The 72,089-nt window shown below is 45.5% G+C and overlaps 1 protein-coding gene across 2 annotated transcripts; it reads right to left on the minus strand.

Moving 5' to 3' along the window:
• Positions 1–5,476: 5,476 nt before the first annotated feature.
• LOC142741498 (uncharacterized) lies at positions 5,477–41,973 on the minus strand. Of its 2 annotated transcripts, none has more exons than XM_075850868.1 (4): positions 41,631–41,973; positions 34,283–34,387; positions 30,611–30,680; positions 5,477–5,761 (listed from the first exon to the last, which is right to left on the minus strand). In XM_075850868.1, exons 1-4 carry the CDS (start codon positions 41,931–41,933, stop codon positions 5,676–5,678), a joined length of 564 nt encoding a protein of 187 aa, XP_075706983.1. In that variant the 5' UTR covers positions 41,934–41,973; the 3' UTR covers positions 5,477–5,675. The 2 variants fall into 2 exon arrangements, with proteins under 2 accessions (XP_075706983.1, XP_075706982.1); XM_075850867.1 differs by lacking the exon at positions 5,477–5,761 and adding an exon at positions 10,976–12,841.
• Positions 41,974–72,089: the final 30,116 nt, after the last annotated feature.

Below are 72,089 nucleotides of genomic sequence, written 5' to 3' on the forward strand. Positions count from 1 at the left end.
ATTTCTGGTGTAAATTATAGTCAATTTGTCAAGCTGTGGGCGGCCCAGCCCCTCTCAGTAAGCCCCACCCACATTTTTTTAGTGGCAAGAGCGGCATAAAAAAGACGCACGTTTTTGCACAAAACAGGCATTAGCTAAAATTATTCTTAGGACTTAACATCTATGCCAATCATTGGGATCCACGACAGGAGTAACAGAATTTGTAAGGTGTCTATGAGCCAATATGCAGCAAATGCCCTGTGACAAAGAATGATAACATGATCTGGATGCAGCTCCAATATTGGAGATTTAAAAAGTAAAATACACCAGAATTTTCACACAAATTGGGCATAACTGCCACGCACCACATTTATGTTTTTGGACCTTTTTTACACCTCACGAAACTGTTTTGAAAAAAAAAAGCATCTAGAAAAAGGGTCATGGCTAAGAGAACTGGTAAAAAATGCACCAGATGTGCACCATTCCTTTGGCACAAGAGTCTTCTTTTACCTTCTTTCTCTGGAAAAAAAGGTTTAACACAAAATAAACTACTGTAATATTTTATTAAAAGAAAACCTGCAAAGTTTTTTTTCTTATTTTCAGATAACTTCCGTTTAGTGCGAGTTGGTTAGATTTAGGTATGTGTGTAATTTTTGAAAAAAACCATGATCGTTCTGGTTTTATTGGGACTCTGTGATAACCAAAAGGAAAGTAAAATGATATTTTCTTAAAGGAAACCTGTTATCACATATACAGCCATTAACCCCTACTCGCACCAGGACGGAACTGTCCGTCGTTGCGGGAGGTTACTTCCCGCACGAGGACGTATAGTTACTGAGTTTTTCCCGGTGCACACTGTCGGCGACAGTGTGCACCGGGAGGTCAGCTGTTGCCGACAGCTGACACTCCCCTCTTGCCGGCCAGCGGTCCTTTGCCGCTGATTTCGGCGAATTAACCCCTTAAATTCGGCGATCGGGTGCAATCGCCAAATTTTAGGGGTTTCTAGCATATCGGCAGACCCCCGTCCGAAATCGTGGGGTCTGCCGATAGTTAGTATGGCAAACGGAAGCCAAACAATGGCTTCCGGGTCTGCCATGGACGGAAGCCCATCAGGACCAACCTTCGGCTGGTCCTGATAGGCTTCCTGTCAGAGTGACAGAAAGTCCCTGTGCCGTTCCCGATGCACACTGTCGGCGACAGTGTGCATTGGGAACTTGGAGATCAGCTGTCCCCGACAGCTGACACTCTCCAGTGTTGCTGATCAGCGGCTCATCGCTGCTGATTTCGGCAATTAACCCGATTGCGATCTCCGCATGTAGCGGGTTTGTAGCGCATCAGCAGCCCCCATGCAATCGTGGGGGCTTCTGATGCTTGTGATGGCACCCGGGGGCCAGACAACGGCCCCCAGGTCTGCCATGTATGTCAGCCTATGAGGATCATCCTCTGCTGATCCTCGTAGACCAACTGTCAGAGTGACTGTGACGTCACACTGACAGTTGGAATACATTACACTACCTAGGTAATGTAATGTATTCTAGCAGCGATCAGAGCTGCAGGTCAAAAAAAGAAAGTGTAAAAAGTAAAGAAAAAGTTAATAAAAATGTTTTATAAAAGTGTAAAAATAAAAAGGTTTTGTTTTCCTATAATAAGTCATTTATTATAGGGAAAAAATGAAAACGTTAAAAAAAAGTAAACATATTTGGTATCGCCGCGTTCGTAACGGCCCAAACTAGGAAAATATAATGTTAATTTTTCCGCACGGTGAACGCAGCAAACAAAATAAACGGAAAACTGTCAGCATCGCTATTTTTTGGTAACCACCCCTCCCAAGATATAGAATAAAAAGTGATCAAAAAGTCGCATTTACCCCAAAATGGTACCAATAAAAACTACAACCCGTCCCGCAAAAAACAAGACCTCCCACAGCTTTTTTGACGAAAAAATAAAAGAGTTACGGTTTAGAATAGCGTGTCCCAGAAAATAAATTATTTTATAGAAACTTAATTTTATTGTGCAAACGCTGCAAAACGTAAAAAAAACTATACACATATGGTATCGCCGTAATCATACCGACCCGCAGAATAAAGTAAAACGTAATTTATTGCGCACGGTGAACGCTGTAATAAATAAAGAATTTAAAGCGCCAAAATTGCTGTTTTTTGGTCACCTTAGCTCTAAAAAAGATCCTGAGGGGCCAAAATGCTCACTAAACCCCTAGAAAAATTCCTTGAGGGGTGTAGATTCCAAAATAGGGTGACTTTTGGGGGGTTTCCACTGTTTTGGTCCCTCCGGGGCGTTGCAAACCCGACATGGCACTGAAAACCAATCCAGCAAAATCTGCGCTCCAAAATCCAAAAGGCGCTCCCTCCCTCCTGAGCCCTGCTGTGGGTCCAAACATCAGTTTAAGACCACATATGGGGTATTGCCGTAATCGGGAGAAATTGCTTTACAAATGTTGGGTGGCTTTTTCTCCTTTATTCCTTGTAAAAATGAAAAAATTCTATGTTTCCACAGAAAAATAGGTGATTTTCTTCTTCACAGACTAATTCCACTAAATTCTTCAAAAAAACTGTGGGGTCAAAATGCTAACTATACCCCTAGAAAAATGCCTTGAGGGGTGTAGTTTCCAAAATGGGGTCACTTTTTGGGGGTTTCGACTATTTAGGTACCACAAGACCTCCTCAAACCTGACAAGGTGCCTAAAATATATTCCTAAAAAAAGGAGGCCCCAAAATCCACTATGTGCTCCTTTGCTTCTGAGGCCTGTGTTTCAGTCCATTAGGACACTAGGGCCACATGTTGGATATTTCTAAAATCTGCAGAATCTGGGCAATAAATATTGAGTTGCGTTTCCCTGGTAAAACCTTCTGTGTTACAGATTTTTTTTTATTACAAAATGAATTTCGGCAAAAAAAATGAAATTTGTACATTTCACCTCTACTTTGCCTTAATTACTGTGAAACGCCTAAAGGGTTAAAATACTTTCTGAATGTGGTTTTGAATACCTTGAGGGGTGCAGTTTTCAAAATGGGGTGATTTATGGGGACTTTCTAATATATAAGGCCCTCAAAGCCACTTCAGAACTGAACTGGTCCCTGAAAAATAGCCTTTTGAAATTTTATTGAAAATATGAGAAATTGCTGCTAAAAGTTCTAACCCTTGTAACGTCCTAGTAAAATAAAAGGACGTTCAAAAAATGATGCAAACATAAAGTAGACATATGGGGGATGTTAACTAGTACCGTATTTTCCGGATTATAAGGCGCACCGGATTATAAGGCGCACTTTCTATGAGCGCCTTATAAGCAATCTTGTTTCATATATAAGGCGCACTGGATTATAAGGCGCAGCACATTACCGTTAAATAAACCATTGCTCAGACTGCAAGTCAAAATTTATTACACTTTTTAACAATAACTTGCAACTGGTTCAGCTGTAATTGCAAATCAAAACGTTTACCGTACTTTTTCAGTTCATTCCTCCACCAGAAATCCATCAAATCCGTCATCTTCAGTGTCGGAGTTGAACAGTTGGGCGATTTCGGCATCAAGCATGGGGTCCTCCTCTTCATTATCCGAGTCGGTCTCGTTGCTGCTGCTAGGCTCTTCAGTGGTGATTCCAGCCTTCCTGAAAGCTCGGACGACACTGGAGACTGATACATTCTTCCAGGCATCCACGATCCACTGGCACATAGTGGCATAACTCGCACGGCGTTGCCTCCCTGTGTTGGTGAATGTGTGGTCACCTTCTGTCATCCAATGCTCCCATGCAGCTCGCAATTTAACTTTAAATGACCTGTTGATGCTGATATCTAGCGGCTGGAGCTCTTTGGTTAATCCACCAGGGATGACAGCAAGCTCCGAATTAGTTTTCTTCACTTGGGCTTTGACAGTATCGGTCACGTGGGCGCGCATCGAGTCACAGACCAATAGGGATGGGGATTTGTGAAAAAAGCCACCCGGTCTCTTGACGTAGACCTCCCTCAGCCACTCACTCATCTTCTCCTCATCCATCCAGCCCTTTGGGTTAGCCTTAATGATGACACCAGCAGGAAAATTTTCTTTAGGCAAAGTCTTCCTCTTGAAAATTACCATGGGTGGTAGTTTCTGGCCATTAGCCTGACAAGCGAGAACTACAGTGAAAGATGACTTCTCATTTCCTGTGGTACGTATAGATATCGTACTGGTCCCTGTTTTCTCAACAGTACGGTTTACGGGGATATCGAAAGTGAGGGGAACCTCATCCATGTTAATAATGTGTTCTGGCTGGATATTCTTTTCATTTATCTTGGTTATGCAGTAGGTGCGGAAAATGGCCAGCTTCTCTTCATAATCCTTTGGTAATTGCTGGCACACAGTAGTTCTGGTGCGAATGGAGAGATGACGCCTTTTCATGAAACGAAAGCACCATGAAGGACCTCCTCGAAAGTCCTTGATCTCCATGTCACGTGCTAAAGCAGTGGCTTTGAGTCGAATAGAGACAGTGGAGACGCTTCTACCTGCGTTTCTCTGTTCCATAACCCACTGTTCTATTTTGTCCTCCAACTGTGGCCACCTTGCTTTGTTTCCTCGGAAACTCAGTTTGGTCTTCTTTACTTGGCGGAGGGCATCTTCTTGTTTTCTCCACTTACGCACCATGGATTCATTAATGTTGAATTCTCTTGCAGCTGCCCTATTTCCATGCTCTACTGCATAACTTATAGCTTTAAGCTTGAAACCTGCATCATAAGCATGTCTCTTAACAGGAGGCATTTTTTGGGGTAGTGGGTATAGTTAACGCTAAAGCACAGATATATTGCAAGGATCCTGCGCACAGAGCTGTAAGTATCACTCAGTGTGGCTCCTGACTACGGTGGCCGTAATGCTCAATCCATTTATGGATACTGTAAAAACCCAAGTGAAGAATAAATTCATAGGCGCACGGGGGGGAGGAGCATGGTGTGTGCTGTGGTATGCCGCCGCCGACCCCTGCCGCCCACGATAGAGGTAAAGGATCCTGTATGAACCCCTCTCTTTACTGTCGGGTTCATATATAAGGCGCACCGGATTATAAGGCGCACTTTCTATTTCTGAGAAATTCTCAGCATTTTATGTGCGCCTTATAGTCCGGAAAATACGGTAACTATTTTGTGTGGTATTACTATCTGTTTCACAAGCAAATACATTTAAATTTAGAAAAATGCTAATTTTTGCTAAAATTTGAAGTTTTTCACAAATAAATATTGAATTTATCGACCAAATTTTTTCACTAACATAAAGTACAATATGTCACGAGAAAACAATCTCAGAATCGCTTGGATGGGTAAAAGCGTTCCGGACTTATTATCACATAAAGTGACACGTCAGATTTGAAAAAATCGGCTGTGTCCTGAAGGCCAAAACAGGCTGTGTCCTAAAGGGGTTAAACCGCCACCAGTGTTATCCAGTATGGCAATAGGTTTCTAAAGACGGCACCCTCTGAAATGTGCCTTGCAGCATAAGTTATAAAGTAGATTGTGCTACCTGTGAAGAGTAATAGGGGCAAGTTTCCAGTCTCCTCAGGAGTCATGCAGTCCTGTCTTAATCGACCTCTCACAGGTTGGGATACGTAATTACACGCCAGCTCCAGCAGCATCTGGCGGATGCAGGTGAAGCCGAGGCAAGTACACCTTGCTTCACAGTACATGCGCAGGATGGAGGACCTGGTAGCCCACTGATCTCAAAGAATGTCCAATTTCACCCGCGGTACAGCTGCACGAGAATTTAACACTTGCTGCCGATCAGGACATGTTGTAATCAATTTAGCTGCAACAAAAAAAATAATTGGATGAAATGTACAACTTAAGAAACTCACTTCAAATACTGTACCACCTCTTTCTAAAGGGGAAGGGGACTGTAGCTTCTTTAGCTTTGGGGCAGCACAGTGGCTTAGTGGTTAGCACATCTGCATGGAGTGTATATGTTCTGCGTGTGTTCATTTGGGTTACCCCAGGGTTCTACAGTATTCTCCCACACGCCAAAAATATACAGATATGGAATTTAGATTGTATGCCCCAATGGGGACAGCCAGTGATGACAACTTCTGTACAGTGCTGCGGAACAATGTCGCTATATAAGCAACAGAAATAAAATAGATAAACTTAAATGGTAACTAAACGTTCAACAAACTTCTAACATGCCATAGTGCTATGTCAGAAGTTTTGATTGGTGGGGGACCGAGCACTGAGACCCCCCACCAATCGCTATAACGAAGCGGCAGAAGCACTCGTGTGAGCATTGAGCCGCTTCGCTTCTGTTCAGCTTTTTCCAGAAAGCCGATGTAGCGGAGTACGGGCTAATAGATTGTCTATCGAGCCTGTACACCACTATCGATTTCTGGGAAAACCCAAACAGAAAGGAAGTGGCTCAGCACTCACACGAGTGCTTCAGCTGCTTCATTTTAGCGATTGGTGGGGGTCTCCGTGCTCCGACCCCCACAATCAAAACTTCTGACATGTCACTATGACATGTCAGAAGTTTGTTGAACGTTTAGTTACCCTTCAGATAAAAACTGCTGATAAATAATTATGTATATGTATACTAGAGGTATCTCATCACTACATCTAGACAGGCTAAACTGCCCAAAGGCTAACTTAGAAATCAGTGCGTAATCTTACCCAGCAGAGGTGTGTGTATGAGTCACATTTATACATTACATACTTTCCCCTTGCATCACTAAATTGTTGCTACAACTAAACTTCCATGCGAAGTTAAACAATCTTATAAAGATCTTTTCTCTTGAGAAAACACTCTAAAAATTCTATATAAGTTGACATTCCAGAACTGCATGAACAAGTGACTGTAATAAATATTGCAATCTAGCCTTAATGTCTCACTGAAACAAAGTGAACGAGTAATCCTTTTATTTTACTATAGATCTTATACACTGTAAGGCCTTACTCACACGAAGGGGATAATTGGCAGTGTGACGGCCGTTTTTTTTTACGGATGTCACACAGCGGCATTGAAACGAACGTACTTCTATGGGCAGTTTTGTTTTTTTTTAACAGACCGATTGAACTGCCCATGAAAAAATAGGACATGTCCTATTTTTGCCCGTTTTAACGGATCCGTCCATAGACTCAATTCTATGAGGGATCCGTGAAAATGGGTCCCGTCCGAATGCAAATCGCCCGTTTTTCACGGCCGAATTGACACCCATTCATATTAATAAGGACAGGGAAAAAATGTGGTTCAAAAGGAACCATGACCTTCTAGCAGAGGACGATGTTTTTTGAACGCGGGAAAGAATCCACCAGTGATCCAGTATATCTGTGATCATAATAAATGCTCAACATAGTCTCGCTCAAAGAGTAGTCCTATATCTGCTGGAAAAATGGAGGGTTAATTGCATATATGCTCAGCTCATGCATATCTGTTGATGGGGAAGGAGCTATATAGAAAAACCACAAAGAACTACTTGTGAGAAAATAATAAGCACTCAGGTTCTAAATATGATGATTAAATAATATTTTTTTTATTACAAAAAGTAAGGAGCTACCTGTTCAGGAGAATGGGGCTCTATACTGTAATAATGTACGATCTAGTAAGCAAGTAAAATAACTTTATAAAAATGTTTTTTTCCCAAGCTGCCTCTCCTATGCTGTAACATCTAACAAGAAGTATTAGGCTATGTTCACACAGAGTTTTTTGCACAATTTTAAGGAAGATTTTGATGTGCCTGCACGCCGTTTTTCACCCGCAGCCATTAAGCGCTGCGGGCAAAAAACGTCGCGAAATACGCTTTCTCTGCCTCCCATTGATGTCAATTGGAGGTCAGAGACGTAAACGCCCGAAGATAGGGCATGTCGCTTTTTCCCACGAGACGTTTTTCTGCTCGCGGGAATAAAACGCTTTCGTCTCCCCTTGAAATCAATGGGAGATGTTTATTGCTCAGGTCTTTCATTGCTTATTTTGCTTTTGGATTGTAACTTGTTCCGAATACAGACTGTTGCTTATATACGCTTTTGTCACTGTATGTTTTTCCCTACCTTTCTTTTCTTTTTTTTTTGTATGACTATTTAACAGTTTATGTAATTTGCAATGTCAGCTTCATGTAATATGATTGTAACGGAATTTCTTTGCACTTTGGGCTAATGTGACTGTTTATATAATGTTGCAATGTGTATTTCAAATAAAAACAGATTTGATAAAAAAAAGAAATCAAGGGAGGCATTGTGAACTGGCTCTTAGGCTGGGTTTACACGACCTATTTTCAGGCGTAAACGAGGCGTATTATGCCTCGATTTACGCCTGAAAATACGGCTACAATACATCGGCAAACATCTGCCCATTCATTTGAATAGGTTTGCCGACGTACTGTGCCGACGACCTGTCATTTACGCGTCGTCGTTTGACAAAGCCGCCTCGCAAAATGCTAGCTTTTACGTCTGAAACGACACAGCTGTTTTCTCCTGAAAACAGTCTGTCTTTACAGACGTAAAAGACAGTTCTTGAGTGCACATACCCTTAGGCTTTATTCAGACGAACGGGAAAAACGTCCGTGCAACGCGCGTGATTTGCACGCGCGTTGCACGGACCTATGTGTGTCTATGGGGCCGTGCAGACATGTCCGTGATTTTTGCTCAGAGTGAGTCCGCTGAAAAAAAGTCACGACATGTCCGTTCTTTCGGCGTTTTGCACGCATCACGCACCCATTGAAGTCAATGGGTGAGTGAAAACCACGCATGCCGCACGGAAGCACTTCCGTGCGAACTGCGTGATTCGCGCAAGAGCTGTCAAAAGGATGAATGTAAACAGGAAAGCACCACGTGCTTTTCTGTTTACAAACATCCAAACGGAGTGTCTTTGAGAAGAGCGAACCCGGACAACCGAAGCGAACTTCACTGGGTTCGGCCGAACCCGGCAAAAAAATTTCCGGTACGCGACGTCAAGAGATAGTCACTGTCCAGGGTGCTGAAAGAGTTAAACTGTTTCAGCACCCTGGACAGTGACTTCCGATCCCAATATACATGAACGTGTTAAAAAAAAAAATAATTCTGACTTACCGATAACTCCCAGCTTCTTCCTCCAGTCTGACCTACCGGGATGACAATTCAGTCCAAATGACAGCTGCAGCCAATCACAGGCCAAGCACAGGCTGCAGCGGTCACATGGACTGCCGCGTCATCCAGGGAGGTGGGGCCAGATGTCGAGAGGCGCGTCACCAAGGCAACGGCCGGGAAGTTCTCGGTAAGTACGAACCTCTTTTTTTTTTTTAACAGGTTACTCGATATGGTGATCGGAATTCACTGTCCAGGGTGCTGAAAGAGTTACTGCCGATCAGTTAACTCTTTCAGCACCCTTGACAGTAACGGACGTCGGCTAGCCTCATCTCTACACGGATGACACACGGAGCTGTCAAGTGGTTTTTGCACGCGCAAAATGCGAATCCAGCCTTAGGCTGCGTTCATACTTTAAGGAACCTGTCAGGAATCGGGGAACAAATTTTTCCCCCAAGTTCGTACAGAATCCGCTAATATTCCACCAGAAACGCAGGGGAACGTTGCAGTTTATTCATACGCTCTGGATAATATATGCAATATGTAATATATTCATTACAATAGGGCTAACCCGCGTGCGGATGTCCTGGTCAATCCGCAGCAGAAATCAGAGTGTCAGCTGTGGAATTGCTAATTAAAAATTCACAGGGCATTTGTCTATGACAAATCTCTGAAGTGTTTATATAATCTAAGACTGCAAGAGCCAGTAGCATTATTACTAGCATATAGGGCATATACAAAATATATATAGTACAAACAGATTCAAATCTATTTTCTACAATGAAGCATAAAACTTTCCTTTCCTATTGCCTTAGTACATATTATAGAGTGAAGTATCCTATAGATACAACGGTTTGGGGTACTTTTCCCATTGATATTTAAACATAAAAACAGGAGCAGTCTTCAATTCAACTCTACCCTAAATGACTTCCACTTAGTTCTATGCGTTTTACACTTGCAGAGGAAACCTTGCATTTACACAAATTTCTTACTTTACCTTCCTATGAAGTATATCTATCTAGTTCAGCGCTACAGATTTGCATTTATAAACAATATACATGTAAAATTATGTACACCATTCTTCTTAGAAAAGAAAAATATATATACACTTGTTTATGAAAGTGATGTAATTTTGGCCAATTTTTAAGCTAAAGCTAGACTACTTTATTGACGAATTTTGCGACAAATTTATGACTGCATGTGCCCCCTTTGATAAATCTGTCACAACATACATCACTGCCATTAACTTTCATACAAATTACACAATTTTATCTATACCAGGGACTGTCTGGAGTAAAAATGCAATTTTTTATCTCATCTGCAACTTTTTTTGTGACTTTAAAAAAAACTAAAAAAATAAATACGCATTTTATAAATGTGTCTTGTTAAATACTTTTGTGTCAAAAAAGACAAAAGTATAGAAGGTATGATACCTTTATTGGCTAACCATAAAAGTTCTATATGCAAGCTTTCAGAGCACAGAGGCCCCTTCTTATAAATGTGTCTAAATTCTGGCCAAGCAGTGAGCCACATCCAATTTTCGATCGTTTTACAAAATTAAGTGAATGGCGCAAATGGCTCTAAATTCTGGCACAAATGGTTAATAAATGTCACACAGACACAATTTGAGTGAAATGCCGCCAAAAAATGGTGCAAATATATATAGATAAAAGTGCGTCTTAGGCCCGCAATTATGGGCCCATAGACTTCTATTGGCCACGGGTACCTCCCCGTATGCTTACGGGAAGGTGTCCGTGCAGTTGAAAAATATAGAACATGTCCTATTTTAGGCCGTAATTACGGCACGGGCAGCCCATAGAAGTCTATGGGGCTCCCGTAATTACGGGTGACTACGTGTGTGCACCCGTAATTACGGGAGCGTTGCTAGGCGACGTCAGTAAATAGTCACTGTCCAGGGTGCTGAAAGAGTTAAACGATCGGCAGTAACTGTTTCAGCACCCTGGACAGTGACTTCCGATCACAATATAGATCAACCTGTAATAAAAAAAAAAAAAAAAAAGGCCGTTCATACTTACCCAGAACTCCCTGCTTCTTCCTCCAGTCCGGCCTCCTGGGAGGACGTTTCAGCCCATGTGACCACTGCAGCCAATCAAAGGCCAATCACAGGCTGCAGCGGTCACATGGACTGCCGCGTCATCCAGGGAGGTCGGACTGGATGTCAAGAGAGGGACGCATCCCCAAGACAACGGCCGGGTAAGTATGAATTTCTTTCACTTTTTCTGTGGAAAGGGCTGTCCCTTCTCTCTATCCTAAACTGATAGAGAGAAGGGCTGCCGATTACTGCAGTGTAATTTTGCAGCGAAAACGAGCCCGTAAATACTGGTGCAATACGGGTCGAATACGTGTGACCAAGGACCCGTATTTACGCCAGTATTTACGGGAGGACAAAAATACGTTCGTGTGCATGAGGCCTTAGGGTGTGTTCACATCAGCGTCACACTTCCGTTCATGGGTTCCGTTAGACCTTTCAGAGGAACCCATGAAGGGAAAGGCAAACTGACAGCCGCATTTTCGGGCCGTGCTCCCATACAAAATTATGGGAGCACGGCCCGCAAAATGCAAAAGAACGGACATGTTCCATAATTCCCGGAACATTTCCACGGCACGGACACCCTTCCGTAGTGCTACGGAAAGGTGTCCGCGTTCAATGAAAGTGAATGAGTCCGTTTTTGCGACAGAGGTTTTTTTACGGTCGTGTGCATGGGGCCTTACATTTTTATTACCATAGTTTCTAAGGTAATGCTTTCGTTGCAAATAGTTTCCGTTTCATAAGGTTTCCATTTTTTAGCGTAAACAATAGCAGAGTCAACTACACGATTGTTTCCGCGGAAAAAAAGGAAGCCTTACGTAACGGAGACAAACGGAAACTATTTGCAATGGAAACATTGGTACTGCAGAGGCCCTTCGTGTTTAAAGCATTCATCTTAAAACAAAAAAAATAAATCTGGTTTGTTTGTGAAAATTAGACAACTAGTAACATGTAGTTTATTTAGGGACAGTTCACACAGAGTTTTTGACACGTTTTTTGACGCGCAAACCGCGTCGGAGAACGTGCCAAAAAATGTCCGAAAATGCCTCCCATTGATTTCAATGGGAGGCGGAGGCGTTTTTTCCCCGCGAGCTGAAAAACTGTCTCGCGGGAAAAAGAAGCGACATGCCCTATCTTCGGGCGTTTACGTCTCTGACTTCCCATTGACATCAATGGGAGGCAGAGAAAGCGTATTTTGCCCGTGGCGCTCAAATCTGCCTCAAAATTCGGTTCTGGGTATACTTTTCCTTTAGTATTTATTAGATCACCTACATCTCCAAATGGTAAAGTGCATGTTTAACCTTCCTTCACTGAAGTCAGGTATGGCGTTCCCAGGTAAGCTATTAATACAATTTCATTCAGTTATGGTGGAAGACGTATGGATCCATGGGGACATTGTGAGAACACCACAACACAGGGTGATTGTTTAAGTCACATTCAGCCATTACTATGGAAGATCTGTAGCATATCAGTTATGACTGCCAGTAGAAATGAAATACTCGAGAGGTTATACGTCTAGATGAGTCTCCGCAAATTGGAAATGAGCCCCATCACAGAGTACAAACTGGGGATTCTTCCGCTTCCATACACTAAAAGAGTCCACTTGTCCTGGCCAGCTGGGTAACCGGATCCTCTTCACACAGCAGAAGTCCTCAGCCAGGGCAAGTTGAAAGGCACGTGTTGTGGACTGTCCCCAGGGGTTCGAGGACAATGTTTCACCAAGGAGTTCACCCACATGGAAAAGCGTGTGACCCCTGAAGTAAGCAAGACAATCCAGAGAAAAGTGTGAAGACTCTGGAAAACAACACAATCAACAGGTCATATTTCTGAAATGTACCATGTGTAGAATTATTCTATAGTAACAGAAGTCCACTTTCTTTTTTTATGCAGTTTTGGGGGCCCGTTCCAGTTAAAAAGGGGTTGTCATAGTGAGACAACCCTTATCCCCATGTCTGCTCTCCTCGTACATATAGCAGAATAAAGGTACTGGAAATGTGTCATTTTTATTTCCAGTCGCTGCACTCGTCTGTTAACACAATATAAAAATTACAGGAAAAAAAATATCTTTGAGGAGTTGTCTGGTTTTCAGCAATTTAATGTTATTTTTTGTATAATTAAAAGTTATACAATTTTCCAATATATTTTCTGTATTAATTCCTCATGGTTTTCAAAATCCCTGCTTATTGTTATTTAGTAGGGACATTCAGGGTTTATTTCTAGTGGCTATAATTCTGTCCATGGTCATGTGATAAATACACAGGTGCACAGCTCGTTACAGTGTTTATCAGAGCTGTGTCTTCTAACGATCCCAGCACCTGTGTGTCCATCACATGACCATGGACAGAATTTTATCCAATGGAAGTAAACAAGCATTCTTACTGAACAACAAGCAGAGATCTAGGAAAACCTTGAGGAATTAATACAGAAAGTATATTGGAAAACTTTTAATTATACAAAAAATAACATTAATTCGCCGAAAGTGGACAACCCCTTTGATTTGTTTTCCAACATGGTGCCACATTGGACCTTGGTCCAGGGCAGCAAAGCAAGATATTCAAATGTCTAATAGTGTTGATAGATGTACCGCCAAAACTAAAAGTTCATAAATTCATCCATTTAGATGGAAGCCGTTTCAATCCTATCCTTTTTTAATTTTATTTTTAAGGATAATTTTATTGAACATTTGCAAAATAAAGTACTTGTCAATGTATCATAGAGCAACCAGAAAACAGAGTCTATGCAGAAATTAGTATCAGCCTCACAATAGTAAGGAACACAGAAATGATATAGGCTATATGACAACCTATACTGAACCGTATACACATCAGGACTTTGTATTAATGAAATAATCAAGAGCACCTTGGCCAACGTCTGTACCTGCTAACAATCTGCCCATCTACTCGAAACCAAAGAATGGGTGGTCTGTCTCCCCTTCCCATTGACTTGTACATGGCATTCTCTATGCCGTTTTTAAACTCTGCATAGCATACTGAGTTCTAATCAAATAAAATATATTTTGGATATTTACATAGCTATTCCATGACTTATTGGTTTTTGCCTTATACATACCCATTCTTTGGTTTCGAGTTACTGTGTTTCACAGGGTATGTGGCAGTATAAATGCAGTGCCTGCCTTAGACATTTTTGCAATCTGCCCATCTATACTTCGTCTAGTTTTCAAGTGTCTAGAACTGACTCAGTGGAAAACTATACGCTACAGCAATAAAAAAAACGCAGATAAAGTTTTACTTGCTGCATGCCCTATAAAAATAGAGACAGAAAATAGATCGATAGAGATCTCTATCTTGCTCCACCTTTTTTTGTGTGGTGGATCAACAACTCTTACATATGCATAGAAGACTTTACGGGTTATGCTTGCTAGATTATTTTACATTAGTACATGGTATACTATCTACTGGCGCTCTCCCACCCACATCCAACATTTCAAAGGTACCCTGAAAAAGAGGTATGGTTCATTGGATAGTATGACACTAAGGCTTTATTCAGACGAACGTAAAATACGCGCGTGCAACGCGCGTTATTTTCACGCGCGTTGCCCGGACCTATATTAGTCTATGGGGCCGTGCAGACATGTGCGTGGTTTTTGCGCAGCGTTGCCAAAAAGGCACGACATGTCCGTTGATTCAGCGTTTTCAACGCATCACGCACCCATTGAAGTCAATGGGTGCGTGAAAACAACGCAGGGCACACGGAAGCACCTCCGTACGCACAGCGTTTTTCACGCAACACTTGTTAAGTCTATGTAAATGAGTTGAGCAGACTAGACAAAACAACTACAAACCAGGAAGTGGCTTTTCACTTTCTGAGCACATGCGCACAGTTTAAACTGACATCTGCAGCAATAGTAGTTTTTTAACCTGTAAAACCACCCAAAAACAACAAACACGGGCCAAAGTGTGAGGTAACATGAAATCTTGATGCGAACATGTGCTCACAGCAAGCAGGTGTTGGAGAAGGTGTCTTTTTGTAGGCTGCCCTCTCCATTACTCCACCCTCCGTTGTTTTGACGCGCGTAAAAACCCCATGCCATACGCGCGTTAAATACGCTATCACGCTGCCCAAACGGATGCCACACGCAACTCCAACGCAACCGAAACGGCGCGTTTTTCACGCGCGCAAAAACGCAACGTTCGTGTGAATCCAGCCTTAGGCCTTATTCACACGGACGCAAAAAAAACGCGTTTCGCACGCGCAAAAAACCGCTGCGTTTCGCACGCGCAAAAAACCGCTGCGTTTCGCACGCGCAAAAAAACGCTGCGTTTCGCACGCGCAAAAAAACGCTGCGTTTCGCACGCGCAAAAAAACACTGCGTTTTGCGCGCGCAAAAGGTCCGTGTGTCATAAGCATATGGTGCGCGGCTGCTGGCATCATTATGACACAATGTTTTTATGTTTGCAAACAGAAAAGCACGTGGTGCTTTTCTGTTTTTAGTTTTTTTTACTGCTGTTGCGCGAATCACGCGCGGCACGTGGACGTGCTTCTGTGTGCCGACCGTGATTTGCACGCACCCATTGACTTCAATGGGTGCGTGCAGCGCAAAACACGGAAAAATATAGGACGTCGTGCGTTTCACGCTGCGGACATACGCTGCGTGAAATTCACTGACCGTCTGAACGGCCCCATTCAGTAACATAGGTCCGTGCGACGCGCGTGATTTCCACGCGCGTAGCACGGATGTATTACACGTTCGTGTGAATAAGCCCTTATAATGCAAATTTATAAATGCAACGCATATAACAGGGTGATGATGCAAGCCGTGCTATACATTGTCTTTAGAAAAAAAAAGCATTGTCCAATGTAAGTATTTAGTTACCCCCTGGAATACCCTGTTTTTGTTTTGCCATCGTTCCCAGGAACGAATGGTTTATCATGGTCAATTCCCCTTTATTAGCTCAGGATTTTAATTGCGGTCCCATGATATTGATGACAAAAATAAAAGTTTGATTTGAGAGGTGTAAATACATATTTTTATACCAGTCTTTTCCTTTAACTTTGCTGAAGACAGTTGAAGGCAGTCTTAGTAATGTATCACACATACACACACTGACCTCTAGTGGTCATATCTGCAAATTCTGCATACACCATAAACAGTCGGGACTAGTAGTATTTAGCCTCTGTATACCACCACAATGGGTTTGAAACAAAGCAATGAAGATGTGACTGAAGCGGAGCAGAAAATATAGCTCCATACAATGCAGAATTTATGCGATCATCCACTTTAGTTGTCTTTTGTGATCTTCCAGGCCCTTTGGTGTTGCCGAGCTCGCCAGTTCATTCCGTCTTTTCAAGAATGTACCAAATTGTTGATTTGGCCATTTCTAATGTTTTTGCTCTGTCTGATGGGTTTGTTCTGTGTTTTCACCCACTTGCATTGGGACCTCTCTGGACCATATTGAGAGTTCCCTTAACAGCTACCAAATACAAATTCAATGCTCAGACAAACATCTCTAGACCCTTTATCTCCTTAATTATTCATGAAACAACAAGTGAAAAGTCTGGACCCACCAAGAAACTACTTAGAAGTCTATGGTCCAATTTCATTTGAACTGTATAAATGAAGGGACTTTGTTATTAAAAAAAAAAAAAAAAAAGCTGTAATTTCTAAACAGTTAAAAGGGGTTGTCCGAAAATATAACATTAATGGCCTCTTCTAAGGATAGGCCATCAATATTTGATCAGTGAAGCAATACCTGATCGATGGGGCACCCCCGCTAATCAGCTGTTTAAAGGTGCCATGGCACTCCAGCTCTCTTTAAAGGGAGGAAGCTGTAATACTGTGCTCCACCACTACGAAAGTGTCGGCTTTGTACGGCATGGAATTCTGTAAGAAATTAAGGGGAAGCAGAGCTGATCAAAAGGGGGTGGCGAGAGTCAACCCCTTTAAAGAGAACCTTTCAGGCGATTTATGATGCTTCATCTGAGAGCATCATGTAATAAATGAAAGCCGAGCTCCAAGATCTATAAATATTTAGTTTGAAGCAAGATTTCTGAGTAAAAAGCAAAGAAAACCCTGACAGGACTCCTAGAAGACAGTGAGAGTCCTGCTTGCCTCGCACACAAAGGTTGATTTACCTGTATCATCCGTGTGTTAGCTGGACTCTCACGGACTCTCCTAGGAGTGCTATTAGGGTTTTCTCTGCTTTTTACTCTGAAACCCAGCTTCAAACCATATAAACCTATAGATCATAAAGCTCAGCTCCTCTCATTCTATATTTAAAATGAAGGAAACATGGACCGCACATCCACAATATACACATTGATCTATAGCTACTAAGCCGAAACAATTTTAAATAAACGTGACCATGAGGTTCTTTGTTAACATTTTTATCAAATTGTATAAGCCCACTTTCTACTTCACAGCGACCTTTTTAAAGTGGGTCCCTAATCTATTAGTTGCAGAACCGCATGGCGGCATTCGCTACCGCAACACTGCACCCGCAGAGGGAGCAAGCCAGAGGCCTAAAAGCCATCTTGGCTCTGGGACACGTCCCCCCACAAGTGCAGCACCACAGCAACAAACCCCACCAAAGTGCGAACAAATGGAATGCGCTCACCTTTTCATGTGGTGCTGCACTTATGGGTGGACGTGGCCCAGAGTCAAGGTGACTTGGCCTGGCAGCATGGGTGCTTTTGGGCCTCTGGGTTGCTCCCCCTGCGGGTGTAGTGTTGCGGTGGCGTTGCTGCAACTAACAGGAGTAGGGACCCACTTTAATGAGGTCGCCGTGAAGTGGCAAGTGGGCTTATACAATTTCATCAAAATGTTAAGAACCTCATGTTCATGTTTATAAAAAATGTTCTGGCTATAGGTCAATGTGTATATTGTGGATGTGCGGTCCATGTTTCCTTCTCCATTTTGAATATATTCTCTCATTCTATCATATGCTGCTCTCAGAAAGGGCAGCAGAATCCACCTGACAGGTTCTCTTTAATGCAAGTTCTTTGTTAGACTAATTGAATTAACAACTTAATGATGCAACCTAGTTTGTGCCTTAACCCCAAAGCGCAATACAGTTAAGTTGCGGTGATCGTGCAGGCTCAGGAGCTGAGCCCGCACCATCACAGCCGGGTGTCAGCTGTATGCAGGGCCGGCCTTACGAGTTTGCGACTTGTGCCATTACACAGGGCGCATCACTCCAGAAGGTGGAAGGGGGCGCTGCACTGGCTCCCTTCCCCTGCTGGTTTCAGAAGTGGCCCAGGCCCGGTGACTAAGCAACTGCCTTTCCACCCTGGCGCTTCTTCACTGCGTCGCTACCGCTGTCTCAGCCATAGCGGCAGCTACATCGGGCATGAGGTCACCCCCCCATGGCCGGCGGCGAATCTCCCTGCTCTGCTATCACCACTGTAGCTGCCTGAAGGAGCGGAATACCCGTGTGGCCGGAGAGTCCGCTCCTGGAGCGCTCCCCTTGATGTCTCTGTCCATATATGTACAGTGACATCAGGGGCAACTCCTGAAGCGGAATCCCCGAACACAGCGTTGAAGACTCTGTGACCGGGGATTCCACTCCAGGGGAAGCCCTTGACGTCACTGTCCATAAATGGACAGAAACGTCAGGGGGTTCTCCTGGAGTGGAATCCCCGACGCTGTGACCGGGGATTCCACTCCAGGAGAAGCCAGTGACATCACTGTCCATAAATGGACACAGACGAAAGGCGCGTCTCCTGGTGTGGGATCCCCGGTCACAGCATCGGCAACGCTGTGGATGGGGATTCCGCTTCAGGAGTTGCCCGATGTCCCTGTCCATATCAAGCGGAGTGCCCCAGGAGCGGAATCCCCAGCCACAGGGGGATTCCGCTCCTTCAGGGAGAAACAGTGGCGCCATCTACAGGAAGTGGGGGGTACTACCTACCAAGTGGGCTGTGTGGCACTACCTATCAAGCTACCAAGTGGGATGTGTGGCACTACCTACCAAGGGGGAATCTTTGAGTGGCGGGCTGGTGGTAATTTTACTGTGAGTGTGGGGGGGGGGGTGGATGGTCATTTTACTGTAAGTGGGGGGGCTGATGGTCTTCAAGTGGTTTCCACCTGTGAGCTCCGATTGAAATGAATAGGAGGCAGAAATACCTACAGCGCCCGTTTGAAGTGCTTTTTTGCCTGCATATTTTGCATTAGCTTCAACAACTCTGACAATTCCTGAAGGAATTTTGAGGCAGATTTTTTTTGCCTTACAGAAAATGCTGCGTGAACATACCCTACAAGTGTAGTGCTTGTTTTTAGCCTTTTTCTGTCTCACAAAATAATTTTTGGTAGGGGTGCCCAGAGGAAATTTTATTTTTCCAGTGGAGCCTCGAGTCTGAAAAGGTTGGGAAACTCTGTACTAGGCTGCAGGATCACGCCGGCCTACGCAAGGATCCAGTCGTGGAGCAGCTCAGTTCGTCGTGGGAACGGAGTCTAAGTGAGTAGAATTTTTTTTTTGAGGGGGCACTGTCTGCAAGGGATAGGTGGGGGCTGTATGGCACTGTCTACAAGGAGGAGGTGGGGGATTATGGTACTGTCTACAGGGAGGCTGTATGGCACAATCTACAGGGGGGCATTATACTGTGTGGGGGCCACTAAGCGGACATTATACTGTGTAGGGGTACTACGGGGGACAATATACTGTGTGTGGAACTTAGGGGACACACATAATGAGGGCACAATTAGAGGACAAACTACTGTGTCCTTGAAGGGGTTAAAATATATCATATTAAATATTATTATTATACTGTATGGGGGCACTGAAGGGGCATTATACTGTGTGGGGGCACTATATAGGACATTATATTTTTTTTTGGGGGGGGGATTATACTTTTTTATGATGGGGGTGGGGCGCCGAAAGATGCAATAGCAACCAGGGGTCTAATACTGGCGTCCCGGTCTGCTGCCTACGGAAGCCTCTTATGCCCCGCTCGGAGGCCGGGCCTAAAAGGCTTCCAGTACCAAGGTTAAGATGGCGCCGGCTCAGCAGCGGAGTCGGCATCATCAGCGGTGGGTATGTTACAGCTGACACCATTCTGTAACGGCAGGGACCGGAGCTAGCTCCAGTCCCTGCCATCAACCCCTTGGATGCAGTAATCGAAAAGTGATCGCTACATCTTAGCGGTTTGTAGCAAATCGGCAGCCCTGCCATGCGATGGCAGGGCTGACGACTGCTACTATGGCAATAGCCTCCTGCTCAGCCGATTAGGTCCCGCCCAGAGGCAAAGCCTTATCGGCTTGCTGTCAGTGAACGAATGACAGTTCTAATACATTGCACTACATCGGTAGTACAATGTATTAGAACCGCAATCAAACAGTTGGACCTTCAAGTCTCCTAGTGTAAAAAAAAGTCAAAATAAAAGTTGTAAAAAATAAAAAGTTTCAAGTAATAAAATAAAACACAATCGCCCTTTTTCCCTTATCAGGACATTTATTATTGAAAAAAATAAAACAAACCATACATATTTGGTATCGCCGCATATATAACGGCCTGAACTATAAAAATATTATGCTACTTAATTTAAAACGCTTGGTGAACGCTGTATAACAAAAAAAAAAAAAAAAAGAAGAAGAAAAAAAAAAATCTATGACAGAATTTGCTGTTTTTTGGTCACCTGGCCTCCCCCAAAAAAAAAAAAAAAGAAAAGGATAAAAGTGATCAAAGTCGCATGCACACCAAAATGGTACCAATAATAACTACAGCTCGTCCCACAAAAAAACAGCCCTCATACCACTACGTCTATGAAAAAATACATTGTTACGGCTCCCATAAGTCAAGAAAGAAAAATATGCAGTTGTGCCGGTCCGAGGGGAACATTTCTTGTCTTTCGAGAGGTGATTTATCAAGGCCCTAAAATTAGGGAACCAGGAAGGGGAGAGCCCAAACATATCTGCTGGAAGCGAGGGTGCCCATATTATACCAGGACAACACTTTCCCAGCAAAATTTCTCAAACTGCAAAGGTGCAGAGTGTGGACCAAAAGGGGGATAAGGGGGTGATAACGACACCATTTATCAGTGCGACACCGGCCTGTGCAGAAAGGATTGCTTCACAGCGTAACGCACATCTATGGATTATTTTTATTTTTTTACTCCATTATTTTACCCTCTTATGCCCTGATGTACTCTGCAGATTACATATGCCCCTACATTATAAACGGAAACACCAGTAATACTCAAATAAAACTACTACCAAAGCATAATCCACGCTCCAAAAGCCAAACGGCGCTCCCTCCTTTCTAAGCCCTACACTGTGCCCAAACACCAGTGTACTTCCACATATATATGGCACTGCCATACCCGGGAGAACACTTTTAACAATTTTTGGGGTGTGTGTCTCCAGTGGCACAATATATTTGCCACTAAAATGGCATATCTGGGGAAAAATTTTAATTTTTACTTTACACCATCCACAGTGCAATAATTTAAGGAAAAGACCTGTGGGGTGCAAATGCTCACTACACTCCTTAATAAATGCCTTGAAGGGTGCAGTTTCCAAAGTGTGGTCACTTCTCTGGGGTTTCTTTTATTATTTCACATCGGAACCTCTGCAATTGTGAACCAATACTTTGTAAGTCGCCAAATTAGACCTCAATTTCGCATGGTACTCTTTCACTCCTGAGGCCTGTCGAATGTCCAGGCAAAAGATAATAATTAGAAAGCTGTCTTTTTATGGTGGCACAAGCTGGGCACCACATATTGGGATATCTATGGAAAAATTGCCATTTTCACTCTGCAACATCAAGTGCACACAAATTTCTGGAAAACACATGCGGGGTTAACATGCTCACTACACCGCTAGGTGAATACTTTCAGGGGTGTAGTTTCCAAAATGCGGTCACTTTTGGGGGGTTTCCACTGTACTAGTACCTTAGGGGCTTTACAAATGTGACATAGCGGCCAGAAACCAATCCTGCAAAATCTGCACTCCAAAAGCCAAATGGCGCACCTTCCCTTCTGAGCCCTGCCATGTGTCCAAACTGCAGTTTATGACCACGTATGAGGTATTTCGGTACTCTGGAGAAGTTGCTTTACAAATTTTGGGCGGCATTTTCTTCTTTATTTTTAGCTAAATTGACATCTTATTGGAAAAAATTTTTTTTTTTAAATTCCACGTTCAAATTCTAATAAAATCTATGAAACACCTGTGGGGTTAAAATGCTCACTACAACCCTAGCTGAATTCCTTATGGGGTGTAGTTTCCAAAATGGCGTCTTTTTGGGGTGTTTCCTTTCTTTTGGTACAACGAAACCTCTTCAAACCTGCCATGGTGCCTAAAATATAATCTAATAAAAAGAAGGCCCCATAATCTACTAGATGCTCCTTTGCTTCTGAGTCCTGTGTTTCAGTCCATTACCACACTACGGCAACACGTGGGATATTTCTAAAAACTGCAGAACCTGGGCAATAAATATGGAGTTGCGTTTCTCTGGTAAAACCTTCGGTGTTACAAAAGAAAATGAATTCAAAATTAATTTCTGCCCGAAAAAAGTGAAATTTGTAAATTTCACCTCTGCTTTAATTCTTGTGAAAACGCCTAAAGGGTTAAGAAACTTTCTAAATGCAGTTTTGAATACTATGAGGGGTGCAGTTTTTAAAATAGGGTGATTTACGGGGTTTGTATTGTACGGGCCTTTCAAGGCCACTTCGCAACTGAACTGGCCCCTGTAAAAATAGCCTTTTTAAATTTTCTTGAAAATGTGAGAAATTTCTGCTAAGGGTATGTGCACACGATAGCAGGCATTTACGTCTGAAAAGACAGACTGTTTTCGGGAGAAAACAGCTGCCTCGTTTCAGTCGTAAATGCTCCTCCTCGCATTTGCGAGGCTTCTCTGACAGCCGTAAATTCTGAGCTGCTCTTCATTGAGTTCAATGAAGAACGGCTCAAATTACGTCTGAAAGAAGAAGTGTCCTGCACTTCTTTTGACGAGGCTGTATTTTTACGCGTCGTCGTTTGACAGCTGTCAAACGACGACGCGTAAATGACAGGTTGTTTGCACAGTACGTCGGCAAACCCATTCAAATGAATGGGCAGATGTTTGCCGTCGTATTATAGCCCTATTTTCAGACGTAAAATGAGGCATAATACGCCTCGTTTACGTCTGAAAATAAGTCGTGTGAACCCAGCCTAAAGTTCTAAGCCTCGGAACATAAAATAAAAGGATGTTACTTCCGGTTCCGGCGCTGGGATGTGAGGACGGAGCTGCATGAGCTCCTGAAGCCCTGATCCCCTAACCCATCTACGCCACACACCCGCAGGATATAAACACCCAGGCATTAGGAGGAGAGGTGGGGGACAAGAACCGGGAGGTTTATGGAGAGATATCTCCTCCGGAGCGGCAGCAGAGAGATCTCCTGTCCGGCCGAGCACAGCACACGAGGTGAGGGGCCATCCAAGATGGCGGCGCCGCTGCAGCCACCACTTTCACAGAGCCGGTCTCAGAGCCCAGAAATTCAGAGGGAAACGCTATCGCCGTCGGTAATGACTGACTCACAGATTGATTATCGGAAGCTGGCAATTGAGGTAGCTACCCAACTGGCCCCCGACATCAGAGAATCCTTAATAGCCACAGTCACAACAACGCTCCAAAAACTCCAAAATGAGGTGACATCTCATGGCAATCGACTAGATGAATTGGAGCAGCGGGTTGGCCTCATGGAGGATGAATCAGCAGGGGCACATACCTGCATTAGAGACCTAATGCGAGATAACACAAAACTCAGAGACCGCTTAGAAGATCTTGAGAATCGGTCCAGAAGAAACAATTTAAGGATAGTGGGACTGCCTGAGCATATTAGACCGCAGCTCCTCCAGGGCATCTGCGAGACGGAGTTACCAGAAGCGCTAGGTCTGACCAGATCTTGCAGAGTGGAAAGGGCACACAGAGTGGGCCCCCCTGGTCCGAGCGCCAACGCCAAAGGAGAGCCGCAAAGCAGACCGCGCCAGGTGATCATGCGGTACTTGGATTACAATGACAAAGAGGAACTTTTGCGCACTTTCAGGAACCGCAATACCCCTTTGCATATAAGGGGGGCAAAAGTCATCCTGTTTGCAGATTATTCGGCAGAAGTCACAAGGCGGCGGAGAGCATTTGGAGGGGTTTGCACCTCCCTCTACAAACGCAAAATTAAATTTCAGCTACAGTATCCGGCCACTTTGAGGATCATGCAGACGGATGGCGCCACCAAGGTATTCCACAATCCTGAGGAGGCAGCATTATATGTAGACAAGATCCCTGGACTTCGGGGCCCTAGACAATCGGGAGAGGAGACGGCGAGTCAAGATACAGGAGGTGAAGGTCCCCGTACACCAGTTTCTTCATCGAGGGACTGTACATGGTCAGATATCGCCCGCAATTCCACTTCCTCACCCAAGCAACAACGGGCAGAATCGTCGAAGATGCCACATCGACAACGCTCAGAAAACCGGCTTGCAACCATCCCGGACTGATAAGTATCGCATAGAGGCTCCATGAGCGCATTTGATTGTGCCTTATATATTAATGTGGCAATTGGTTCTGGTGGGATATTATGCCGACAAAATTCCTGCTATAATAGGCATAAGCACTTGTACCCGTGTTGTATAGGAAGCACAACTTATTTTTTGATACTTTAAAAATTAAAATGTTAAGTTCCAATATATCACGAAAAGATGGCGGGAAGGGGAGGGGGGGAGGGGTCACAGACCAGAAAAAAGTGAAGTTATGTATGCCAATTTAAAGTTTGTCTCACAGGAAATGCTGGTGACATTCCTGGATGGGCATTTTGTTGTTAAAGGTTGTGCCAACTTTCTGGCACCGAATGTAAATGTTGTTATTGTAATGTTGGGAGCAATCTGGAGCAGACGCCGCCGGGCGGCTACCAAGGCAGCAAAGCACGCTTGCCTAGAATTAGATATTTATGACCAGTCAATTGTGAACCTTTTCGGAACGCCCACTTTATGCAGCTGACCTCGTGGAATGTAAAGGGGCTTAGGTCCCCTAACAAGAGAATGATGGTACTCCGTCACTTAAAAAAACTCCATACGGACATCGCTCTTCTTCAGGAGACACATTTGGAGGAGAGCGACTTCCACCGCATGAAAAAGTTGTGGGTGGGCCAAGTATACGGCTCTTCAGCTTGTGGCCATAAAGCGGGGGTACTTATTTTAATAAATAGAAACCTGGTACACGAGGTAATTCATACTGATGCAGATAAGGAAGGGCGACTGCTCCATATTACTCTAAGCACACCATGTGGGGTATTAAGCATTTATAATGTGTATGGACCTAATAGTGATAATATTGAGTTTTTCAATGGTTTGGAAAGGGCCCTTATGTCAGATAATGTCCAGCACAAAATAGTGGGAGGTGACTTTAATTCAGTTTCTGATCACAAGGAGGATAGACGCACACACAGTTCACAAAGCACGGGATCCATTCCAACAGGGGCTCCCAGAAAACAGGACCGAGTGTTGGGACCTCTGATGGAAAGAATACACTTAATAGATCCCTGGAGAAGGGGTAACCCGGATGCCCGGGAATTTACACATTACTCCCACGCTCAACAGTCCTGGTCCAGGATTGACTACCTCTTAATATCCCCAACACTACAACCGAGGCTGAGAGCCGCTGAGATAGGGGACCTAGTGATCTCAGATCACGCCCCGGTACGAGTAGATTTTCAGGAAATATATCCCAGAGGATCAGACTTCATATGGAGATTCCCGGCTCATTTAGCAACTGATGACACCTTTGTGAGACAGCTAAGAGGGTGGTGGTTAGAATACACGTCGACGAATTCAGAACACAGAGATGACCCCTCACTGTACTGGGATACGGCCAAGGCAGTGCTGAGGGGAAGGATAATGGCGTATACTGCCAGAAAAAAACGGGAAATAACACAAAAATTTAATGCTTCTAGTGCTGCACTGAGGGCAACCTATACAGCATATTTGGCACACCCTACATTAGATGCCAGACAGGCCTGGATTCAGGCAAAACACTCTTTTGACGAGTGGGCAGCTCAGAAAGAAACAATATATACTCGAGACTTTGAAGCTACTTTACATAAGTTCGGAAGTAAGGCGGGTAAACTTTTGGCCAATATGGCTCGAGGAAAGCGCTCAGTGCAGCACATAGCGAAATTAAGGGATCATAATGGGCGAGAAACATGCGATCCAACTAGTATTAATTCCATCTTGGCTAAATTTTATGAGGAGCTGTACTCTGATACATCTTCCCTTCCGCTGACAGACACACTGTTAGACAAGGTCACCTTACCGGTCATCTCCGCGGAACAGTTGCAACTTCTAAATGCCAGGGTCACAAGGGGGGAGGTGGATGAGGCAATAAGAAACCTTAAAAATAGTAAGGCGCCTGGTCCAGATGGACTGACCGGCGAATTTTTTAAAGTAATGCGGGAACAGATTACGGAGACTTTGGTCTCCTTGTTTAACAATGCTCTGGGAGAGGAGGGGTTACCACCATCAGCAGACACATCTTATGTGAAATTATTGCTTAAACCTGGAAAGGACCCCCTACTACCAGGATCATACAGACCCATATCGCTCATAAACGTGGACGCTAAACTCCTTTCCAAAATCATAGCTGATAGGTTAGCGAATATAATGCCGTTCCTCATAGCCCCAGAACAAGTAGGTTTTATTAAAGGTAGGTCGGCGGTCACCAACATCAGGACGGTTCTGGCAGTGCTAGATAGAGTACAGCATAACCCATTTCCGGGGGAACATTCGGCTTTACTTTTACTTGACGCGGAGAAAGCTTTTGACAATGTCCGTTGGAATTGGTTGGATGCTGTCCTGGATAAGATGGAAATAACGGGGGCATTCAGGATATTATTACACCACATATACAAAGACCCTAAGGCTAGAATCTCCACACCAGGCTTTCTGTCTAAACCATTCCGTCTATGTAAAGGTACAAGACAGGGGTGCCCGCTATCGCCACTGCTGTTCAATCTGGCTTTGGAGCCGCTGGCACGTTATCTGGCGTCATCCAATTTATATACGGGCATAAGGGTGGGGGAGATGGAGGTCAAGGAAACGTTGTTTGCAGATGACATCTTGTTATTTCTCGCAGACCCCCTTAAAGATGTTCCGCGTATCTTCCAGGCATTGAACGACTTTGGGAGCTACTCAGGGTACAAAGTTAACACGTTAAAATGCCAGTTATTAGATTTGGGAACGCAGGACCCAACATATAGGCGGTCCCTAGCCTCCCTGGATGTTGAGATGGCTAAGTCAAACATTACTTATCTGGGTATTAAAGTGGGTCGGGCACCCAACTCGCTGTATGATCTAAATTATCCCCCCCTTATACAAGATATCCAAGCAGATCTTCTGAGATGGCACAGTCTACCTCTATCACTGATTGGAAGGAGCTGTTTGGTCAAAATGTCAGGATTTGCGAAATTACTCTACCCGCTCCAGACTATCCCACTTCTGGTCAAGCACTCAGATATCAATACACTCAACTCATCATTTACCAAATTCATATGGGGGGGGAAGAAACCAAGAATAGCGCTCACGAAACTCATGATGAGGAAGGCGGAAGGAGGGGTCAATTTCCCTAACATTCGGGGTTATAACCTGGCCTGCTTGAGTAGACATCTGCTAGATTGGAAACACAACACAGAGTTCCACTCCAATACTAGACTGGAGAGACAGCTAGCAAAACCTTGGGATCTCATGGCTCTGGTACACACAACGTTCACTTGTCTCCCAAAGATCGTCAAGAAATCATCTCTGTTACGAGATACCATCATTGCCTGGAAGGTATTGCGCAAACACTATAACCTCTCTTATCGCATTTCAAAACATATGCCCTTATGGCAGCACCCAGAGTTTGCAGCAGGAAGATCTAACAAACTAATGTCAGAATGGAGGGAGAAAGGGGTAGCGACTCTGGGGGATATGTTCCACGCGCAGGATAAGAGGTGGTTAACCTTGCAGGAGCTCCAGAATAAATATGTTTTTGTTCGGCATCAGCACTTACAGTACTTACAAATAGTTAATCACTGTAAAACTAAACTAGCGGATGTAGCGGATGAGGTCCCCCCCAACCTGTTTGATTCATGGTTCACGGACAATCACAGACACTCCATTTCCCAATTATATAGTACACTCAGACCAACACTAGTGAAGATGTCCCCGGGGCAGGCCTTTGGGAGATGGGAAAAACTGTTTAATTTACCAGGCATTGAAAAGCATATTGAAAAAGGGCTGGTGGATTTCAGGGCACACGTGCACAACGAAAACTGGAGGGAAACTCATCTGAAGATCATTCACCAAGCAATATATGCATTTACCCTGGCCCCCTCCGCCTCACAACCAGATAGGAAAACGTCATGCCCTAGATGTAATATCTCAAAGACAGACATGTATCATGGCCTTTGGGCGTGTGCACATATTCAGCCATTCTGGGGGGAGATAACATCCTTATTGCAGCAGGTGGGCAGGTTCCATGGGAATTTAGGGCCAATGGAGGTCTTATTCCATATACAACATGATGGAGAATTAGAAGAGACAAACGACACATTTAGCTCCCATGGCCCATGCCACACTGATAGTGGCAAAGAGGTGCATACTCCAAAACTGGCTGGTAGCTGAAGTACCGACTCAGAACATGGTGGTCCAGGGGTTGAGGAAACTGTTTTATCTAGACCGCATTGGTATATTACAGAATAAAGACACGCAGAGCAAAAAATTCTTTGAGAAATGGAAGCTTTTCCTCACAAAATATTTCACCAATGAAGAACGAAGGGACATCATAGATCCGTTTACGGGAACGTCATGGTACTTGATTGAAGATCTTAAGGGCACTTTAGGGGCACTGAAAATATCACGGGAGTAAAGCATATATATCCACTGGGATTTCTTTATTCTTGCGGACTAGCTGCCTGAGTTGGTGAACTGCTTCACGAAGCTCCAATTGTTATATATGCTCCAATTTCTTATTTGTTCTGTGTATTGTTTAGTTATGTAAGTTAGGCAGATATGCAAAGTTATGTAACAATGTTTACAGGAATACCCGACAGGTGGGGTTAAAGGAAGGGAAGGATAGAGGAGATAGAGGAGATGAAGGAGGGCTGATAGCCCATGGGGAATAACTTCCAAGATCAAACCTAGTTTGCTGGGAAGCATTCACTATCACATGTTCATTTATACATTTTTTGTAATGTTTATTATTATGGCAATGCATTACTGTATGATTTGTGTTTTTTTTGTGTGGTGAAAAAATTCAATAAAAATATGTTTAAAAAAAAAAAAATAAAAGGATGTTCAAAAACTGATGCCAATCTAAAGTAGACATATGGGAAATGTTAATTAGTAACTATTTTGTGTGGGATAACTATTTTTCTTACAAGCAGATACATTTAAATTGATAAAGATGCTAATTTGTCAAATTTTTCGCTAAAGGTTTGTTTTTTTACAATTAAATACCGAATGTATTGACCACATTTTATCAGTAACAAAGTCCAATGGCAACCAACCAATTGGCACACCAATTGTCACACCCCGATTAGCTTACAGAGGAAGCCCCGGTCCTTCTGTAAAACCATGTGTACTGCGGTCACTATGTACCGTGGCATCTTAGGTGTTAAATAGCCAGGATTGGAGTGATCTCCAATCATCCGCCGTTACAATGGGGTGTCGGCTGTATAATACCGTTGGTACCCAGAAGATCTGGCACAGGCACAGCTCCTGTCTACGTGTAATCATTGCAACATACTATTTCGGCCAAGAAGGGTTTAAATCTGAAATTCTACACTTCAATCACATCTTGATTGCTTTGTTTCAAATCTATTGTGGTGATGTACCGAGGCTAAAGCCCCTATTACAGCGGCCGATTTTGGACGGTGCAGCAACCGCCGATCAACGAGAAATTGTTGATCAGCGCTCGTTTGCTTCTGTCACAAGGAGCTATGCATGGGGACGAGCGGTCGTTACTCCGCGGTCGTTGAAGCCGACAATAATATTTCACTTTTTTAAAATGATACACATGGCAATTATTGGTAACGAAGGTTCTATGAACGCTTGTCTGCCCGATAATCGCCCAGGGTAAATGGGCCTTAAGGGCCTTATTACACTGGCCAATTATCGGAAAAACGAGAGTCCACAGAACGCTCATTCCCGATCATTGCCCTGTGAAGAAAGGGCAATGATCAGTCGATGAAAGAACAAGCGCTCATTCATCGACTGACTGTATAGCTTTAAAATGACGAAAATATTATCGTTGTCGGCAGCACATGTCCCTGTGTAAACGCTTGCAGGAAAAAGAAGCGGACATGACGCGGTCCCGTCTCTGACCTCGCATTGAAATCAATGGGAGGCAAAAACTGCAGCAAGAAAGCGCAGGCAGGCCAAAATCCGCCATCTGCCTGCAAAGTACTCCATGTGAACTAGGCCTTAATGCTGTGCAGAACTGTTTTTATATAGGAGGCTCATACTGTATTTTTATTACACAATACAAACATACAACGGAAACAAAAATAACCAAAAAAACTTGTTAATTATCAGAGGAGGCAGGAAAGAGAGGGATTATTAGAAGAATAGCAACTGAGCAGAGGACAATAAGAAATTCTTACCATCTGCATCAGGCCAGGCAAGAAACAAGGCTCTATCTGGGTAATTCTCCAAAAGTTCAGGACCGCCAGTCTAGACATAACATAAGTTGTATATTCAGATGCTGAACCTGAAACCAGTGTAAAAACAAATACTACAAATAGAGCATGTTCACAGTTGCACTGTGTACTTTTGTTATAGTTGGAAGAGGATCACATTAAAGGGGTTATTCAGGGGACCAAAAATTGCAATGCAATAATATATTTATGTGAAATGAAGTAACTTACTAATATACTTTAATTTCAAATTCTGTACTAAATGGTGCAGTTCCAACCTCGTGAATTGTTCACGTAAGTCCTGGAGCTTTTCTAGTAATGATGATGCTGCGACATGGCCCCACGTGACTGAGGACTTGCTTCATGTATTGTTCGTGAACACGACCGCAAGGGGCTGTCACATTGCCTATTGCTTAAGTCCCGAGCAGAGCATCAGCTAGCGTTTTGCTCGGGACTCCAGAACTACTCCCGACATCCATATTTGGTCAGTGAATTCAGGGGTTTCCTATCGCTGGAGTTCCCAGGCAGAGCATCAGCTGATGCTCTGCTCGTGGACTCCAGTACTGCTGCCGTCATTGTCCATATATGGACAGTGACAGTGACGGAAGTGCTGGAGTCCACGAGCAGAGCATATAAACATAATAAACATTATTTTTAATTTTTGGCAGTGTTTTTTTTATATGTGACTAGGGACGCACGCTGCATGGAAACTTCGATACTGTTTAGATACCATGTACCCTCAAACGGTTCGATACCGTTATTTCATGTATTTCCATACTAAGTTGTGTGTCCGCACAGCTTAGCATTGTAACACATCAATGTATGAGCTTAGCATAGTAACACATGAATGTATGAGAGCGGGGCTGTGGCTGTGTAATACAGTCATTGCTCTGCTCCAGCATGAGGTGATGCGACCAGCACTGCACTAATGAGCGGTGGCACTAAAGACTGAACATGGAGTGCGCACTGCGAAACACCCCCATGGTCTGTCTTCAGTGCCTGAACCACCGCTCATTAGTGCAGCGTCGGCCGCATCACCTCATGCTGACCGCGCGCGCACTTCCTGTCAGGAGCGGGGCAATGGCTGTATTACACAGCTGCAGCTCGGCTTTAAACGGCAGAGATGAGAGATGAGGGGAAAATCATAAGGGGGGATGCCCCTTGGATCACGTCACAGGAAATCCCTGTGACGCTTCCCTGTGATGCGATTGAGGGACATACCATATATGGGGAGACAGCCCAGGGTCCATTGAAGGACCCCAGGGCTGTTTTACCATATTTCCTGTTAGGGCATACTTCGGTATGTCCTAACAATTGCCTGTGTACTATCCGTACACAGGCTAATATACTGGCATATAGATATGACAGTACATTAAAGTTTAAAAGTAAAAACAATGTTAAATTAAAAAAAAAAATATATATATATATATATATATATATACACACACACACACATTTTTTACAATAAACATTAAAAAAAAGTCTCAATACATAATCTATACACATATTCGGTATTGGCGCGGCCGTAATAACCTGCACAACAAATTTTTTGCGTCATTTAAAATGTGTACGTTATAAAAAAAACTTTTCACTTATTAATGTAAAGCATGAGGTGTGATTAATTTAAACTCCATGTGCCTCACATTAATAGTTATCAACCCCATCATTTACCTTACACATGAACCCATTGTTGTCAATTATGACTGAGAAACATAATGGGGTTAATTACTGTTAATGTGAGGCAGAGTCAAAATTCATCCCACCTCGTGCCTCACATCAGAAAATGGAAGAACTTATTTATTTTTTTTATTACTGTTGGCAAAGTATAGTTTTGGTATCGAATACCACACAAAGTATCGGTATCGATGTCCAAATTCTGGTATTGTGACAACCCTATGCGAGAATACATATAAAAAAAAAAAAATTGTATAATAATAATAATAAAGTATTGCCGTTTTCACATAGGTCACTAGCGGAGGAAAGTTTTTAAAAATTATAAATTAATAGCTACGTCATTAAACAAAAATAAAAAAAATTATTAAAACATTATTTCTCTTCTACATTCCCTTTAACGGCCAGTCCTTTTTGGGCCTTAAAGTAATTTTCCCATCAGTGACATTTATGACCTATCCACAGGATAGGTCATAAATGTCAGATAGATGCCGGTCCCACCTCTGGGACACACACTTATCTCCAAAACAGGGCCCCCTAAACCCCGTTCTACTGCTCTGTGTTGTGGCTGAATCATGTGATCTCCGATAGAACTGAATGGTAGTTACAGAAACAGCGTAGCTCGCAAGCTACGCTGCTTCAGTAACTGCCATTCACTACTCTGTGAGTTACGGAAACATCGTAGCTCAGCGAGCTACGCTGTTTCCGTAATTCATGGTCGGAAATCACATAATTCAGCCACAACACAGAGCAGTAGAACAGGGTTTGGAGGGCCCTGTTCTAGAGATAGGTGCGGGTCCCAGGGACCCACACCTCTCTGACATTTGACATATCCTGTGGAAAGGTCATTAATGTCTGATGGGAAAACCACTTTAATGACCAAAACATTTTTTTCATCCACACATTCCAAGAGCCATAACTTTTACATTTTTCTGTCGATGTAGCTGTATGAGGGCTTGTTTTTTGCGGGATGAGTGGTATTTTTCAATGACACCATATTGGGGTCTATATAATTTAATGATTTAGCTTTCATACATTTATTTTAACGGAATGCAAAAAAAAAACAGCAATTCTGTTATAATTTATGCAGGGTTTTTTGCCGTACAAATGCGGCTAAAAACATGGAGTGAAAGAAACGAGCACATCAGCCCAGGTACAGGGGAAATCAGCCCTGCTAAAGTGACTAGTGTCACTATTAGGGCTGTGCTGAGTCAGCAGCCTTCCACTAACGGCATCTCGAGTCACATGATCACTGGCTCCAACAGAGGCAGTGGCGCTGCCGCTATTCTATACTCCGCGCACATTGAGCGCTGTGTACAAGAAAGACAGAAGTGGTAAAAGTCATTAACTACCGGGCACCTGACATGTAGCTGATCGCTCGGGCAGCCAGCTAAAGCCCGCGCCGTAGATATACTTTGACGTAGGTATTAAGGACCTCGCCCGCTCGCCAGTTAATTACAGATATATGGGCAAGTTTCAGTTTTTTTTGTGACAGGAAGTGCAGCCACATTGGTTGTCACTTTGTGCTAGATTCTCAGAGACTGCAAGCTGCAATTTTCTCAGCATGTTCAAAGAAAGTGACAATTTTACCATCAGTTTCTGAAATGTTAATTCCGAAGTGTCAACCACCATGACTACACTTCCTGCGGTCATTTTCACAAAAATGCCTGCCAGTGCCACAACAGAATAGAAAAATGCCAATATCTGTGTAATAAAAATAAACTTAATTACCAAACGATGGCTGCTTTAACTTCTGATTTAGTAACTTATGTCCATTTTTAAATTTTGGTGGAAATCCTTTTGAATAAAATTTCGGTCATCAGCCATAATAAAGGATAAATAAATTGGGAACCCAGGTTATGATGATATGTCACATATTAGTACAAACCACTGAATGGCAGAATAACCATGTTTTCTTATAAAAAGACATGCACATGGTACGATGCTTCACTTCGACACTACTCTTACCATGACCTCTGTGTAACGCATCTCCGGTGGAAAAATGGTGTTCTGATCAAAAGCCATTACATCCAGGCCACGAGACTGCAGTAAAAATTCCCAGTATCCTGTGCCCTAAACAAACAGAAGACAACAGAAAAATAAGCATCGCACTGTATGGAGAAAGTATCACCCAGTCCACAAAAACATTAAAACAAACGTCTGTGAAGGTTCTTTATGGTCTCATTGTAGGGAAATATTTGGTGTTAGTCATTTTCCCACCACTTGCAGACCACTACCAGACTAACAAGTATACAAATATATTTAAAAAAAGTTCACAAATGGCAGATTTGTTGCAGAAATTTCTGCAACTGAAAATCTGTTCCATGAAAGGTGGCATTAGTTCAGAGGTTTTTTTACACTTTTTGATGCGGAAACCGGGTCGGAAAACGCGCCAAAACACAGCAGAAAATGCCTCCCATTGATTTCTAAGGAAGGTGTTTATTTCCCACGAGCGGAAAAAACGGCTCGCGGGAAAAAGAAGCGACATGCCCTATCTTCGGGCGTTTACGCCTGACCTCCCGTTGACATCAATGGGAGACAGAGAAAGCGTATTTCGCTGTGTTTTTGCCATCGGCGCTCAATGGCCGCGGGCGAAAAACGCAGTGAAAAACGGTGTGCAGGCAGAGCAAAATCTGCCTCAAGATTCCAAACGGAATTTTGAGGCAGATTTTCTGCCTGCAAAAAACTGCGTGTGAACCCAGCTAACACCTGTGCAGGCAATGTATTTTTATGCATGAAACTTAACCCCGTGGGCTCTCCTGCACAGGCGAGTATAGTGCCGTGGCGCTTCTTCCTTCTTCAGTACGGGCCTTACAGGTTAGGGAGAGGAGGGCCATGAAGCTAGAATTGCGTTCAAGCGCCTGTGCAGATGAGCCAATGAGAAAGCTCTTTACTTTCAGCCAGCTGTTAGTAAGGAGCTTTCTAATTTACAAGCAGCCAATTAGTTAGTTTAGTCGGGCTTCGGGAGTGCGGAGACTGGCTTGTGAATGCGGAGGCGCCCGGACAGTGTCTCCTGCAGGGTGGACTTAGTTCAGCCTCTAGGAAATGGGATAAAAGGCTTTAACCCCTTAACGACATCCGGCATAACACAATGAATAGGTGCGTTGTCTTGATGGTGAAGGCTCAGAAGCTGAGCCTGCACCATAGCCAGCAGGGTGTCAGCTGTATATTACAGCTGACACCCTGCAGCATAGCCAGAGCTAGAATCCGATCCGGCCGATTAACCCCTTAGATGCAGCGCACAAAAGTGAGCGCTGAACCTGAGGGGTTTACTATCAGATTGAAACCCTGCGATGGACTCGTGGGATTCCAATGGCTGCTTTGGCAGAGAGGGGGCTTAAGAATGGCCTCCTGTCTTCAAAGTATAGAAGGCGGGGCCTAAGAGGCTTCCAGCCTCAGAAAGAAGATGGCGCAGACTCAGAAGCGGAGCCTGCATCATCAGCCCCGGGTGTCAGCTGACATCCTGCTGTAACGGCAGGGAACGGAGCTAGCTCCAATCCCTGCCATTAACCCCTTAGATGCCGCGATGAAATGCGATCGCAGCATCTTAGTGGTTTAAAGGCGATTGGCATCATCGCGGTGTGCCAATCGTTGCTATGGCAACTGGAGACCTAACATTGGCCTCCTGGTCTGCCACGTACGGAAGTCCATTAGACCCTGCTGGGAGGCGGGGCACTATAGGCTTGCTGTCAGTGAATAACTGACAGGTCTAATACATTGCACTGCAGGCCTTCAAGTCCCCTAGTTGGAAAAAAGTTAATAAAAATGTTGAATAAAAGTGTAAAAATAAAAGCTTCAAGTTAAAATTAAAAAAACACTGCCTTTTTTCCTATAAGTTATTTTATTATGGTAAAAAAAGGAAAACGTTAAAGTACACATATTTAGTATCACCGCGTCCGTAATGACCCGAACTATAAAACTATAATTTTATCATCGCAAAAAAGAAAAACTAAAAAAAAAAAAAACATGGCAGAATCTCTATTTTTGTGTCACGACCCCTCACAAAACATAGAATAAAAAAAGTGATCAAAAAGTCGCACGTTCCCCAAAATAGTACCAATAAAAACTACAACCCGTCCCACAAAAAAACAAGCCCTTACACAGCTTTTTTGACGGAAAAATAAAAAAAAATATGCCTCAGAAAATGGTGACACAAAAAATTATTAAAAACAAATAAGGGATTTTATTGTGCAAACGCTGCAAAACATAAAAAAAAAAAAAAAGAAGATATACATTTGGTATCGCTGTAATCGTATCAACCTACAGAATAAAAGTAGAAATGTCATTTATAGCCCTCGGTGAACAATAAAGAATAAAAAAAACATTATTAGAATTGATGGGTTTTTTGTCACCTTGCTTTCCAAAAAAACGGAATTAAAAGTGATCAAAAAATCGTGTGTACCCTAAGATGGTACCAATGAAAACTACAGATTGTCCCGCACCAAAATAAGCCCTCACACAGCTCCGTTGGAGAAAAAAAAGCTTTGGCTCTCAGAATATGGCGAAGCAAAATATGCAAGGTGTGTTCCAAAAGCAGTAAGATTAGGTGCCATTTATCAGTGCGACACTGATCTTACACGATTATTTATTTACTGCATTACTATACCGTCTTATTATGCCCTCATGTATTCCACAGTTTACTTATGCCCCCACATTATAAACTGAAATACCAGCAAAACCCCAAACAGAACAACTACCAAGCAAAATCTGCGCTCCAAAAGCCAAATGGCGCTACCTCCCTTCTGAGCCCTACAGCGTGCCCAAACAGCCGTTTACGTCCACATATACGGCATTGCCATATCCGGGAGAACACCTGTGGGGTCAAAATGCTCACTACACCGCACTCCTTAAAATGCCCTAAGGGGTGTAGTTTCCAAAATAGGGGTCACTACTTGGGGATATGTTTTACGATTTGACCTCAGAGCCATGTAATTGTGGACCAATGCCGTGAAAATTACCAAAATAGGCCTCAAACGCGCATGGTGCTCTTCACTTCTGAACCCTGTCATTTGTCCAGGGAAATTATAAAATTCCTTGAGGGGTGTAGTTTCCCAAATGGGGTCACTTTTGGGGGGTTTCCACAGATTTGGTCCCACAGGAGTTTTGCAAATGCGACATGGCACCCGAAAACCAAACCAGCAAAACCTCAGTGCCAAGTAGCGCTCCTTCCTTTCTGAGCCCTGCCGTGTGTCCAAACAGCAGTTTATTACCACATATGGGGTATTGCCGTACTCGGGAGAGATTGCTTTACCATTGTATGGCAGCTTTTTCCTCCTTTACCTCTTGTGAAAATGAAAAATGTCAACATTTTAGTGTAAAAAAAATGTGGATATTAATTTTCACAGACGAATTCCACAAAAATCAGCAAAAAAACCTGTGGGGCCTAAATGCTAACTATAGCCCTTGATAAATTCCTTGAGGCCTGTAGGGGTCACTTTTTGTGGGTTTCCACTGATATGGCCAGCAGGGGCTTTGCAAATGCAACATGACAACCGAAAACATTCCAGCAAAATTTGATCTCCAAAAGCCAAATAGTGCGCCTTCCTTTGTAAGCCCTGCCGTGTGTCCAAACAGCAATTACCACATATGGGGTATTGCCATGCTCAGAAGAGTTTACTATACAAATGTTGGTATGCTTTTTTCTCCTATTGTGAAAAGGGAAAAATCTGAGCTAAAACTACATTTTCTTAGAAAAAAAAACTGATTTTCATTTTCACGGCCTAATTCCACTAAATTTAGCAAAGGATCTGTGGGATCAAAACACTCACTAGACCACTTGATAAATTCCTTGAGGGGTGTAGTTTTGGGGGTGTTTCCACTGTTTTGGCACCACAAGACCTCTTCAAATCCGACATTGTGCCTAAAATATCTTCTAAAAACAGGAGGGCCCAAAATCCACTAGGTGCTCCTTTGCTTCGGAGGCCGGTTCTTCAGTCCAGTAACACACTAGGGTCACATGTGGGATATTTCTAAAAACTGCAGAATCTGGGCAGTAAATATTGAGTTGCGTTTCTCTGGTAAAAGCTTCTGTGTTACAGAAAAAAAATGGATTAAAAAACAGACCTTCTGCAAAAAAAAATTGTCAATTTCATTTCCACATTGCTTGAAAGGGGTTTTCCGGGCACATTTGTTTTCTCAGGCCGTGCAGCGCACGAGCACTGAGGATTTTTACTAATAAGAGGCAAATGGGGCGGGCATTGAAGCGTAATCAAATAAGCGGGCATTGAGGTGACTGTGGGCCAATAGGATGCCTCAAATACGGGTGTACGGCTGAAGTCCCGGGTTTTGAGGCATCCTATTGGTCCATGGCCTCCTCAATGCCCACCTATTTGATTACGCTTGAATTTCCTTTGCGTGCATGCTATTCCTCAGTGAAAATTGGGGAATAGCATGCACACAAAGGAAATCGTGCTGCTATTTAAGTACAAGCAAAGAATGAACGGAGCTGACATTGAGGAGGCCGTGGACCAATAGGATTCCTCAAACCCAGGTGTACGGCAGAAGTCCCGGGTTTTGAGGTATCCTATTGGACCATGGCCTCCTCAATGTCCACTCGTTCATTCTTTGCTTGCACTTCAATAGCAGCACGAATATATATTTACATATATATGGGGTACATATATTTAGGGATGATGGGGATCACATTAGATATCTGAGGTGCGGTCACAGGATCCTGTGATCGCACCTCAGATAAAGCAGGTGGGCGGGATAAACTAAAGGGGAAGGGAGAACTAGTGGGGAGGGCAAATAGACACAGAGGGAGCGGAATAATGAGTAAAGAACAGCCCTGTGTCGTTACGTAGGTCAGCGAGGTATAGACACAGGACTGTGTGTATAATAACTCTCGTGCACGAGCCGGTGTCGAGAGAAAAAAAAAAAGACAGATGAAAATCAGAACTTCCGGCCAGGCAGAATAGGAAGGAAAGTCTTCAGATTTAATACAGACTATATATTAGCAACTTTATTAAAAAGTTACATAGAATGTTAGGTCAAAAATTTAGTGTCCCTGGAAAACCCCTTTAATTCCTGTGAAATGCCCAAAGGGTTAAAAAAAAAAAAACTTTCTAAATGCCGTTTTGAATATTTTGAGGGTTGCTATTTTTAAAATGGTGTGATTTATAGGAGGGTTTCTAATGTAAAGGGCCCTCAAATCCACTTCAGAACTGAACTGGTCCAGAAAAAAAAAAAGAAGGATTTTGACATTTTCTTGAAAATGTAAGAAATTGCTGCTAAAGTTCTAAGCCTTGTAACGTCCTAGAAAAACAAAAGAATGTTCAAAAAGGTTTATAAAAATGCAAATTTTTGCAAATTTTCTGCGTTTTTCACAAATAAACACTGAACGTATCGACAAAATTTTACCACAAACTGAAAGTACAACGTGTCACGAGAAAACAATCCCAGAATCGCTTGAAATAATAAAATAATTCCAAAGTTATTACCACAAACTGAAATGTCATATTTGAACAAAAAATAGCCTGGTCCATTAAGTGAAAACATGCTTATCCTTAAGGGGTTAAAGGGGTATTCCCAGAATTGACAAATATCACTTATTACACAGAATAGGTGATAATTGAGATCTGGCCCCCACCACTGGTACCCCCACCGATCGTGAGAACGGGGGTCCTGAACCTCCAGATCTTCCTTACTGCTCGACTGCAGTGACAAGAACATTGAACAGAGCGGCGGTCTAGCTGCATGCTGCCGCAGCATTCAAAGTCTATGGGAATGATGGAAATAGCGGAGTTGAGCGGGAGCATTTTGGTTAATAGAGCAGAGCAGCATTGGGGAATCATATTTCCCAGTGGATGCCCACTTGGCACCGTCAGCTGTGTGTTGTGAATGGAGAGAGCAGAGGACCTGTTGTATTGCCGATCGGCACATCTCCTCTACACTATCCAGTATATAGAGGCCATATTGAATATAAAATTCGCCTTGCACTATTACCTGAACAACTCCTGATAAGTGTAAAAAAAAAAATAAGGGATTTAAGGTTCAGTTTTGGCATTTCACAAGTATTACAATTATTATAAGATCAAATGGAAATCACTTTAACCGGTTGCCGACACAGAACGAGAATACTCATCCTGAGCGGCGGGTGCTTTCCGCATTAGGACGAGCATTCTCGTCCTGTGTGATCACGCAATGAGGACTGAAGCAATGGCTGTAATACACAGCCGCAGCCCTGTTCTAACGGCGGAGAGAAGAGAAACTTATTGAAGGACCCCAGGGCTGTCTGACCATATTTCCTGTTAGGTCATAATTAGGTATGTCCTAACAACTGCCTGTGTACTATCAGTACACAGACTAATGTATTGGCATATAGATATAGATATATGCCAGTACATTACAGTTAAAAAAAAAGACAAAATCCCTCTATGGGATTTTTTTAAAAAAAAAAAAAAAAAAAAAAAAAAAAGGCCCAAAAAGTGAAATCTAGACATATTTGGTATCGCCACGACCGTAACAACCTGTACAATAAATGTATAACATTATTAAGGACGATTGATGTGCGGTGTAAAAACTGCAGCAGAACTGCTTTTTTTTTTCTGCATTTTCACCAAAATAAAAATTTAGATAAATTAAATAATAATGTATTTGTACCAAAAAATGGCACCTACGTAAAGTACAACTCGTCCCGAAAAAAACAAAAAGTCTCATACAACTACGCCGTACAAAAACCACAAATAAAGTTATGAGCGCCGGGATGCAAAGAGGGAAATATAAAAAAAACTGTTCTGTTCGGTTCTGTCCTCAAGGCCAAAATTGTCCGTGTCCTTAAGCGTTCTCACATTGCGGTGGCGGCATGCCGATGGAACCACGCAAATGCAGTTGCCAACGGTTGCACGATTTTCCTGGGAATACCAGTGGCCACAGTATGTGGGCGTGGTTTTGTTTGCATGCCACCGCTGCAATGTGAGAGCGCAACCAAAAAGATTTTAAATGTATTTCACCAGCAAAAATTGCACATTGCAAAACTGCAGTGAAATCAATGTGGTTTTCGTCTATGCGGCACATTAAAGGCCCGTATAAATACACCCCAACGGGTCACTGTCATTTCACTTACCTTCTGACATCTCAGAGTCAAGATCCGACACCCCCACACCGCAGCCGCTTTATTCTAGCAATCATTGGGGGTCTCAGCACCAGACCCCATTAATCACATCTTCTGACACGTCTCTGCAAGATATTAGAAGTTAGTTGAAATGACAGTGACCCTTGAACTTTAGATCTTTGGAATAAACAGGTGCAGTAGATGAAGTTCACCGCATTATGTAGTTATTAGATGACCCCCAGGAGATTGGCACAGCACACTCACAGCTCCGGCAGACACCAGTGGTAAGTTAAGGGCACACAGCAGATCCACCACCTGTGTGCAGGGCACAGAGAAGGAGAAGAGGATCTGCAGGCGCTGGCAGCTGGACCCCTCCTCCAGGCTCCTCAGCATGTGTAGCAGCTCCTTCCTGCGGCGGCCGGACGTCTCCGGGTCACAGAACATGTGCACGTCTGCGGGAAGCTGCTGCATCTTCCACACGTATAACTGATAATATAGGTTCTCTCCCTTGTGCTTCCTCTGCTCCAGCGTGTCCCACTGCAGCCCGGGCGACACTGCCGCAGCCATACTAACGCCGCCCTCCAAAAGTGTATGGGCATTCAAAGCGGCGCCTCTTCCAGCACAGGAAGAGGAAGACGCGCAAGGGTAATGCTGGCCTCCACTGCCACCTGCTGGACATATCTGCATAACGTACAGACATTAGTGTGAACTTGACATTGGCTTCTAGTACAGAGAAGCCAGAATAAAATAGTAATGACGTTCCACACAACATGAAGGGGTTAACTACCCCATCCCAGCACACCTCAAACCAGCAAAAACTAATGTAGAGCATTTATACATCTATAACATTTAACCAGTTCAGGACCGGGCTATTTTGAGCCTTCAGGACGAGACACCGTTTAGCCTTTTTTAGCACTTGTTAGTAAGGGTATGTGCACACACACTAATTACGTCCGTAATTGACGGACGTATTTCGGCCGCAAGTACCGGACCGAACACAGTGCAGGGAGCCGGGCTCCTAGCATCATACTTATGTACGATGCTAGGAGTCCCTGCCTCTCCGTGGATCTACTGTCCCGTACTGAAAACATGATTACAGTACGGGACAGTTGTCCTGCAGCGAGGCAGGGACTCCTAGCATCGTACATAACTATGATGCTAGGAGCCCGGCTCCCTGCACTGTGTTCGGTCCGGGACTTGCGGCCGAAATACGTCCGTCAATTACGGACGTAATTAGTGTGTGTGCACATACCCTAAGGGTATGGTCACACGTACACGTCCGATACGCCTGAAATTACGGAGCTGCGGAACAACTGTCCCGTACTGTAATCATGTTTTCAGTACGGGACACTAGTTCCACGGAGAGGCAGGGACTAATGGTGTCTTACATAACTATGATGCTAGGAGCCCGGCTCCCTGCAGTGTGTTCGATCCGGGACTTGCGGCCGAATTACATTCCGTCCATTACGGACGTAATATTATCCTGTGAATACAGCCAAACGGCTATAACTTTTTTATTTGTCGGGCTAGCGACGTGATTTTTGCGAGGTTTTTTTTATAGACAATGCAGGTTTCTTTTTTTTTTTTTTTTATCATTTTTAGCATATTTTTGCACTTTACACTTATTTTTTTCTTTTTATAGTCTGTAAAGAGAAGAAAAGACCTTTGGGGGGGCTTCCGTTTTCCTCACCATTGATCTCCATGGTGAAGGAAATGTTGCTAAAGGTTTCCATTGGTCACCGCTGCAACAGGGTTCCGTTGTTCATGACGCAACCAATAGCGCAGTCAACTACGCTATTGATTCCGTCAAAACAATGGAACCCTGTCACAACGGTGATAAACGGAAACCTTTAGCAACATTTCCTTCACCATGGAGATCAATGGTGAGGAAAACGGAAGCTGAGGTTTCAGTTTGCCTTTCTGTTGAGGGGTTACCCAACAGAAACCTTCGACGGAAGAGCAGCGGTGATGTGAACAGGCCCTTACTAATGTTTTTTTTTTTCTGTTTGTGTTTTTTTACAGGTTTGGTCGTTGGACTACGTCGGATTCGAGGTCTACTTCGATGACGGCTTTTTTTTTATTATCAATAAAATGCTTAATGAGGGTTGTGTGGGGGGGGGGTTATTTCAATAAACCTGTTTTTCTATGTCTTTGTATTTTTTTTCAATTTTATTACTACCGCCTTAGTAATGGCCGCTGACTGATTGACAGCGTCCATTACTAAGGCGGGGCTTAGAGTTAGCCGGTGCAGAGGCTAACACTAACCCCCAGTATTACCTCCGTACCTACCGCCATCAGGGGTGCCGAGAAGAGCCAGGTACGAACGATCCTGTACCCAACCCTCCGTAGTGAGGGTCGGGCACTGGGACGGCCACAGACTGCTATTATTAGGCTGGGAAAGGCCAAACACAGTGGCCCTTCCCAGCCCGGTAATGCTAGCCTGCTGCTGCTGCTGTATTGTATCTGGCTAGTTATGAAAAATGGGGGGGACCCCATGTAATTAAAAAAAAAAAAAATAATTGGAAAGAACGATGTGGGGTTCCTCCATTTTTATGACCAGCCAGATACAACATGGCAGCAGTTAACAGCAGATCATGCGTCGGGGGGGGGGGGGGGGCTGATGGCTTGTTTCAGGGGGCACCCCACTGATTCTAACACGTTAAATGCCATGGTCGCTATTGACCGCGGCATTTAAGGTGTTAAACGGGCGGAATCAAAGTGATCTTTGATTCTGCCCGTTGCAGTGAGGTGTCGGCTGCGTAACACAGTCATCACCCGCTGTGTATGGAGCGAGCTCAGCCTGTGAACTCACTCTATACTTCCCATACATACCTAACCCTTATCACGTACAGTTACGTGATATTGCGTTATGGGGTTATAAATCAGCATGTCCTAAATTCCATGCAGATTTTTTTTCTGCTCCTAGTGCATGAGGTTTTGACAGACCCCATTCACATTAGTTGGGGCTTATTCGGACTAACGTGTTAATCGTCCGTGTGAAGGACGTTTTTTTTAATGCCCGTCACACGGCTGCATGTATTTCTATGGGGTTATTCACATGGTCGTTGCTTTAACGGACCGTGTGAAGGGCCTGTAAAAAAATAGGACATGTCCTATTTTTGTGCATTTTCAATAGACTCAATTCTGTGGGATCTGTGAAAACGGGTCCCGCATGGGCGCAAATTAGCCGTGAAAAATGGCCGTTCTTCACGGCTGATTTCACATACGTTCGTCTAAATATCGCCTTATATAATTTGTAGTGAATTTTCAGTGCGCAATTCACACCAAATATAGGAGACAAGTAAGTGGCCTTATTCAGATATCCATGTTCGGTTTGTGATATACGGACCGTGTTGTAATGATGGGGTAGGGAGACAGGACAGACAGGTGAGCCTTAATCTACCCGCCACTCAGTCCCTGCCTACTTGCAACGACCCGCCCTAGGCGACGGGGTACAACTGGGCGACGGTCCCTACACTCAATAAGTGCACGACGGACAAACAGACAAGGGTACAAAGAAGCCGGGGAAATGGGGAAGTTGCCCACGGAAACACCGTGAGCAACAAGCGAGGTGAACGAGCCAGTCAAACCAGGAGATGAGCGAGGTACAAAACGCAGAGCAGAAGAGTGGTCAGTAAAGCCAAGGTCAAACAAGCAGAGGGTCAGTAGTTCAAGAAGCTGCAGCAGGGCCAGGAAACCAGCAGAGAAGAATCACAAGCAAAGGAGGAACAGGAAAGGCAGGTATAAATAGACAGAGGACGGGAGCTAGCTCCGTCTGGCCAGGCTGTGATAGGCTCTCCCACTCCTAAGCCTGCCATCCTGAGTGGTGGAAGATGGAGTCAGTCTCACAGACATAGAAGCAGGTGCAGACTGATTACCTATGGGCGTTGACACAGAAGCTGTGTCTGGCAGATCCTTTACACGTGTATTGGCCATATTTCCCGGACCGACCACAGTTCAGGCAGCCGGGTTTTTAGCAACACAGTTATCTATAGTCATAGGAGTCCCTCCCTTCCCGTGGGAATACTGTCCCCGGTCCCATACTGAAATGATTACAGTATGGGGCAGTATTCACGCGGAAAGGCAGGGACTCCTAGCAGCATTGATAACTGTGATGCTAGGAGTCCGGCTCCATGAATTGTGGTCGGCCTGGGAAATACGGCCGATACACGTTCCGTATATATCACGGACCAAACACGGCTGTCTGAATAAAGCCTTAATGACCAGCCTTACACAGTGCGGTCAAATCCCATTTTTTGGCCACAATTTTTGCAAAATCACAGCAAAAACGTGATTTGACCGCACTGTGAGAATATAGCCTAACAGCACTATTTTTTCATGTTTTGTATCATTTATTTTATGCAATTTTCGGAATCGTGGCACAAATCACACGGTTTTGCAGTGATTTTTATATAATCGCAGCAAAACTGCGCCATTTTTGCCACGATTGCGAAAATCGGGGGGGGGGGGGAACAAAACATTTTTACATACTTTATATATTCTACAAGTGGGGTCAGGAGGAATGGGAAGCAGAATGGAGAGGGGGGAAACACTCACCAGCTTGCAGGTTCAGTCGGCTGTGTAGAGAAGCAGCTAGGGAGGCGGGATCTCCACACGGAGCTTCTGCTTACATGCTGAATCTTCCCCGTCGAGGTCGGGAAGTTACAACAGGTAAGGGGGCCCCATGAGCGTTGTGAGGGGGACCACGAGTGTTGCGAGGGGTGGACCGCGAGCGCTGCGAGGGGGCCCGCGAGGGTTGCGAGGGGGGATCGACAGTCCAGGGGGTGGCGACGACATCCCGGCGGGCCCCTTTGCTTCAGCCATGTGGCCGGGCCCTTGACGGGAGTACTACTAGTACTGCCCTTATGGCAGCCCTGTGTATTGGGGCTAATTCCCCTGACGTTTCAAGACCTTAGTGACGCACCTGGCTGATAGTGCTGCATCGTTGGGTCACTTAGGAGACCCATTGATGCAGCTGAAAGCTGTGGGCCGTCGGCCATGAGAAGTTTGGGGGTCCCAAGAAGAACCTTTGCATCGGGGCCCATGAGCCTTTAGTTACGCCCCTAGCTTCTATATTCTAAGCATATTACATGCAATGATTTGCCAGCAGGTCATATGAAGTTCGTACGTGATATACTTACATTTATGGCTAGAACAGCAAATGTACAGATTATTTGTGCAGGAAATAATGAATAATGTAATTTTAGCAGAAAGGATTATAACAATACTTTCGGGAAATTACTATCGGCAAGCATTTTCTCCTCAAAAAGGAAAAATAATAACCTAACAATTTTTCAAAAACCGAAAATTAGGTGACCAACTCTCCACGAGAATGCGGAGATTCTAGCAGTCAGACCTCTACTGATCGGATATTTGTGGCACATCAAAATACAAATGCGTCCTCTCTTACTAAAAAAAAAACTTCATTCCTCTGATGGAAGCCATCCTTCACCAATAGATTCCCATGTTGAAAAAACCTACTGGTCACAGCTAGCCAGTAAAAAACGTAGGTTAAAGTATACTTTTTTTTATTTTTTTATAAATTCTTTTATTTTCGATTTTCTCCAAACAAAACACGATAATGCCAAAATTATAAGCATCTGTAGTATACATCGGCACGCAGGCCAGCATAAGTGGTCACATTGAATGTCAAATGAACAATAAGGAATATCTTAGACTATAATTGGAACAAACCCCTATGCATCCTGGACCTGCAGTCATGCACAGAGGCCCGAGGGTAAGCATATCCTAAAGAAAGAATAAAGAAAGAATAAAGAGAGGAAATTACAGAAAGAGGAAAGGGAGGGAGGAGAACTAGAAGTGTCCCCTAAGCAGCAGAAACATATTCAAGAGGCCACGATGTTCCTGAACTCCACCGAAGATTGGAACCTGACCCAATGATACCAAGTCTTAAGGAACTCGGCGTGGGTGCCTCTCATGGATGCTGTGAGATCCTCCATTCTCATGATCTCCTGTATCTTACTAAACCACATGCTGATCGACGGTGCACCGGTTTGTCTCCACAGTGCTGGAATGCATGCCCTAGCTGCATTCACCAGGTGGCGAACCACGGAGTGGCGATATGTGGACAACGGAGCCTCGCACAGATGGAGCAAGAAGAAGGCCGGCGTACGCGGGAGCTGGAAATCCGTGAATTTGGAGGAGATACGCCATACCTCTGACCAGAACGATGTCAGCCTCGGGCACTCCCAAAAAATATGTAAAATCGTGCCCACCTGGTCTCCACATCTCCAACACAGAGCCGAGACCGCCGGAATCATTGCATGCAATCTGGAAGGCACCCTATACCAACGCGTTAAGATCTTATATCCCGCCTCCTGATACCTGCTAGCCATGGATGATTTATGTGTCATAGTATACACCCGGTCTTGTTGTTCAGCTGTGAGTGTTAGGCCTAAGTCCCTCTCCCAGTGGAGCAGATAAGTAGGTGTGGGAAGAGTGGATGGGGAGATCAGTAGGGTATATAGTCTGGATAGTGAATGACACAACAAGCCTGTACCTACGCAAAGGAGCTCAAATGGTGTTTTGTCCCGCGCGTGTTCCGCAGGGTTAGGCAAGGACGCAAGAACATGTCTCAATTGAGTGACCTGCCAAGGAGTGAAAGGAAGAGGATCCGTCAGAGATGCTAATTGTGGACCAGTCATCCAGGCCTCCCCATGTATGAAATGGGAAGCGTGACCCCGACCTGCCCGCAACCAGCTCCTGAATGGACCCCGCTCCCACCCCGGAGGAAACGCCGGATTGCCCAAGACTGGGAACAGGGGGGACGGAGAAGGGGAGATCTCTTTCCGGGGAAAGAGCCGAGACGCAGCCGCTAAGGAGGGTCCAATCGTCGGGTGTGTCTGCGCCGATAGGGGGGTATCCCTGCCCAACCAAGGCAGGGCCTGCAGAGGAACTGCCATAAATGACTGTTCCATCGACACCCACTGTTTGACCTCCGTGTGGCGGAAACAATCCAGAATGCGCGATAAGTGCGAAGCCTGGTGGTAAGAGACAAAGTCCGGGAGCCCCACTCCACCCTCACTCTTAGAGCGAAAAAGCATGGAGCGGGCTATACGGGCCGGTTTCCCCACCCAGTTAAAACGATGGAGTAAGGACAACAAGGCTTGAAAGAAGGTACGAGGGATGTGAATCGGCAGGGCCTGGAAGAAATACAAAATCCACGGTAGGATGTTCATTTTAAAGATTGCACATCTGCCGAACCACGTGAAGGTGCCCGTCGTCCAGGAATCGAGATCGCTCTTTACACGTTGAAGGAGAGGAGGATAGTTAACTGCATAAAGGCGAGATAGATCCCTGTAAAGCTGGACCCCCAAGTATTGGAGCGAGTCTCTAGCCCACTTAAAGGAGAAGGACCCCGACAGCTCGTCTACCAGGGACTGCGGCAAAGATATATTAAGAGCCTTCGACTTCTGATAGTTAATTTTGAAATTAGACAGTTTCGAGTATCTACTCATCTCCGCCATGAGATTGGGCAAGGAGATCCTGGGTGCGGTGAGAAAGAAAAGAAGGTCGTCCGGATATGCAGCAACCTTATGGGACCGTCCACCCACTAACACACCCGCTATGTCCGGATTGGAGCGAACCCGACAAAGGAAGGGCTCCAGGCACAAAATAAAAATCAAGGGAGACAGAGGGCAGCCCTGCCGCGTGCCGTTAGATATAGTGAGCGGGGAGGAAAGGGTACCATTTACCTTAACCCGGGCCAAGGGAGATGAGTAGAGGCTCGAAATCCATTGCACCATATGAGAACCCAACCCAATATGCCGCAAAGTGGCCAACATAAAGTCCCAATCGACCCTGTCGAAGGCCTTCTCTGCATCCGTGGACAGTAAAAGCGTGGGCAGAGCCAAGGAGCCGCGTGATAAATCAAGTTAATTGCCCTAGTGGTGTTGTCCCGAGCTTCCCTAAGAGGCATGAAGCCCACCTGATCGTAACGAATCATACTGTGGAGGAGGGGGCCAAGATCTTTGGAAACAATTTTGGCAGATGGAGGGATCCTTCCCCTCCTTGGGTGTCACCGTGATGTATGCCCTCAGAGCATCCTGAGGGAGAGATCGCCCCTCCGTAAGGGAGTTGTAGGCTTGTAGGAAATGGGGAGCTAGGAGGTCTGAGCAGACCTTGTAGTATTGAATGGGCAGACCATCCGGACCTGGCGCCTTCCCCACCGGCGAATCCTTCAAGGCCCAGGACCACTTCTCTGGAGAAATAGGCTCCTCCAAGGCTGCAATAGCCTCCTGCGGGATACATTTCATCCCCGATGAGCGGAGATATGCCTCCATCTGCTCCAGTCGGTTCCCCCCATCTGCGGAAGGAGAGGCCTGAGGGAGATTGTAGAGGGAGTGGTAATACGCTCGGAAGGCCTCAGAGATATCCTGGGGGAGGTGTTAACTCCCAACTCTGGGGGCCTGTACGTGAGGTACGTAGGTACGGGATCGAGTTTTCCTAAGTGCCCGTGCCAGAGTCTTGCCAGGTTTGTTACTAAATTCGTAGAAATGTCGCCTACAGTTCACCAGGGAGGCCCTAGCCTTGGCAAGACAGAGAGAACGAACCTAAACACGCAACTGCCCCAGCTCCGCCCCCACAACTCGATCCAAGGAGGCTTTATGGGACTTCTCCAGGAGGTGTATGCGGGACAATAGGTCACGCAAGTGTGCAGTCCGCTCCTTTTTAAGTTTAGATCCGATCCGAATGAAGGAGCCGCGAATCACACACTTGTGCGCCTCCCAAACACAGAGCGGATCTACATCTGGAGAAACACTCGTGGCAAAATACTCCCGGAGATCCCTATGTATGTCCGAAACCACCGTCTAATCCTGCAGGAGTGAGTCATTCAAACGCCACTGCCAGGAGCGAGGGTGAGCCGCTGGGAGACAGAGTGTAAGAGTAATGATTGCGTGGTCCGAAAAGGTAATGTCAACAATAGAAATTGAGGAGAGGTCGGATAAATGGGAGTGGCGAAGAAAGAAGTAGTCCATTCTGGAGTATGTGTTGTGGGGGGCAGAAAAGAAAGTGTAATCTTTTGTCGTTGGGTGCATGAGCCGCCATGTATCTACCAGTTGGTGTTCATGTAACAACCGACGTATACGGCGGTGTGCAGACCTGGGTAAAGACGAGTGCCCACGCGAGGAGTCCATTGTCAGATCCAAAGTAACATTCAGATCCCCCCCAGTATGAGAGTGCCTTCCAGAAAACCATCCAGCTCCGTCAAAACCCTTTCCAGAAAGGCAACCTGACCAGTGTTAAGGAGATAGTATGAAGCCAATGTGAACAATGTATTAGCCAACCTACCCTTCATGAAGAGAAACCTTCCCGCTCCATCCGTGCGAGTCTCCACGTGCTCCCAAGGAAGAGAGCGCGAGATCAAAATGGAGACCCCTTTGGTCTTGGAGTCCGGCGAAGCACTGTGATACCCCCCTCCGTATAGTGAGAGTCCGTCAACCGTGGTATGCTATCCACCCGGAAGTGAGTTTCCTGAAGAAACGCCACTTGCGCTTTCTTTTTCCAGAGAAGATGGAGAATGGAGGATCTCTTCTCTGGGATGTTCAGGCCCTGAGCATTCAGGGAAACAATAATGACGTTAGACATGTTGAAAGAAAGAGGGAAGACAGAAAGGGGAAGAAAAGAGGAAAAGAGAGAGAGAAACTCCCTTAGACAGGGAAGAAATATCCAGAGAGTGGAATAATACTGCCCCACTAATGGCGGAGTACAAAACCCCTAAACAATACTTCGCGTATTATGTCATTCCCAGGAGGAAATTACCCCCTGAACGCGACAAAACAGCACTGAACCCTAATGGGGAACGTAGAATGACGGCGGTGCAAAGAGGCAATCCCCCTAGGGGTTACCACTAAAACTAAACTGAGAGGAGCACAAAAATGAACGAACCGGAACCCCGGACTCCACCGACTAACTATTACGGGCGGATTGGGCCTCCCGGCCCCCGACATCGGATCAGCTGGAAGTGAAGATAGAGATCCCCTGAGACATTTACCCCAGACCCAACAAGCTGAACCCAATGTCCCATACATGATCCCCCTCCCTCAGTCCGGCATCTGCCCCTCCCGTAGAACACTGAAAAGAAAAATGTTAAACGCACAGAGTATGCAGGCCCCAACCGACACCCCTATGGAAAGAGAATTAAACTAGACGTCCGGACGTAGGCTGGTCAGTCTCTGCGGGATGAGCGCCGTCCAGGTGTCCGCTGCTCACGTGGTCCGTCTCTGGGATGAGGCAGAAGTGGGCGCGCAGGATCCGGGTAAGGACCACCTCTAGGAAAGGACGATGGCGGTGGCTCTGTTCAATCCGGGAGCCGCACTGGGGAGATCTCCAGAAAGCGGAAGGCATCTTCCAGGTCCTCCGGGACGGCAAATGATTGCCCCTGGCGGCGGAGAATAACATGGAAGGGATGACCCCACCTGTAGGTAGCGCCCGCCTCTTTGGTAGCCTCCAGCAGGGGGCGAACCACCCTGCGCATGTGTAGAGTCAGTCTGGAGACGTCCGGCAAGATGGTTACCTCAGAGCCCTGGAAAGGAATGGCCCCCTTCTCCCATGCTCTCCGTGCAATGTCCTCATTTTGTTTGTAAATGTGCACTCTGCAAATGACATCTCGCGGGCGATTACCTTCCCTGTTCCGAGGGCTTGCCAGGCGATGTACCCTATCCATTTCAATGGCCATATCGCGTGGTCTGTCCATGAGCTTATTAAAGATATGAGTTACGGCATCATATAACCCCTCCGGCGGCACAGATTCCGAAAAGCCTCTCAACTTCAGATTATTCCGCCTTCCCCTGTTCTCCACATCATCCAGGTGCAGTGAGAAGTCCCGCATTTGGGTAGATTGGGTGTCCAAAGTCTGAGAGAGGGCCAAGATGTCCGTGGTGTGAATGGAGTTCTGGCGCTCCAATGCATCCACCCGTGCGGCCAATAAGCGTATGTCTCAAGAAACCACCCCGATGGCCTGGTCATGCTTCTCTTCCAGCCGGGAGAGGCGTACATCTAGATCTGATTTGGTGGGTAATACCCGCACCATTTCCCACAGCTCAGCTAGGGTCCTTTCCATGGAGGGGGGGGGGCCCGTAGATGAGGCAGGATGAGGGTCCCCCAGGACGGTTGAGGGGGTGAGTGGGCCCCTCAAAATGGCTGGCGTTCCCTGACTAAGGTGCAGCCAGTCCACTGGAGGAGAGTGCAGGGACGCGGTGGCAGAAAATGGCGCCTGAACCGCCGCGCCTTGTAATACCCGGCGGCCATCTTCCTGTCCTAACCCAGGCTGGGACAGCGGGGGGAGGAGAGCAGCAGCTGTCACCGGAGGAGCCGACACAGACATGGCCCCTCCACACGGACCTACCTCCGGAGACGAAGTGGCAGGGGAGCAGTCCTGAGAGCCACTGACTGAGCACACCGGAGCCAAGGTGCTGGAAAGAGGAGAGCCCCCTCGTGCTGGCAGAGACCGACTGCGGCCTACAGCGGGAGTGGAGGAGGGCCGCGGGGAAGCCCCATCACGACTGGAGCGGAGGAACCTGTCAATGGACGTGGTACCGGGAGTGACCGAGAGACTCTTGCGGTGCCGACCCTTAGTCATCCCGCTGCTGGAGCAGGTAAGTGAGCCCGTGGTAGGAGATTGTGAGTGGTGTGGGTCCGGAGCTCCTGGAATGCACGTCCTCACACCACCATTGCAAAGCCACGCCCCCCTAAAGTATACTTTTTTTTAACCAGGGAGTCTATGGGCGACGCATTGTCGACAGATGGCTTCAATCAGAGGAATATCTGTAGCTGTTAATTCTGGGTAAACTCTATATTTTATCTACTTAAAATGTTATGATAGAGCCTGTTCACATCAGCGTTGGCTTTCCGTTCAGGGGTTCCATCGGAGGTTTCCATCATGGAACCCCGCAACGGAAAGTCAAACGGAAACCACTTCCGTTTGCATCACCATTGATATCAATGGTGACGGAAACACTGCTAATGGTTTCCGTTTGTCACCGTTCCGGCAGGTTTCCGTTTTTTAGACTAAATCAATATCGCAGTCGACTGTAATAAATGTAATAAATAAATTACTGCATCTTCAACCCCCATTCCAGGACGATAAGCGAATTGTAGTGGGTCAAGATGTTGACTCACTAACGTTGCCAAATAGGTCAACACCAGCCTCTCAAATACCTTCATGATATGTGACGTAAGGGCTACTGGATGATTTAGTCATTTAATTCACCATAGCTACTTTTTTTAGGCAACGGTACCAAGAAATCTTGCACAAGACCGGGACAATGAGTTATGCTCATGTTATATAGTTTAGCCAAAATTTCTCCTAACTAAACTGCACAAACCTTCAACACCTTACAACATATCTGGTCCGGTCCGCAAGCTTTCTTTACATTTAGCCTACTCAATTCTCTAGTGACCTCATCTTCCGTAATCACTAACGAGAGATCACCACCATCATACGACATTTCAATAGGTCGTTGTATACACCCTAATCCCCCATAATCAACTCTGTGTGACACGTCCCACGCCTGTACACCTACATCATTAAATCTATTAAAGAACTCATTAAATTCGTTAGTCCTAACCATATTACCATCCACATTTTCACACTGCGATTCCAATCCTGTAATCTTTTTCATACCTACCCATACATCCCTTATATTATTATTTGACGGCTTATTTAAAAAAAAATTCCTGTAAGATTCTCTTCCCTCCCTCAGTTTACACTTTAATTCCTTCTGTACGTTATGTATCAAGTTTTCATCACGTAACCTAAATGCCTGCTTCTTCATATTCAAGACTCCCTTTAGTTCTTTACTAATCCAAGGTTTATTGTTTTGATAGCACCTCACTTATTTCGTAGGGACAATATTATCTGTACAAAATTTTATATACTCCGAAACCACATCCACCATTTCATTAATATTCCCACTCTCTGGCCCGCACAGTATGTCCCAATCTGTTGTTTCAAAACGTAAAACAAATTTTTAATAAAAAACAATTTAAAACTTGCTTAATCCCTTGACGCACCAGGACGTGCCTGTGCATGGGTTTGAAGTTCGGAGCGGGCTTGTGTATTACAGCTGACACCTTGCACTAACGGCCAGGAACAGAGAGGACACAGAGAAACAAATGTGAAATGTTAATGAGGTACTAAAATTAAAAAATATGTTCTATACAGTAAGACGGGAAGTGCCTTGTAAATACTGCAAATATATAGGTGTAACCAGGGGCATAGCTAAAGGCTCATGGGCCCTGATGCAAGAATTCAGCTTGGGCCCCCCTACCCCTCCCCAACACTACAAGATCCCTGCCCGCGCCTATGCCCAACAGCCCCCATGGATGCCCACACAGTATAATGCCCCCCATAGCTATCCCCACAAATTATAATGCTCCCCGTATCTGCCCCTATACAGTATAATGCTCACCGTTCCTGCCCCCATATAGTATAATACCCCCATAGCTGCCCCCACACAGTATAATGCTCCCCATAGCTGCCCCACACAGTATAATGCCCCATAGCAGACCCCTTACAGTATAATGCCCCTCATAGCTGCCCAACACAGTATAATGCACCCAAACAGTATAATGCACTCACACAGTATAATGCCTCCCTTAGCTGCCCCCAACAGTGGGCTGCCCCCCACAGTATAATGCCCCTCATAGCTGCCCAACACAGTATAATGCCCCCATAAATGCACCCATACAGTATAATGCACCCACACAGTATAATGCCCCCCTTAACTGCCCCACACAGTATAATGCCCCATAGCAGACCCCATACAGTATAATGCCCCTCATAGCTGCCCAACACAGTATAATGCCCCCCATAAATGCCCCCATACAGTATAATGCCCCTGATAGCTGCCCAACACAATATAACGCCCCCATAGCAGACCCCATACAGTATCATGCACCTCATAGCTGCCCAACACATTATGCCCCCCATAAATGCCCCCATACAGTATAATGCCTTCATACAGTATAATGCTCCCATAGCAGCCCCATACAGTATAATGCACCTCATAGCTGCCCCCACACAGTATAATGCCCCCTTAGCTGCCCCCACAATGCAATGCACCCATAGCAGCCCTACACAATATATTGCCCTCAGATTAGACCCCATACAGTATAATGCCCCTCCTAGCTGCCCAACACAGTATAATGCCCCACATAAATGCCCCCATACAGTATAATTCCCCTATACAGTGTAATGCCCCCATAGCAGCCCTATACAGTATTAATGCCCCTCATAGCTGCCCCCACACAGTATAATGCCCCCTTAGCTGCCCCCACAGTGAAATGCCCACTATAGCTGCCCCACACAGTATAATGCCCCCATAGCAGACCCCATACAGTGTAATGCTTCTCATAGCTGCCCAACACAGTATAATGTCCCCCATAAATGCCCCATACAGTATAATGCCCCTCATAGCTGCCCCCCACACAGTATAATGCCCCCTTAGCTGCCCCAACACAATATAATGCACCCAAAGCTGTCCCCGCCACAGTGTAATGCCCCCATAACTGCCACCATATCAGCCCCCCATACAGTGTAATGCCCCCATACCTGACGACCAATAGTGTAATGCCCTTATAGCTGCCACCAAATCAGCCCCCCATACAGTATAATGCCCCCATAGCAGACCCCATACAGTATAATGCCCCTCATAGCTGCCCAACACCGTATAATGCCCCTACAAATGCCCCCATACAGTGTAACGCCCCCATAGCAGCCCTATACAGTATAATGGCCCTCATAGCTGCCACCATATCAGCCACCCCTATACAATATAATATGCATAATAGAAAAATAATAAAATTACTTACCTATCCCCGTTCCCACGACGGTTGGTGGAGCAGGTCCTTCTCCTTTGCCCTGTGTTGAGTGACTCGGCACAGACAGGCGCGATGACGTCCCTAAATCGCGCCTGCCTGCGCCGAGCCGCTAATGGCTCACAGCACAGTGAATGCTGGAGGAAGGAGCCATCAGCTCCTTTCTCTAGCATTAAATTCAACTGAATCTGCATCCTGAGGACGCAAATACAGTTGGAACTGGGACCTCAGTGAGGGGTTCGCGACCCCCCGGAGATCTTTACACAACCCCCCCAGACGGTCGCGACCCACAGTTTGTATTGTATTGTATTGTATCGTGCAGTTTGTGTTTGCGGTGGAGATAGGAGAGGAGGGGCCTGTAATTTAAAGCCCCCTTCTCTCCTCTTTACACTGCAAACACAGACCACACAATACAACACACATACATTACGGGCCCACTTTGCAGCTCACCTGGAGTCCTCATGATCTTCCGCACCGGCTCTTCCACAGCGGCTGGAACGCCCCTCACGTGACGTCACGTCACATGGTACACTGAGTCAACCATGTGAACGTGACATCTGAAGGAGCCCTGCCCGTAACCAGGAAGTGTGGCAATGGGGGCCCTGTGAGTCCCCCAGGATTAGGGGCCCGGTCGCAAGTGCGACCGCTGTGACCCCTACAGCTATGCCACTGTGTGTAACAGGTCACAAAGAAAGTAACATTGTAAAGTCTTTACCAAGTTCCCACAGTTGGCTCAACTCAGCCCATAAATAGGGGGCCGCAGGAGATAAAGTGAATTTTATAAAAATTACTGATCATTGAAAAATAAGTAATACAGCGTTGGAATCAGGGTCTCTGGCACTACTTTATGCTGCCCTCAGCATAAACCTGGTGACAGACTTTACACTTAAAGGGTTTTTCCCATCTTGGACATTTATGGAATATCCACAGAATATGCCATATATGCCATATATGTCAGATAGATGTGGTTTCCAGAGGGAGGACCCCCATCTATCTCTAGAACAGGCTGACCACTGAGCCCCGTCCTACCTTGTCCGGCTCCCGCTGCTGCCTGTTTACTTTAAGAAGAGGAGGTCGTTAGTATGCTAACAGCCGAGCTTGCTGGGCTACGCTCAGTGGCGTAACTACCGCTGTAGCAGCCGTAGCGGCTGCTACGGGGCCCGCAGCTTGAGGGGGCACGTGCCGCCCGCAGGCACGGGCCCACCCTCCCATGGCCGGAGGCTCCGCTAGCAGCCACTATGGCTGCTACAGCGAGACGCCACTGAAGGGGTTGTTCCTACAAAAGACATGCATCCCCTATCCACAGGATAGGGGATACATGTGGGATCGCTGGGACGCCCAGCGATAAGGGGAACGGGGGACTGAAAGTCCCCAGAAGTTCTCCATGACAAACCTCAGACTTCCGGGGTCTGTCGGCAGCTCCATAGAAATGAATTGTGCACCGGTCGCGCTTGTGCATGGAGAACTTCGGGGGACTTTCGGTTCCCCAGTCTCCTTATCGCTGCCAGCGATCACACATGTATCCCCTATCCTGTGGATAGGGGATACATCTCTTTTGTAGGACAAACTATAGGCTGTTTTTTTTTTGGGGGGGGTTGGGGGCTGCATGGCGTTATCTACAGGGGGGGTTTAGGGCTGTATGGCGTTATCTCAAGGGGGGGTTTGGGGCTGTATGGCGTTATATTCAGGGGGGCTGTCTGGCATTATCTACAGGGGGGCTGTCTGGCATTATCTACAGGGGGGCTGTATGGCGTTATCTACAGGGGAGGGCTGTATGGCGTTATCTACAGGGGAGGGCTGTATGGCGTTATCTACAGGGGGAGGGCTGTATGGCGTTATCTACAGGGGGAGGACTGTATGGCATTATCTACAGGGGGGCTGTATGGCGTTATCTACAGGGGGCTGTATGAGGTTATCTACAGGGGGGCTGTATGACGTTATCTACAGGGGGGCTGTATGGTGCTATCTATAGGGGCGCTGTGTGGCAGAATATATAGGGAGGCACTATCTACAAGGGGCGGTTTTGTGATACCCTGGGGAGGGGGCGCCCCAGTCAAGAGTCGGCATTCTCCAACCTCAAAAACGTCTTCACTCCTGCCTCTGTTCTTCATCATCATGATGTGACGAGACAGTTTGCCTTGGAGGCAGCAGCGGAGCTATAGGGGTCGCAACGGTCGCAACTGTGACCGGGCCCCTAAGCCTTTTGCCAAACACAGCTGACTGAGCTGGTCCCGCTTCCAACTGAATGTGTGTCCCAGGACAGCTATGGGGCATTATAGTGTATGGGGCATTATACTGTATGGGAGGCATTAAACTGTATGGGGGCATTATGCTGTATGGAGCAGCTACGGAGGGCATTATACTGTATGGGACATTAACTGTATGGGGCAGCTATGGGGGCATTATACTGTATGGGTGGGGCATTATACTGTATGGGGCAGCTATGGGGGCATTATAGAGTATGGGGCAGTTATGGGGGCATTTTACTGTATGGGGCATTATACTGTATGGGACAGCTATGAGGGCATTATACTGTATGGGGGCATTATACTGTATGGGGCAGCCATGGGAAGCATTATACTGTATGGGGGCATTATACTGTATAGGGGCATTATACTGTATGGGACAGCTATGGGGGGCATTATACGGTATAGGGGCATTATACTGTATGTAGGGTGGCAATATACTGTGTAGGGGCAGCTATAGGGGCATTATACTGTGGGGCAGCTATGGGGCGGCAGCTATGAGGGCATTATACTGTGGGGCAGCTACGGGGGGCATTAGACTATGGGGTGGCAGGTATGAGGGCATTATACTATGGGGCAGCTATGAGGGCATTTTACTGTGGGGGCAGCTATGGGGGGGGCATTATACTGTGTGGGGGAAGCTATTGGGGGAAATTATACTGTGTGGGGGCAGCTATTCAAAGCATTATACTGTGTGGTGGCATTATACTGTGGGGGCAACTATGGGGGGCATTATACTGTGGGGGAATTCATGGGGTCTGTCGGGCAAGGCATAGGCGTGCGCAAGGGTCTGGTGGTGTTGGGGAGGGGTATGGGGGCCCAAGCTGAATTCTTGCACCAGGGCCCATGAGCCTTTAGCTATGCCCCTGCTTGGAGGTTGATGCCTCTTCCATCGATGCAGGAGCACTCTTGTTTCAGAAGAATTCCAAGGAGAAAGCAGCGTCATGTGGATTCTTCTCCAAGCTCTTCTCTCCTGCTGAGCGCAACTACTCCATTGGGGACCGATAGTTACTCACTGTCAAGTTGGCCTTGAAAGATTGCAGACACCTGCTGGAGTGGGCTGCTCATCTCATTATTATCTTTACGGATCACAAAAATCTCACATATTTGCAGTTTGCACAGCGACTAAATCCTCGTAAAGCCAGATGGTCGCTGTTCTTTGCCAGATTGCAATTTCTTCTTCACTTCCATCCTGCGGACAAAAACATTAAGGTTGATGCCCTGTCCTGGTTATTCGAAACAGACGACTCTGAAGAAAGTCCTCAACATATAATTGACCCTTCCAGGATTATTGCCGTAGACCCTCTACAGGTCAAGAACATTCCTTCTGGAAAAATGTTTGTTCGTCAAGTTGACAGGAAAAGAGTTCTCCGAGGGGACATAATTCCAAACTGGCTTGGCATTCTGGTGTCCGCAAGACTCTGGACTTTATTGCTCATCACTACTGATGGCCCATGCTGCCTAGGGATATTTTGGACTATGTACTAACTGTGCCTTAAATAAATCTACCCATTCCAAACCTGCTGGTCTGCTCCAACCTCTGCCTGTGCCTAATGCCCCCTGGCAGCACATCGCTATGGACTTTATTTCAGCTCTACCTCCTTCTGCTGGATGTACTACTGTCTGGATAGTAGTGGACCGTTTCTCCAAAATGGCACATTTTGTTCCTTCAACTGGTCTTCCCTCAGCTACTCGTCTGGTAAATCTGTTCATCCAGCACATTTTTAGCCTACACGAACTACCCCTCCATGTGTCTGACCGGGGTGTACAGTTCACATCGAAATTCTGGAGAACACTGCTAGATGTGAAGCTGGATTTCTCTTCTGCCTATCATCCATAGTCTAATGGTCAAGTGGAAAGGACCAGTCAAATATTAGAAAATTATCTTCGCCATTTTGTTTCGCTTCAACATGACAACTGGGTACAGCTTCTGCCTTGGCCGGAATTCTCCTTCAATAGTCATACAAGTGAGTCTACTGCTTCTTCTCCATTCTTCATCGTGTACAGTCAGTATCCACGAGTTCATCTTACCGTGCCAGCTATGACTCAAGTACCTGCAGAAAATTCTTCCTTTGGGTCTTTCCTTCACATCTGGCAGCAAACCATGTCCAGAAATCTTCTGGAAGTTGATCGCATTAAAAAGTATGCCGATAGGAAAAGAAGAGTTCCTCCTCAGTTTTCTCCCAGAGTCCAGGTCTGGCTGTCTTCTAAAAACATTCGTCTTACGATCCCGTTTCACAAGTTCGCTTCCAAGTTTCTCGGCCCCTTCGAGGTCTTGCACCATTCCGGCAGGTCTCTGTTTTAATGACGGAATCAATAGCGCAGTCGACTGCGCTATTGATTCTATCGGGAAAACGGAAACCTGCCAGAATGGTGACGAACGGAAACCATTAGCAATGTTTCCGTCACCATTGATATCAATGGTGACGGAAACGGAAGCTGTCGTTTCAGTTTGACTTTCCGTTGCGAGGTTCACCCGACGGAAACCTCAGACGGAACTCCGGAATGGAAAGCCAGTGCTGATGTGAACAGGCCCTAATTCTCAGTTTTCCTTGAACTAGTGGGTTGAGAATAACTGCTATCATGTCTGCCATACACAGCACACATTGGGAATAGAGCATCCTACTCTCCTATCTCTAACATATATAAAAGCAGCAGATGCATGGAGAACATCATACAGCCATAATGAGAAGTTTAGCTGTGCATCCAGAACTGGGGTGAGATCAGTGGCAGATTAAGTAGACCATAGGCCCTGGGCTGTTCCCCAAGCTTGGGTCCCCAACTCCACCACCGCCCTGCTATGCCACGTCTATATTAAACACCACCTTTCTGTGTGAGCATTGACAAATGGGTGTTACGATTCACTTGTCAAAGGGCTGTGTCCCTACATACTGACAGTCTCCAACCATCGCTGACAGTACCACACTGTGTAGGGCAGTGTTTCCCAACCGGGGTGCCGCGGCACTCCGCTCATCGACTGCAAAAAAAATAAAAATTAAAACAAATGTTTTGTTTTTTTTTGCTACAAGCTCCGCCCCCGTAGCACACGTGACGCGCTGACGTCTGTTACGAGTACCGCCCACTGCTTCCCACTAGAAGCCTGACAGAGGGAGAGGAGCCATTAACGCTGGGCAGGGTAAGTATTTTTTTTCTTTACTTTGTTAGCAGTCGTGTGAGAAATGGTGCCAGAATGCCGCAAGTTGTAGTCCTCTCCTCTTATACCTCCTCTCTGTAATGTCCTCTGATATCCCATAATAACGTCCTGGACATGATGGTAGTTGTAGTCCTCTCTTCTTATACCTCCTCTCTGTAATGTCTTCTGATATCCCATAATAACATCCTGGACATGCTGGTAGTTGTAGTGCTCTCCTCTTATACCTCCTCTCTGTAATGTCCTCTAATATCCCATAATAACGTCCTGAACATGCTGGTAGTTGTAGTCCTCTCCTCTTATACCTCCTCTCTGTGATTGTCCTCTGATATCCCATAATAACATCCTGGACATGCTGGTAGTTGTAGTTCTCTCCTCTTATACCTCCTCCTGTAATGTCCTCTGATATCCCATAATAACGTCCTGGACATGATGGTAGTTGTAGTCCTCTCCTCTTATACCTCCTCTCTGTAATGTCCTCTGATATCCCATAATAACGTCCTGAACATGCTGGTAGTTGTAGTCCTCTCCTCTTATACCTCCTCTCTGTAATGTCCTCTGATATCCCATAATAACATCCTGGACATGCTGGTAGTTGTAGTTCTCTCCTCTTATACCTCCTCCTGTAATGTCCTCTGATATCCCATAATAACATCCTGGACATGCTGGTAGTTGTAGTCCTCTCCTCTTATACTGTAAAAGATCGGTCAGACACAGCTTCTGTGTCGACGCCCGTGGTTAATCAGTCTGCATCTGCTCCTTGGTCTGATAGAGTGACTCGATCTGCTACCACTCAAGCTGGTAGGCTGAGGAGTGGGAGAACCTATCACGGTCTGGCCAGACGGAGCTAGCTCCCGCCCTCCGTCTATTTATACCTTCATTTCCTGCTCTTCCTTTGCCTGTGATTCTGTCTGGTTTCCTGGCTCTGCTGTTCCTGCTAGTACTATTGACCTCTGCTTCAAATTGATTCTGGCTTTACTGACTACTCTCCTGCTCTGCGTTTGGTACCTCGTATACTCCTGGTTTGACTCGGCTCGTTCACTACTCTTGTTGCTCACGGTGTTGCCGTGGGAAACTTCCCCATTTCCCTTAGCTTCTGTGTACCCTTGTCTGTTTGTCTGTCGTGCACTTATTGAGCATAGGGACTAGGGACCGTCGCCCAGTTGTACGCCGTCGCCTAGGACGGGCCGTGCAAGTAGGCAGGGACTAAGTGGCGGGTAGATTAGGGCTCACCCGTCTGTCTCCCTACCCCGACATTACATATACCTCCTCTCTGTAATGTTTTCTGATATCCCATAATAACGTCCTGGACATGCTGGTAGTTGTAGTCCTCTCCTCTTATACTTCCTCTCTGTAATGTCCTCTGATATCCCATAATAACGTCCTGGACATGCTGGTAGTTGTAGTCCTCTCATCTTATACCTCCTCCATGTAATGTCCTCTGATATTCCATAATAACGTCCTGGACATGCTGGTAGTTGTAGTCCTCTCCTCTTATACCTCCTCTCTGTAATGTCCTCTGATATCCCATAATAACGTCCTGGACATGCTGGTAGTTGTAGTCCTCTGCTCTTATACCTCCTCTCTGTAATGTCCTCTGATATCCCATAATAACAGTCTGGACATGCTGGTAGTGGTAGTTCTCTCCTCTTATACCTCCTCCCTGTAATGTCCTCTGATATCCCATAACAACAGTCTGGACATGCTGGTAGTTGTAGTCCTCTCCTCTTATACCTCCACCCTGTAATGTCCTCTGATATCCCATAATAACAGTCTGGACATGCTGGGAGTTGTAGTTCTCTCCTCTTATACCTCCTCCCTGTAATGTCCTCTGATATCCCATAATAACAGTCTGGACATGCTGGGAGTTGTAGTTCTCTCCTCTTATACCTCCTCCCTGTAATGTTCTCTGATATCCCATAATAACAGTCTGGACATGCAGGGAGTTGTAGTTGTCTTCTCTTATACTTCCTCCCTGTAATGTCCTCTGATATCCCATTATAACAGTCTGGGCATGCTGGGAGTTGTAGTTCTCTCCTGTTGTACCTCCTCCTCCTCCTCCTGTAAACTTTCTCTGATATCACATAACATCCTGGACATGCTGGGAGTTGTAGTTCTCTCCTCTTATATCTCCTCCCTGTAATGTCCATTGATATCACATAATAATAGCCTGGACATGCTGGGAGTTGTTGTTCTTATACCTCCTTATTTATTCCTTCCCCAGGAGTAAGCACACTTTCTCTCTGTGATGGTCACTTTACTAGAGGGGCAGATGGTCATTTCATCGGGGGGGGGGGACGGGGACTGAGGCTGATGGTGGCTTTGCTGAAGGGGGCTGATGGTCATTTTACTGGGGGGGACGGAGGCTGGTGGTGACTTTACTGGGGGGGCTGAGGCTGATGGTCACTTTACTGGAGGGGGCTTATGGTCTTTTTACTGAGGGGTCATTATACTGTGAGTGGGGAGCTGATGGTCATTACTGTGAGTGGGGGGCTGATGGTCATTACTGTGAGTGGGGGCTGATGGTTATTACTGTGAGTGGGGGGCTGATGGTCATTACTGTGAGTGGTGGGCTGATGGTCATTTTACTGTGAGTGGGGGGCTGATGGTCATTTTACTGTGAGTGGGGGGCTGATGGTCATTTTACCGTGAGTTGGGGGGCTGATGGTCATTTTACTGTGAGTGGGGGGCTGATGGTCATTACTGTGAGTGGGGAGCTGATGGTCATTTTACCGTGAGTTGGGGGGCTGATGGTCATTTTACTGTGAGTGGGGGGCTGATGATCTTCGAGTGGTTTCCGCCTCTGACCTCCCATTGAAATTAATAGGAGGCAGAAAAGCCTGCGGCGTTCGTTTAGTGCTTTTTTGTCTGCGGTTTTTGCATTCGCTTCAACGGCTTAAAAAAAACGTAGGCAAAAAACACAGCAAAAAAAAAAGTCAGACAACGCTGTCAATTCAAAATCTGCCTCAAAATTCCTAAATGAATTTGAAGGCAGATTTTTAGTTTCTGCCTTACAAAAAAACATTGTGTGAACATACCCTAAGAGTGTAGTGCTTGTTTTTAGCCATTTTTTGTCGTTTTGTAAACAATTTTTGGTAGGGGTGCCCTGAGAAATTTTTATTTCCCTGGGGTGCCTCGAGCCTGAAAAGGTTGGGAAACTCTGGTGTAGGGACACATCCTCTTGAAAATGGGAATGGTGACATGCATTTGTCTGTTAGTCCTGGGTACACAAAGACTTTATGTAGAATACGAGGATTACCTACAACAGACATGTCAGGAGGGGTGACAGATTCTCTATAGATCCAGTGACTCACATGTGATGTCTTCTCTGATGGGAGTCGTTCTCTTCTCTATCTGACACAGGCCGTTATGGTGAATTTTCCTGATGACCGCAGAGTTTGCTGATGAGAAATCTTTGCCCCTTGATTCTGCCGCAATTTTCAGCGTCTATAGCAACACAAAAATTCAGAAACGAAACAACCTTAATTGTTTTATACCCCAGACAAAACCCCTAAGCAAATTAAGACTCCGGCCCATACATTAACCCAGACCAATAAATTCAGTCCCCAAGGGGTAACCAAACTTTTAAAAGAGTTTTGGCGGGGGGCGTGGCTAACTGCTGATTTGAGAGGACGTGTGCGGCGGTAGCTGCGGCCCAGCATCCTGCTTATTATCCTCCTGCCAAAATTCCTTACCAACTGCGAAGGAAGGGAAGGACATCTTCCAAGTAAAGGATAGGTCTGACTAAAGCCACAGATGCGGCAGAAAAACTGAAGTCTTATGCCCGCGTGGCGATCCAAGATGGCGCCGGCGGGAGCTCCTCTGTGCCGGCGTCTGCAGTGCTAATGGCTGAGGCCTCGGATCCTGTACTTCCAGCCTCTGATAAGGAGATCACGCTGCAGGAAGCTTCGGAGAAGCTGTTGACAGCCATCCTGGACACCCGTATGTCGCTCACCGCGAAGATTGATGAGGTGAGGGTGGATGTGGGCTTGCTGCGCCTGGACCTCCAAAATTTGCAGGAATGGGTGACTGAGGCAGAGGGCCAGGTTTCCTCCTTGGAGGACCGCACTGAGAGTATGCCGGCTGCTATACAAGATTTACATCGCAAGGTGGATTTATGGAGACAGAAGGCAGATGACCTTGAAAATCGGTCACATCGCAATAATCTCCGGATTGTGGGATTGCCGGAGAGAGCAGAGGGGCAACGACCAGGGGAATTTGTGGAGAAATGGCTCCGGGATACATTCCCTGACGCCTCATTTTCGCTGACTTTTGCGGTGGAAAGGGCATATTGTTGCTACTTTGAGGCGACTTCGGCCTCATTTGACTTGTCTGCAAGAAACGCACTTGACAGCTGACACAGTGCAGACTCTGGGTACAATGGGTGGGTCATGCTTCCCACACATCTTCTTCTAGGGGAGTGGCTATTTTGGTGCATTCTGAGCTCCGATGGAAACTGCTCCAGTCTAACATTGATCCTAATGGGAGATTTATTTTTTTACATGCAGTAATTGATGACTGTCCCCATGTGATAATGAGTATATACAACCCCCCGCCAGCCACATTGGAGATTATTCAGGATGCCATGGGATTTGCGTCCTCATATCCGGGCTCCCGTATTATATTGATGGGGGATTTTAACTTGCTTATGGACCCCTGTATAGACCGTCTACATAGACCTGTGGGATATGGCTCCACTGGCCCGTCTCAATTGAGCCTACTTATGTTAGAAATGGGGTGGATAGATTTATGGAGAGCTACCCATATTGGTATTAGAGAGTTTACATGTCATACTCCATAACACAATGCGTTATCTAGAATAGATTATATTTTTGGTTCTCCTGCCGTTCTCCGTGACGTGAGCTCTATATTACATTTACCGAGGGGGATCTCGGACCATAGTCCGATACTGGTAACATTGAAAAGGACGCAGGTTGGTCAAATGGGGGTGAGTAAAATTCATCCTTTCTGGCTCCAGCTCATCCAGCAGAATGACCGAATATCTGATCAATTGTCGGTTTTTATAGAGGCCCATTCTCGAATGGAGAATCGCATACTTGTGTGGGATACACTTAGGGCTTATTCAGACAAACGTGATATACAGTACATCCGTGCAACGTGCGTGATTTTCATGCGCCTCGCACGGACTTATATTAGTCTATGGGGCCGTGCAGACAGTCCATGTTTTTTACGCAGCGGGTGTCTGCTGCGTAAAACTCACGACATGTCCTATATTTCTGCATTTTTCGCGCATCACGCACCCATTGAAGTCAATGGGTGCGTGAAAATCACGCGCACCACACGGAAGCACTTCCATGGGACGTGCGTGATTCGCGCAACAGCAGTGAAAAGTATGAATGAAAACAGAAAAGCTTTTCTGTTTACAAACATACAAACAGAGCGTCATAATGATGCCGGCTGCGCGAAAAGCACGCAGCCGCGCACCATATGATCATGACACACGGAGCTGTTAAGTGCCTTTTGCGCACGCAAAACGCCGCGTTTTTTGCGTGCGCAAAATGCACACGCTCGTGTGAATCCGTCCTTAAAGGGAAGGTGTCATTCATTATTTTATTTTTTTATCATATTGCTTTTAATATGATATTAACATAAATTTTATTTATTTGTGTCCTCATGTTCTACTTTTTACTGTGTTATTACTTTTACTTCTCTATGGGGGCTGCCATCTTTGTTTCATCTTTGTATGTGTCGATTAACGACACATACAGAGATCGAATACGGCACATACAACCGCATAGAGAATGCCAAAGGGAGCCGTTCCATTCTCAGAAGCATACACCGTCTGTGTGGGAACGGTGCATGTGCCACTCCCACACAGACCAAAACGAAGCTCGTTTGCAGAGCGAAATCCGGCACCGTTTTCATGTGGACCGGAAGCCGCTGCCGGACAGTCAGATGACGACTTCCGGCCGTGGCTTCCGGCCATATGTTCAAGCGCAAGGAATAGGAGCGTAGACCAGCGAAGGCGGCAGGTAATTTATGTTCGTGTATGTGATGTGTGTATTATGTTCGTGTAACATGAAAAAGGGGGGTGGACCCTTGGTAGTTGGCAGGCCTATTACAGTAGCCCCGTGAACCCCTGAGGACGCAACATACGTAGCGAAACATGTCGGGGGGGCTCTCTTCATAATTTTAACACATGCTGGAATTGGGGAATCTTTGGGGGGGCTCTCTTCATAATTTTAACACATGCTGGAATTGGGGAATCTTTAATCTAACAATCTAATTACTTAGGAGGCCTCCGTCGTTATCGGTGACCTCCTGAATCTGCTTGTCTGCAGTCACAGACGGCAGGAATACATGCATACTGTTATAACCACAGCGGCTATTAACCCCATCCATGCATAGAAAATTTTAACGATTCATGTTGGTTTTGTCTGTTTGTCTACTTGCTGTAATAGCACAATAAAGATTATAATTTAAAAAATTTTTAAAATTTAACTGTTCTATTGGTAGCTGGGAAATAAGGCTTCCGTGCCTCTGGCATCCGTTTTTCAAATATTATGTTCGTGTGATACTGTCTGCTGAGCCCTGTATCTAATCCTCCTACACTGTGCAGTCGCTCAGAAAATGGCGGCACACATTGTAGAAGGTTTGAAGATTCAAACCCTTCCTTCTCCTGGCACTAGCCAGAAGAAGGGATGGGGGATTGTGTGAGGACACTAGAGAGAGTGTGTCCACCCCAAATTTGCAGCATAAATCAATGAGGTTGCTTTACCACATTGACCATGCTGAAATTTTGGGAACTGCTCCCTCTAGTGCCCAGCACATGGAAATGTTATAAATTAGAATCTAATTTATAATATTTCCTGACTTGTGAAAAAACGTAAAAAATTAAAACAATGTGTAATCACTTAAAGAGGCTCTGTCACCAGATTTTGCAACCCCTATCTCCTATTGCAGCAGATCGGCGCTGCAATGTAGATAAGAGTAACATTTTTTATTTTTTTTTTAAAAACGAGCATTTTTGGCAACGTTATGACCATTTTTATATTTATGTACAACTGGGCGTGTTTAAAGTTAAAGTACAACTGGGCGTGTATTGTGTTCGTTACATCTGGGCGTTTTTACTTATTTTACTAGCTGGGCGTTGTGTATAGAAGTATCATCCACTTCTCTTCACAACGCCCAGCTTTTGGCAGTGTAGCCACACAGCGTGTTCTCGAGAGATCACGCTGTGACGTCACTCACTTCCTGCCCCAGGTCCTGCATCGTGTCGGACGAGCGAGTACACATCGGCACCAGAGGCTACAGTTGATTCTGCAGCAGCATCGGCGTTTGCAGGTAAGTCGATGTAGCTACCTGGGACCTGGGACCTGGGGCAGGAAGTGAGTGACGTCACAGCGTGATCTCTCGAGAACACGCTGTGTCTGTGCACTGCCAGAAGCTGGGCGTTGTGAAGAGAAGTGGATGATACTTCTATACACAACGCCCAGCTAGTAAAAGAAGTAAAAACACCCAGATGTAACGAACACAATACACGCCCAGTTGTACTTTAACTTTAAACACACCCAGTTGTACTTTAGAAAGCCTCATTTACATAAATATAAAAATGGTCATTACTTGGCCAAAAATGCTCGTTTTTAAAAAAAAACAACTTTACTCTTATCTACATTGCAGCGCCGATCTGCTGCAATAGGAGATAGGGGTTGCAAAATCTGGTGACAGAGCCTCTTTAAATAATAATTGTTTAACTGAAAAAAAAATGTTATAACGTTTTTCGGCCCTTAAGGAGGAGGAGTTAGCGGACAGGTGTTCGCAGGGGAAATTTGTGCAAGATCCATCCCCGTCTAATGGACATGAATGGTTCTGAAAGATAAAGCCTCACGTAGTTTGTTTTTTAGAAAGCAATCCCACTTAGCTGGGTAATCAGTCGGGTTAGATTCTTGCTCATATAGTTCGAAATAGCGCTAGATCTCCTCCTGTACTTGGCATGGTCGGACCGGATGATAGGTTATGTACCTCCCCGGAGGACATTCTTACTCAATTTGCATTATTTTATGATCAATTGTATTCCTCTTGGGTCGACTATGAGCTGGATGAGTTGGAGTCTTATTTGAATGGAGTCGCTTTCCCTACCTTGACGTCCGAGCAGGTGGGGATGTTAGATGCCCCTTTTACTGTGGAGGAAATATTGGAGGGGATGGCTTCTATGTCTAAGGGGAAGGCCTTTGGGCCGGACGGGATCCCCCTTGAAGTCTGTCTACAATATGGGGAGTTGCTGGCTCCTCAGCTGTTGGCCCTGTTTGAGTATAGTTTTGGGAGTTCTGCTCTTCTGGATTCGATGTGTGATGCAACCATAGTAGTTGTAATGATGGGGGTAGGGAAACAGACACGTGAGCCCTAATCTACCTGCCACTCAGTCCCTGCCTACTTGCAACGACCCGCCCTAGGCGACGGGGTACAACTGGGCGACGGTCCCTACGCTCAATAAGTGCCCGACAGACAAACAGACAAGGGTACACAGAAGCTAAGGGAAATGGGGCAGTTGCCCACGGCAACACCGTGAGCAACAAGAGTGGTGAACGAGCCGAGTCAAACCAGGAGTGTACGAGGTACCAAACGCAGAGCAGGAGAGTAGTGAACAAGACGAGTCAAACCAGGAGTGTACAAGGTACCAAACGCAGAGCAGGAGAGTAGTCAGTAAGCCAGGGTCAATATGAAGCAGGGTCAAATAGTTCAGAAGCTGCAGCAGGGCCAGGAAACCAAACGAGAAGAATCACAAGCAAGGAGGAACAGGAAAGGCAGGTATAAATAGACAGAGGGCGGGAGCTAGCTCCGTCTGGCCAGGCTGTGATAGGCTCTCCCACGCCTAAGCCTGCCATCCTGAGTGGTGGAAGATGGAGTCAGTCTCACAGACATAGAAGCAGGTGCAGACTGATTACCTATGGGCGTTGACACAGAAGCTGTGCCTGGCAGATCCTTTACAGTAGTGTTATTAAAACCTGAGAAAAACTCTGAAGACTGTGGGTCTTATAGACCAATATCGCTGTTAACAGTGGATTACAAAATATTGACCAATTTGTTAGTTAATCGCCTATGTATGGTGATTCAGGATGTTATTCACCCGGATCAGTGTGGGTTTATACCTGGCAAATCCACTTCTGAGAATGTACGACAAGTACAGGTTGTGTCGCAGATCGGATGGAGGGAGCATCAGGACTGGGCCTTGGCTTCTCTGGATGCAGCCAAGGCTTTTGATTCGGTTGAATGGCCCTATTTACTACAGTAGCAGTGTTGCGCAGAATTGGTTTTGGGGAGGGTTTTATTAAATGGGTTTCTATGTTGTACCGCTCTCTTAGAGCTCAGGTGTTGGTGAATGGGATACTGTCCCCTTCCTTTTGCCTCCATAGGGGCACGAGGCAGGGGTGTCCCCTTTCGCCACTCCTATTTGCATTGGCCATTGAGCCCTTAGCTATTCGAATTAGACAAGATTCCGCATATATGGGGATTAGAATAGGCCCTAGAGAGGACCGCATAGGTCTTTATGCAGATGACATGGCACTCTTTATGGCTAATCCTAATGCTACTCTTCCTAGAGCTATTTCCATTATCAATGTCTTTGAGAAGTATTCGGGTTTATTGATAAATTGGCAGAAGTCGTATTTGATGCCCCTGAGACGGGATAATTGTGCGTGGGGTTCCAAATTCTGTGGTTTAAGGGTTACCCCTGAATATTTGGAGATTCATATTGCTAGGGACAGTTCTCGATCTTATGATTTAAATGTCGCACCCTTGTTGAAATATCTTAGGGATAAATTTCAAGCATGGAAACTTCTTCCTCTGTCGGTCGCGGGACGCATTCATTTATTGAAAATTATTGTTTTGCCCAAGTTCTTGTACGTTCTGGAACACATAGATGTGATTGTGCCTAAACGTTTTTTCAAAATAGTGAACTCATTGTTTGCGCCGTTTGTATGGGGGGGGGGGAGATCTAAACTTAAAATTTCTACTCTTCAGAGACCTAAGGATGAAGCTGGAGCTGCGTTGCCAGATGTATTTTTGTATTATCTGGCGGGCCAGCTTCGATACCTGGTATCTTGGGTCTCTCCCCCCTTGAATTCGAATGCTGAATTTAATTTGGCTCATGTCCTGGGATTGACAACTTTGTGGCCAGTACTGGAGCCACATGACTTTCGCCACAACTCTTTGTTACCCTTGCATAAATTAGCCAGACATGTTTGGCAGCAAGCTAAATCTCTAATGGGATTTGAGGGGGTAGTAGCGGACGTCCCACTATGGAATAATCCGAGTTTTTCCCACCCTTTTGGATTATTGAGGAAGAATTATTGGATTTCTAGAGATGTGCATGCCTTGTTACAAATTCTTACAGCAGATAATTCTGTCATGTCGGTGAGTGAGATTCGAGCAGCTTTTAATATACCTCCTGGGCATACATTCTATTGTATGCAATTTCATCATGCCATAGTTACTCAGTTTCCACCGGCGTCCACCATATTTTCT

The sequence above is a fragment of the Rhinoderma darwinii genome, chromosome 2 (genome assembly GCF_050947455.1).
Source record: "Rhinoderma darwinii isolate aRhiDar2 chromosome 2, aRhiDar2.hap1, whole genome shotgun sequence".
NCBI lineage: Eukaryota > Metazoa > Chordata > Amphibia > Anura > Rhinodermatidae > Rhinoderma > Rhinoderma darwinii.

Coding starts and splice junctions, on each gene's coding strand:
- LOC142741498 (XM_075850867.1), bottom strand. CDS start 41,933: ATGGCTGCGGCAGTGTCGCCCGGGCTGCAGTGGGACACGCTGGAGCAG. Junction 30,681..34,282: donor TGCGTTACACAGAGGTCATG/GTAAGAGTAGTG, acceptor TGTTATGTCTAG/ACTGGCGGTCCTGAACTTTT. Junction 12,842..30,610: donor TGCCTGGCCTGATGCAGATG/GTAAGAATTTCT, acceptor GTTGTTTTCCAG/AGTCTTCACACTTTTCTCTG.